The sequence below is a fragment of the Staurois parvus genome, unplaced genomic scaffold (assembly GCF_062004578.1).
Source record: "Staurois parvus isolate SC_StPar_1 unplaced genomic scaffold, SC_StPar_1.0 ptg000151l, whole genome shotgun sequence".
In the NCBI taxonomy this organism is placed as follows: Eukaryota; Metazoa; Chordata; class Amphibia; order Anura; family Ranidae; genus Staurois; species Staurois parvus.
Window position 1 is genome coordinate 11,166,294 of NW_028317947.1, and position 72,089 is coordinate 11,238,382.

General features: G+C 40.4%; 3 protein-coding genes across 3 annotated transcripts in view; all 3 read right to left on the reverse strand.

The window, feature by feature from the left end:
- Positions 1–6,394: 6,394 nt before the first annotated feature.
- On the reverse strand, positions 6,395–25,528 carry LOC149464463 (uncharacterized). Its single transcript, XM_089674432.1, has 8 exons — positions 24,563–25,528; positions 24,179–24,261; positions 21,168–21,324; positions 20,910–21,071; positions 13,919–14,044; positions 12,308–12,528; positions 10,955–10,989; positions 6,395–9,128 (listed from the first exon to the last, which is right to left on the reverse strand). Exons 1-8 carry the CDS (start codon positions 25,490–25,492, stop codon positions 8,308–8,310), a joined length of 2,535 nt encoding a protein of 844 aa, XP_089530558.1. The 5' UTR covers positions 25,493–25,528; the 3' UTR covers positions 6,395–8,307.
- Positions 25,529–41,660: 16,132 nt separating this feature from the next.
- LOC149464464 (keratin, type I cuticular Ha6-like) lies at positions 41,661–52,116 on the reverse strand. The gene is made up of 7 exons (XM_089674701.1): positions 51,718–52,116; positions 49,879–49,961; positions 48,467–48,623; positions 48,165–48,326; positions 45,716–45,841; positions 45,038–45,245; positions 41,661–42,027 (listed from the first exon to the last, which is right to left on the reverse strand). Exons 1-7 carry the CDS (start codon positions 52,114–52,116, stop codon positions 41,957–41,959), a joined length of 1,206 nt encoding a protein of 401 aa, XP_089530827.1. The 3' UTR covers positions 41,661–41,956.
- Positions 52,117–67,413: 15,297 nt separating this feature from the next.
- The window catches only part of LOC149464465 (keratin, type I cytoskeletal 19-like), an 11,704-nt gene continuing 7,028 nt past the window's right edge, over positions 67,414–72,089 (reverse strand). The window contains exons 7-8 of the mRNA XM_089674433.1: positions 71,539–71,573; positions 67,414–69,229 (exon numbers count right to left, since the gene is read on the reverse strand). Of these exons, the coding sequence (XP_089530559.1) occupies positions 69,171–69,229; positions 71,539–71,573 (94 nt within the window). The 3' untranslated portion in view covers positions 67,414–69,170. The remainder of the gene's footprint in view (positions 69,230–71,538; positions 71,574–72,089) is intronic.

A 72,089-nucleotide genomic window follows, 5' to 3' on the forward strand; every position in this document is an offset into this window, starting at 1 on the left:
CAACCAGGGGCGGCCAATATCTGTTCCACCCAGCGCTCGTTTACAACCAGGGGCGGACTGACCATTTGGAAACTCGGGCACTGCCCGAGGGCCCGGGGTCAGTAGGGGGCCCTATGAGATGCCCCTTTTTCATAGGCTTTTTTGAGTTTGGGCAAGGACACAGGGGCCCCATGATCCCCTATTGCCCAGGGGCCCCATGAGTTGTCAGTCCACCCCTGTTTAGAACCTTTTATTTTATTGTACTGATTAACCACTTGCCCTCCTGAGGATTTACCCTCCTTCCTGACCAGGCCATTTTGTGCGTTAATTTAACTGACAATTATTTTTTTGACAATTTTGAGAAAAAAACAATGTTTTTGACTTTTTGCTATTAAACATGTTCAGTAAAAAAATTTAAAGAATAAAACTTTGTCTTACATTTAGGCCAAAATGTATTCTGCTCCATGTCTTTGCTAAAAAAAAATCCCAATATGTGTAAATTAATTGGTTTAGTGAATGTTATAGCGTTTACAAATGGCGGTATAGATACTGGAATTTTTTTAATTGTTTTACTAGTAACGGTGGAGATCAGCGACTTGTAGTGGGACTGCGGGACTGTGGAACTGCGGTGGGCATGTGCTGTGCAGGGGCGGACTGACCATTTAGAAACTCGGGCACTGCCCGAGGGCCCTGGGTCAGTAGGGGGCCCCATAAGATGCCCCTGGTACCTTTTTCATAGGCTTTTTTGAGTTTGGACACAGGGGCCCCATGATCCCCTCTTGCTCGGGGGCCCCATGAGTTGTCAGTCCGCCCCTGGTGCTGTGTGTTTGTGCTTCACTGTAAGCACACTGCTATGCACAGCCATGCAAAGCAGTGTGCTGACAGGGAGGAGAACTGTTTCGTTTACAAACAGTTCTTCCCCCCCCCATCGGAAATGCTCGGCAATCATGGGGTGCCAGCCGGGACCAGTTGATTGACAGCCACATCCACAAATGGCTATATATACGTGATTTTGAGCACCCCTGCCACCCTGTAGCAGTATATCTTCTATAGACCGGCGGCAATGCGGTTAAATGAAAATCATACGATCTGGTATAGTATGATAAAAAATGTTCATGCTTGTCCCTTCAAATAATTTTGGACAAAAGATGTGTACTAACAATCAGATTATCATGCGATCGCTTTGAAAGTGGTATTTTTCGTACGATTTTCTGATCGTGTTTACTAGGCTTGCAGTATTTTACTAGTTGATTATCATCTTGTCGTCACCATGTCTTAGCAGTAAAAATCTACAAAGTGTTAGCAGAACTTAAATAATCACATTGAAACATAGAGAATGGGGTTCAGCCCATCGTAAATGTGTTAAGAGCATTCCCATTTTGTCACACTCTAGACCTCAGGATAATTGAATCCTTTAGTGACACCTGGTGTGGTGGCGTGGCATCCTCCTAGTATCGGATGCTGGATACATTTTGCTTTTTGGTTCCTCTGTAACCATTGGAGCTGCTTTTGAGTTCTTTGGGCTGTTCTGGATTTCACAGTTTCATTGATTTCCCCAGCATTTTGAAGTTTTTTTAGAACACAGAGGGCTGGGAAGGTTAAAAAAAACAACCTGAATATTTGTTGTGCTTCGGCCAATCCTTGGGGAGGTGAGCCAAGTAGGTAGCTGAAAGGGGAACATAAAGAGTCAGGGTTCTGGAGAAGCCCTGGTCGAGTCCTGCTGGAGAAGTTTCCATCCTTGGGGGCTGCTACCCCTCTGAGGCAGTCCTGCTGGATTTGGCTGTTATTCATCGAGGTCCCAGCTATTACAGAGCTGGGGGCCTATTCCTAATTTCTTCTGGAACTAAGGATTTGGTCAGGAGAACTTGCTGAGAAGTGCCTGGTATAGGCTGGGAGGTGTGCAGCTGCCCTGGAACATAGTAAGTACTAACCCCTGCTCAAGATTTAAGGACTGTGTGCTGTCCTACTCCTGGGGTGCCAGCTGAGACTGCATCTACAGGGTCTAAACTTTGGTATTCTTTTTATTTCTGGCTGAGAGGTTCAAAGACGTTTTGCCTAGTGAAATGTTTCGTCCTGTTATGAGCAGGGGCGGACTGACCATTTGGAAACTCGGGCACTGCCCGAGGGCCCGGGGCCAGTAGGGGGCCCCATGAGATGCCCCTGGTACCTTTTTCATAGGCTTTTTTGAGTTTGGGCAAGGACACAGGGGCCCCATGATCTCCTATTGCCGGGGGGCCCCATGAGTTGTCAGTCCGCCCCTGGTTATGAGCCAGCATTTTGGACTATCCCATACCATCCCAACCCCTCTTCCATTACCAACTCCACAAGCAATAAATACAAAAAGACGTTCTCTAGACTGTTTAATGTAGCCAGAGTGAATTGACTGTTTCTTACATGATTGGTAGCTTCTGCACTGACTGGGAAAGAACCAGTTAAATCAACGGCCCCTTCAGGGGTAGCGCTATACTGGCTTGCAATAAAATGTCTTTAACATGGTTAATTGATTTTGTAAAGCCATTTAGGCCTGATCTACACTGATAGATGCCTTACCTGACCTGCAAGCAAACCCATTAAATTCACAATTTTAAACCCTACACACAGCTCATAAAATCATATACGATGAAGCTATCCAAATCCAAATTCCCTTTGGTCATTCCTCTGGGGTCAGGAGAGCATCTTATAGAGTGCAGGGGCCAGGAGTGTGTAAGACACAGAGAGCAGTGGTCAGGAGTATGTAACATTTACAGTACAGGGATACGTAAGCCACAGAATGCAGGGTTTAGGAGCACGCAACACAGAGTGTTAGACAGAGTACAATGAAAAATTACCTCCCTCCCTAAGCCAAAATCCCCTTCCCCCAGGACAAAGAGGATTTCCAGTCTTCCCCTGCACCCATGAGTACATTTCTTATGGTTATTAGCATCTTCAGAACCCAGTAAGGTATACTATAGTAGTAGGCAGGGCTTTATTTCACAGAGAATAGGTGCAGGTACTCCCTCCTTCTGAGCCCCCCTTGTCTCTGTCCCCTACCCACCTCTGAACACCATGCCTTTGTTCCATCCCTTACCCACCTCCCAGTGCCATTCCTTTCAGAGAATATAGAACCAAGTATCATTTTATGGTGCTAAGTAATTTGTATTGAATTTTTTAATAATAGGAAAAGCAGTATAATAGGTCCCTGGCAGCAAGCAACAAGAGACCCTCTCAGCAACAATAGATCCCCCAGCACCATTGGATCCGCCAGCAATATGACACCCCCCAGTTACAATAAACCTCCTGAAACAAAATAAGCCTCTAGTAACAATAGATCCACCCCAGCAACAACAGATCTACTAGCAGCCAGCATCAATAGACCCTCTAGCAGCCAGAATTAATAGACCCATCCCTCAACAGTAGATCTCTGCCAGCAAAACTGACCCTCCAGCAACAACATATTCCCCACCAGCAACTATAGACCTCCCCGCACAACAATAGATTCCCCCCAGCAACAACAGATCTCTCAGCAGCCAGCAAACACCCCACTACCCCTTGCCATTACAAATATTCAGAGCTGTGTTCCCCAGCGTTCCCACTGAAAAAAGCCCTGATAGTAGGTCTTAACTATAGAAAGGGTTAAGAAGAAACTAGATAAATCTATGGGTATGGTAGGAAACACTCTAAACATTTCCATAGTTCTTCAGCCTGAAAGCAGGAAACTGACATTTACCTTTAACAGCTAGATTCATATGAAAGCTCTTTGTATATGCAGTTTGACTTCTGCTTGTGTGAACCTGCCCTTTGTAGTCTTGGCTTCCAGAAGGTGATATTGCTGCTTTTGTAGGTTGACAAAATGAAAGACAGTGAATTGTTTTGAAATTCTCAAGATATAGAAGAACCTCTTCTCTGATAGGAATTAAATGGTCTCGTGTTACTAGAGAGGTAATTTATGAGCATTAAAGCTATTACAGTATTATACATTTGACTAACAATATCACTGCCTTGAAATGCATAACTTTTATGGCTGTCATAGAATCGTGGAATCCTTAGATTGGACAGCAGAAACTGTTTTTGTACATCTGGTCTGGTCTGCTGCCTGCAATTACAATCAATTTGCTCTGTGCAGTCAGTCTTTATTATACAATGACTGATGGATTCATCAGTGATGACCCTTGCTCCACCACCAAATTCTTTAGTGTCTAACAGATCATGTTAGCCCCATCAGTAAACAATATTTATCCAACAATGTAAATGCAAGTGACAACATACCAACTAACATCTTACTGGAATACTTAATAAACTAACAGGAAAGGAATCTTTAGTCCCAATATGAAATAAATCAACTGCACTCAAACCCTTCCACACCTCACCAGCTCTCGGAGCTATTACAAAAAAACATAAAGCCCCCTGGGTATTGAGAGGGATCCATGGCATCAAAGGTTCTTTCTTTATTAAACCTGATTTAGTGCGGACTAAGTGTCCGGTGATTATCTGTTCCTGTCCTAATTAATCATGCTAGCTCTGTAGTGCGCACTTGCAGAAAACCCACACTGACACACGAGTTCAGTCTGTGAATACTTCTAATTTATTGGAATGAAAAAGTGAGTTTATATATGCAAGATGATGCAAAAATCACGTGAGAGCAGCATTACTATTATATTAGTCTTTTGGTCATTTTACATGAAAACAATCTTCCTTCAGAATATAGATGTGATCCTCTCCTAGGTCTTATCTCTGGAAAGAAATATTTCCTTTGTTCTCAAGTTCACTCGATAGGAGGGGTTGCTGAGCAGCTATTTTTGAGTTAAGGACTACAAGGCCAGCAGGCAAAAGATATACACAAAACACATATATATATTCATACAAAACATTTAGAACTATAAAAATATAAAAGTATAACAGTAGATATGTATAGACAAATGTATATATTCAACAGGAAACCAAATAGGCATTTTACCATATCCATCACAAACCCATCTATCTTGTAAACAACAATGACCTTGTATAGGCCATAGCTGTTATGACAACTAACCTTCCCAACAGTATGAAACAACAGGATGGGCAGGTAGGGCAACATCTCAGCTCAGCAGAACTTTCTAGAATAACTATCCAAGGTCAACCCTTTGCCTGGAATGAACCTACACCATCTATCTCAGTTGCTAAAAAAGAAGTCATAAGTTCTCCTCCAGAGACAGATTGTTTGCCTACTGATGTGTGATTCTGTACATCCGTTCAGAACAGAGACACTGATCGCCACACCAAGATTGTATCAGCTTCTCTGCATCCCGACTGTCAATATCCAGTCTTCACTCAGACATCTCTGTATGCTGTGCTGACAGGCTGTCAGGCGGCAACTCTTCACATCCCTGCAACCAGCCAAGAGCCTGGGAATGAACTCTTGGGTGGATGCCCAACTTCGTCATCACTGTAGAGACGCTGCATACAGACACCTCTACAGCACATTATCAGGAGATCTTTGCATTGAGCAGTACCACAGCCATCTGTTTAACTTCTTTGAATTTCCAGTATTCACTGCTGTTTTGATTATGGGCCCCACCATTGCTAGCAGAAGACAACAGATACCACCATATCAGGAACTTTAAATATCACGGGACTCAAGTTGCAATCTCTCTTAGAATTCCTTTATTATTCAAATTAGGATACTTATATCTATTTATGTCAGGGTACAGATGTACATAATTTTCTGCATCCACCATTGTGCCTAGAGTGAGCTGATAAGTCTACAAGCCTTTATTCCCCCTCTTATTGCTGGTGTTTCAGTTTAATAGTTTAAGCTTACTACTCATGATTGTATAACTTGCTAAACTGATTATTCCTATTTTACCAGTGTTCTTTTTTTATGTGTTAACTGAGGTTGTATATCCTAAACCCATTCTTGTGGTCTATGCTTTTGAACAAGAATAATATAGAGGTGTTACTAAAGAATTTTGTCTTTTGTATTACTATCCTATATTGTTGTCTGAACCCAGAGTGTCAGAGGTGTCAAGAGGCTTGCAAGGTCAGGGCGACCACTGGGAACAAGCATTATCAAGTGGCCCCTGTGGGGGTAGCACTTCATATTTATATGAGTAAATTCTTTCTTTTATTGTTTTTGTAACAGATTTGAAAATATTAGATGAACTTACTTTTTCATTTCTTTTTTCGTTTCTTCATTTTTCACTTAAAAACATGTTCTTTCAGGACCACCCTCTGCACAGACTGACAACAATGCTGTGCCAATGCTGTGCGATTTCACATTGAATGAACATTGTCACTGTATTACATGAAGTGGTTTAGTTTATTTTTTAGTGTTATTGCGGTTTATATTTTTATATTTTTGATAACAGAAAAGCGTGATTAGCCTTTATTTTGTTGAATTTAAATGTCCCATTAATCCACAATAGAAGAGGACAAACAAAAGGTAAACCAATAGATTGCATGAGACAGAAAAAGTAGAATTTATTAAAGAAATAATAATAATATATAATAAAAAATATAAGAACATATTGACATAACCGTCCAGTATCCAACATTATGTCACAAATGCGCCATAGAGCTCCATGCCTGGCAGTATCCCACTAGCCACGTAGAAATCACAATGGTCATATGAAAAGGGGTAAACACAAATATTATATAATGCTCAACATTTTTGCATGACAGTATTAGCATTCAGCTGTGCCGGGTCGTATGGACTCTTATTATTCACAGCATTGTAAAGACAAGGTAAGGGTTGAGCATATAGACATAACAATGAGACTTAGCCCATCAATGTATGTACATGCATCCCTTAAAATGTTTCCTCTTTACAGTAGAGCTTCGGAGGTCATTCTTGGTGTCTCAAGTGTCAGTGCTGCTGTTCTGGTAAACAGCACTAACTCTCCAGCGCCTCAAAAGGGGTCAATGCCAGGAAGAGGCCAGGGAGTCCAATATGTTGATAGCCTTTGGATAAATTCTTGGTGATGCAGCCCTCCTCAGACTGGGAAATCATCAAAACTGCGCAAACACCTAGCGTATTATCCAAGGTTCTTGTTCTGGTATCCCAGAAACGTTGCCTCGCAACACACTTAGAATAATCTAAGCTCCCCAATATGGACTGTTGAACCTTCTTTGGGACACATATTTTCAACCTGTACCCTAGAGAACCTCTTCTGAATGCTAATTGCACAGGAGGCTTTTAAAAAACATTATCCCTACCTGTCTTTTAGAAAGTGCACATACAAGCTCCTATTGAATGCTATCATACAAACTTTTTTAATACCATGCAAAGCCTTATATAGGGTATTGTACAATGGCACTTTGAATGCACCGTGCCCCGCTGCTTTGAGTTTTATTTAATCTCATTAGCACAGCATGCAAAGTTTATTGGACCTAGAGGTCTACACAACCTTTCAGCACTATATGAAGATGTTGTACGTAAACCCTTAAACTATCACTACGCATTTGCATCACAAGCAAGTTAGTGTCTGCGAAACAATATTTCGACTATATATTCACCATACACCATACAATATGTTGGTTACATAATTCCCACATAGTGTCCAGCATAGCTGATATACTCCTATTTATTAGGACATTTTATCAAGGATCAGCTTTGCTTGAACAGTTTAAAATATTTATTAGTGGGGGTCTGTAGACAGGGACATAACAACAGTCATAGCAGTTTATGAGGACACTGCAGTGACACCAGAAAAAAAGGACTCAGTTGCACCATTCCCCTCATCGGAAAAAGTAGGAGCCATGACATTCCCATGTTCACTGTGCAAATAGGAGTCACAGGGCCTCTGTTGCCACTGGTGCACTGGTAATGTTCCTGTCCCAGCTCACTATCACAGTCCCAGATCACTATCAGAGTTCCAACACTGCCTGACAGCCGGTCTATAGAGCCTCTAGCTATGAAACTCTTTTCCGACTGCAAAATGTAAGACGTAAACTTCCCTGTGGTTAACGTCACCATTACAGGCAATTGGTCTCTGCTTTCATTAGAGCAGCTACTAAACCCTGAACAAACATATATAACCCACATATCTCTTGAAATCAGATACCTATAGAGATACTCCAAGTTTTTATCTCAAGGTATTGTCAAGATTCACTTACATTTTCCTAACTGTGTGTTTACATTGACACTAAACATATGTGTTGCCCCTAGACCACTTGACTGTTTATCACAATACAATTTCCATCTTCTGGTACATATATGGATAGGAAAGGGGAAAGGGTGCTTTTTTTGTGTGTATGTGTATATATATATATATATATATATATATATATATATATATTATCTAGAAAGCATCTAAAGAAATAACATTGATGCAATCCTAGATACTATTGTTTAACTCTTTAAAACTGGTCACCCTAATTGTGTTGTTCGGAAGAGTGATGCTCCTTACTATGAAGGGCAGAAGAGTGGTGCCCATCCCCACTGTGTCCAGACAATTGATGTCCTCCACTTTGGTGACCAGAGCAGTGCTGCTCCTCACTCTGGTTACCAGAGGAGTAATGTCCTCCACTTTGGGAACAAGAAGAGTGATGTCCCCCACTCTGGTGACCAGAGGAGTGATGTCCTCCACTTTGGGAACCAGAGGAGTGATGTCCTCCACTTTGGGAACCAGAGGAGTGATGTCCTCCACTTTGGGAACCAGAGGAGTGATGTCCTCCACTTTGGGAACAAGAAGAGTGATGTCCCCCACTCTGGTGACCAGAGGAGTGATGTCCTCCACTTTGGGAACCAGAGGAGTAATGTCCACCACTTTGGGAACCAGAAGAGTGATGTCCCCCACTCTGGTGACCAGAGGAGTGATGTCCTCCACTCTGGTAACCAGAGGAGTGATGTCCTCCACTTTGGGAACCAGAGGAGTAATGTCCAACACTTTGGGAACCAGAAGAGTGATGTCCCCCACTCTGGTGACCAGAGGAGTGATTTCCTCCACTCTGGTGACCAGAGGAGTGATGTCCTCCACTCTGGTGAGCAGAACAGTGATGCTCTCCAATGTGCTGTGAGGATTGATTTCCTCCAGGGTGGTGAGAGAAGTTATGCCCTCCCTTAAAGTGACCAGAAAATTGGTGGTCACCATGGTGGTGTCCAAAAGAGTTATGTCCTCCATGATGGTGACTTGAAGTGTGATGGCCCACATGATGGTGTCCTGAGTGATGATGCATCATGCTGTGATGAGATCCTGGAAAAGTCAAAGGCACACAGAAATGCTAAAGTTATTATATGATACAAAAATGAGTTGTGTACAAGGCTTAGTGGCCATTTGTCTCATTTATCAAAGAGTATGAAATATGAGCTTTCTGTGTTGATGATTAGATGTAAACTTGCTTTACAACATAAGTATTAAATAACATGTGTTCAACTGTTTCTCTGAAGAGAAGGTACATCTTCCAATGGAAACACTAAGTCAATGGGGACACTAGTTCTGGTGACCCTGATGACATCCCAGGATTCCCTCACAACTCTCACTTCCTGTTTTGGCTATGGGACAGGAAGTGAAGGGAAATATCCCTTATGAGACAGATACTGTATGTAAAAAAAAGACAGGGATTATAACCCTATCTTATTGTATCCCAAATGAAAAATAAACTTTTGCCTTCAGCTCTACTTTTAAGTAGGCAAAATAACAATTTTTATGGTAATAAATTGTGATTAAAAATTCTTGTAACTTGAATAAATCTAAGGCTAGGTTCACACCTGTGCAGTTTGTGTTTGATCTGCTTCTGCAGTGCTTTTTGTGGTGCATATTGCTTTTTTGCACATGCGTTTTTGATGCATTTTGCATTTTTTTTTTACCAACTTGTCGCTGAGCAGATTAAAAACACAAACCGCATCAAAAACATTTAAAAAACACACGCAAAATGCAGCACTTGCATTTTTTATGAGGTTCCATTGAAGTCTATTGGACTAAAAATGCAAACTGCTGCAGGAAAAGAAGTCCCTGACCCTTTTCCAAAAAATGCACCAGAAAACAACACGTAGATGTGAACGTGATCCATAGGAATTTGTGATCAATGGCATGCACTGCATTCTTGAAAAATGCAACATGCACAGGTGTGAACCTGGCCTAAATGAAGCTTAGCAAGCTATGAAATAAGTGTCCTGCAGTGAAATGATGCTTTATTTTAAACCATTTTTATTCTAGCATTTAATGCAATACAGGTCTTAAGTCTTACCCTAGACACAATGGAGAAAAGTTACTAAAACTGGTCGACTCAGAATCTGGTGCAGCTGTGCATGGTAGCCAATCAGCTTCTAACTTCAACTTTTTCAGTTAGGCGTTGACGATAAAACCTGGAAACTGATTGATTTCCATGCAGAGCTGCTCCAGATTTTGCACTGTCCAGTTTTAATAAATAAACCCCAATGAGACTAACAATAACTAAAAATGTTTTGTGGTCTATAAAGCACTCAATGCCACATTAATATTTGTGACTAAAGTACTGCACTTACTTAATGTAGTACACTAATGGGACCATGTGCAAAACCATTGCAGATAATGAAAATGTTGATATTTTAGCTAAATCGGACTAACTGATGAAATTCCCATAAAGGCTAGAAAACCTCCGACACACAGGGCAATACCAGAGGAGACAGATTGCTAGTCATATTTCTCAATCATAATTTTAGTTAGTCTCATTCAAATGGTAAGCACTTCCGCCTGGCAGTTCTGGGGTCGTTGGTTCGAATCCAAACCACAGGACCACCTGCCTGAAGTTTGCATGTTCTCCCTGTGCCTGCGTGGGTTTCCTCCAGGTACTCCGGTTTTCTTCCACACTCCAAAGACATGCTGTTAGGTTAATTGGATCCTGTCTAAAAACTGACCTTAGTGTATGAATGTAGGTTAGGGACCTTAGATTGTACACCCCTTGAAGGCTAGGGACTGATGTGAATGTACAACATATATGTAAAAGCGCTGTGTAAATTGAAGGCGCTATATAAGTACCTGAAATAAAATTAAAAAAAATAATAAATGTATAAAATGCATCATATTACTTCTGAACTTACCATGTTGCCCATGGGACATGTGATGTCCAGAAACACTGTAAGGGAAAGAAAATAGCTAAATCCAGTCTGTGAATTAAAAAAACATTTATCTATCTATCTATCTATCTATCTATCTATCTATCTATCTATCTATCTATCTCTATCTATCTATCTATCTATCTATCTATCTATCTCTATCTATCTATCTATCTATCTATCTATCTATCTATCTATCTATCTATCTATCTATGTCTATCTATCTATCTATCTATCTATCTATCTATCTATCTATCTATCTATCTCCATCTATCTATCTATCTATCTATCTATCTATCTATCTATCTATCTATCTATCTATATCTATCTATCTATCTATCTATCTATCTATCTATCTATCTCTATCTATCTATCTATCTATCTATCTATCTATCTATCTATCTATCTATCTCTATCTATCTATCTATCTATCTATCTATCTCTATCTATCTATCTATCTATCTATCTATCAATCATATGTATCTTTCTATATCTATAGTATAGTTACAGTATTATTTCAAAAAGTAAAGTAATAACCCTTTCTGAGCACAAGAAAGTGCATTATTTCTTGCTACAACCAAGTAATACATATCTTCTCAGTGAGATTTATGTTAAACTATAAATGGTAGCCACCAAGTGTAGATAGGGGAGAAGTTAGTTCCCCCAAATTTAATCCTAGCTTTTTTTTTCCATGGTGGACATGGCACTGAACACATTTATTAAGTGAAATTGGTGTCATTGTACTTTTATTTTATGGCATAGTCAAACAGAAAGTGGTCCAGCAAATTATGAGTTCATGGGTGGGCAACTTACCTTCCCTTATTGTGTCAGTTTAAGCACAGTGTACATAAATTGTCCTTTACAGTTCTACAATTCCTTCTTATGAGTACTGAATGTGCAGAAGAGCATGATAATGTTAAGTACAAGACTGGTATTTTGATACGGCATCTCCTGTTGATTTTGGAACTTATACTGTGGTAATAACATCATAAGGGACCCACAAACCCAAGGCCCTCTGGGTAGGGAGACCCCAGGCATTTTGGCATATGGGGCTGATGTCTTTCAAAAGTGAAGAATTTTAACAAAATACTCAAGAAGTAAGAAAAAAAATAAGAAAAATGACAGGAAGTCTAATTGGCTCATATTCTGGATATCAGCCTGGTCTCACTCACTTTCTTTGCAAATTTGTTCACTCAATAATGAACAATAGGTTCACCTTTGCTCTGTTTTTTTCCACTGATTTCCTAAAGAAGGTTGTATTCCAGCTTTGTTTGGGAGCTGTAATATCTATATTTAACAGAAATGCTTTTAGTTACACTACTTGTTTGCCATACTTACTCAATGTCATGCCCATCCAGCAAGCGTTTGTAGGTGGCTATCTCCATCTCCAAATGGGTCTTCTCGTCCATGAGAGTCTTATACTCGTGGTTTTGACGTTCTAGGTCAGACCGAATCTGTGCCAAATCAGACTCCAAACCATTGATCAGGCACTGCAGTTCAGCAAGCTTGGAGCCAAAGGTAGCTTCTATCTCTGCCAAAGTGCCCTCCAGAGCTGATTTCTGGAAAAAAAATTCATATAAAGCCTGATTAAAGTCAACATGTAATACTTTATATACAGACTTTATGATCAACCTAAATTAGTTCATATTTTGCACAGACTGTCCATAAACTTCAGCATAGATGGAAATCATGGGTGAAAACTTTCTGATTTATATATATATATATATATATACTGTATATCATAAACCACTGCTGATTTTCAAAAGTATTTTTTTTACATTATCTCTTACATAATTCACAAATCACAAAATTATGTTTACTGGTCTATACTTTCCCAGTTATACATTTTTACCTTTCTTGAATAATGGTACATCGTTAGCCATAAACCTTAAAAATTAGACTTGTGGAAATTTCCATTTTATAAAGAATGTCCAAGAACATCTAAAGAATTTAACACCCAGCTCCAGAATTTTAGCAGAACCACATTAATGCTGGACACTTTCACCCCCTTCCTGCCCAGGCCAACTGTCACACTTTGAATGACAATTGAGCTGGCATGCAACACTGTATCAAAAAATTAAATTTTAATCATTTTTTGAGACAGACAGACCTTACTTTTGGTTATATTTAAGCACCACAGTTTTTGTTATTGTTTACTAAACAAAACAAAATGGAAATTTAGAAAAAAAAATTTTTTTTTTGTTTCTGTTAAGAAATTTTGTAAATAAGTAATTTTTCTTCTTCACTGATGTGCGCTGATGAGGCAGCACTGATGGGCACTAATACGCTACACTAATGGGCACTGATGATGCTGCATTGATGGGCACTGATGAGGCTGCATTGATGGGAACTGATGAGGCTGCACTGATAGGCAATAATAAGGATGCACTGATGGGCATCTATAGACACCCTTCTAAAGCAAGAGGACTGCTCTGTAGCTGTCTTTCAGCTATAGTGCCATAATAAAGTGGATAATAATGGAATAATGGTAAATCTTGCTACAAGGGTTTACAATACTTAAAATGTTGTTAGGTAACTAAACCTGCTAAAGCTTAAGAAAAACTTAAATACTTTGGCCCTAGTAGTTGCATAAATGCCACATAATGAAGTTTAGGTAAGAGTAAAAAAATATAGACTGTATGTGCCATAACTGACATGTAAAGAAAAAAGTGAATTTTGTTGAATTTGTACTCAAAAGGATGTTTTATGTGATCAAAACAGTTTTAGTCTAACAGAATTTGCATATTACATTGTACATCAGACAGTCTGGGCTTCTATCTCAACCTAACTCAGGATAGGGCATGCTCTTTCCCTCCTTTAAAAAAATATGCCTTGTCACTCAGGTTTCCTTTTTGAGGGCCTTCATCCACTTTGGTTTTTATCCAGCAAGAAACAGGTTTCTGTGCAAAAATATAGATGTTAAAGCATTCCTACTGTTTGAGAACCTACCAAGCTCAGTTCACTTTGTAACTCAATTTCCAGGGCCTGCATGCAGCGCTTCATCTCAATTAGTTCAGTTTCAATAGACTGCATCTCTTCTGAACAAGACTCAGCTTCATGAGTTAACTCCATGCTCTAAGGGAATAGAAACACACGCAAGAATCCATGAATGATATATGATTTGAAATGAATGAATGAAACACATTTATCTACCAGGAGAAGGGTTGAGAGTAGATGGGAAATGGTTTAAGGATATGACGTGGGGAGCAGGGAGGTGATGGCCATAGCTTAGGGCAGTGTTTCTCAACCTTTGTTCAGCCAAGACACCCTTTAAAGTTCTGAACAATCTTTTGGCACCCTTTAAAATTATGGACAGTCTCAAGGCACTGCATTCTAAAATGTAAAAAAAAACAATTCTAATAGTTTTACCTAATGCAGCAACATCCACACATGTAGGACACCCAATTTTAGAGGGGATTTATTCTTCCAAAGCAAATTCACTTGCACACTGGTACTGAGTAGTATTTCAATATGTCTCTTCTTTCTGTTTCTCTCTATCATTCAGCTAATTTGACCCCATTACTGACAGAGAGGGGCAGGGGAGGGTCAAACACGGAGGGGATTTATTCTTCCAAAGCAAATTCACTTGCACACTGGTACTGAGTAGTATTTCAATATGTCTCTTCTTTCTGTTTCTCTCTATCATTCAGCTAATTTGACCCCATTACTGACAGAGAGGGGCAGGGGAGGGTCAAACACGGATGCCGTGCAGGCCATCCACATCCTCCATATCAACTGTGGCATCATTGGTTGTTAGGACTCTGGTGGCTAGAAGGTCGTAATGGTGCACAATGAAAACCTGTGGCTTTGTGTAACTAAAAGGCAGGCTTGATCCACTTGCTGGCTTGTATACAATTGGGCAACTTTTAGGCATTTTGCCAAGGCACCCCTGAAGAAATTTCAAGGCACCCTGGTTGAAAAAAGCTGGCTTAGGTAAACTTTGAGGAGGAACAGACAGTATGGAGAGCAATTTGGCCCACTATCTTGGTAAATGTTTGAATATGGCTATGATTAGATGTGCATATGTTTGGGGAATTGAGGTATGGGAAGAAGATGTGGGACATATAGGGCATATCGTACTTTTTTCACAGCACCGGGGGGTCCTTGATTGTGCCAAAAAAGAAGGATCTTTGGTAATGTTTGGATAAGTGGTTAAACCTTAATGGCTGATGGCCAGTACAAGTTTATAACTGAGCATGACATTAGGTGGCACTGTCAAGGACCTGGCTTTAATGGTTGTATATGAATTAATGTAAGTTTTTAAAGAATTGTTGTCTAAATTATGTTGTTGTTAATACCTTGAACAATTACATAGTAAACCAGGTTGAAAAAAGACACTAGTCCATATACTTCAACCAATAAAAAAAAAACACACACACACAAATAGAGAACCTCCATATCAGGGGCGGACTGACCATTTGGAAACTCGGGCACTGCCCGAGGGCCCAGGGTCAGTAGGGGGCCCCATGAGATGCCTCTGGTACTTTTTTCATAGACTTTTTTGAGTTTGGGCAAGGACACAGGGGCCCCATGATCCATATTGCCCGGGTGCCTCATGAGTTGTCAGTCCGCCCCTGCTCCATATACACAGTCTTATACTCACAGTTGATCCAGAGCAAGGCAAAAAAAAACTCTCAATAAAGCATGATCTATTTTGCACCAGTGGGGAGAAATAAATTCCTTCCTGATCCTCCATTAGGCAATCGGATATTCCCTGGACCAACTACCCCTGTCATTATTACCTCTAAATATTAATATCCAGTTATATTTTGTGCATTTAGGAATGCATCCAGCTCATTTTTTAAACAATCTACTGAGCTGGCCAGAACCAGTTCTTGAGGGAATCTATTCCAAATGTTCACAGGACTTCATGTGTGAAGATTAAGTCCCTTGTCCTCCAGACGTAATGAGTTCCCTCTTGTCCTCTGTAATGACCTGAGAGTAAATAACCCTACACCAAGTTCACTATATGGACCACCTATGTATTTATACATGTTGATCATATCCCCCCTTAATCTCTTCTCAAGAGAAAATACATTCAGTACGGCTAATTGTTCCTGAGCTGCAGCTGAGCTCCTCCATGTCTGTTATCAGTGTGGTTGACCTTTTCTGCAGTTCCCCAATATCCATTTTGTGAATTGGTGCTCAAAACTGAACAGCATATTCCAGATGAGGTCTTGCTAATGATTTGTACAGGGGTAAAATAATCTCTGTCTCTCTCTCTCTCTCTCTCTCTCTCTCTCTCTCTCTCTCTCTCTCTCTCTCTCGGCAGTTTATAATTGTTTGATACACAAAAGTATTTTGCTATCTTTAGAACCTGAAGCTTGGCATTGCATGGCATTATTCTTTATATAATCTACCAGCACACCTAGTTCCTTCTACACCATTGACTGCTCCAGCTGTTCTCCTCCTAGCATGTATGATGAGTGCATGTTTTTAGCCCCCAATTGCATTGCTTTACATGTATCAACATTATACCTCATAGATGCCCAATAAAATAGTTCATTGAGGTCGGATTGTAAATTGGAGACATCCTTTAACAATGTCATTTCACTGCAAGCTTGGTATCATCAAATGGTACTTTTAATCCCAAACCCTTTATCATATATAAACATGTTAAAAAGTTAGGGTCCCAACACACAACCTTGCGGTACACCACTAATAACAATTAAGAATATGAATCATTAACCACTCTGAATACAGTCTTTTAACCAGTTTTTTGTTTACAAACGTAACTTTCTAAGCCTGTAGACATTAATTTACAGATTAGCTGCATGTGTGTGTGGGGAACTGTGTCAAACACTGGCAAAATCCAAGTATGCTACGTCCACAGGCACTCCTTTGTCTGTTTTAGCTTACCTCCTCAAAAAAAAAATAGAAATCCAATTTGTTTGACTTATTTTATATTTTGTGAACCCATGCTTACTATTACTTAAAATATATTTTTCTTAGCACTCCAGCTGCCATCCCTGTCTTTGCTACCACTCATTACCCCACCCTTGGCTTGTTCCTCAGCTACGCTTCTGCTTATCCTTACCTGCTATATCTGATACTTGACCCTGGCTTGCTCTTCTCCTGGTGGAGCGTGACCTGGTACTAACATGCAGCAAAAGCCATTTCCACCATCAGGAGAACTGGTGAATTTAGACTCTGCACCTCAGGTGATCTGCTTGTGTATTTATCCAGCTGGTCGATGTGTGCATCACTACTGCTTAACTACTGGCCCCTGAGCCTGACTCCAGATCATGACATATATCTTCCTGACTAGAAGTTAAACTAACTGGGCTATAGTTACTTTGTAATGATTTTATACCTTTTTAAATATAGGCACCACATTGAACCTTACACCAACCAAGTGGTTCCATGCCAATCATTAAATAGTCCCTAAATATTAGAAACAATAGCTTAAAAATAACAACACTCCTTGAGAACCCTTGGGTATAAGCCGTCTGGTCCAGGTGCTTTATTCACCTTTATTTTATCTAAATGTTTTGTGACCATGTCAATAAAAATTAATAACATCTTGTTATGTCATGAAAGCTGTGGCGCCAACAAAAAATCATTTGTGTTATATTGTAATATTTATGATGTTTAAGGTGTTTGGTTTTGATGTTTAATATCATTCCGCCCTCTCAGCACTACTCATGGTAAGGTCATGTTCACTGAGCTTTGTCAGTAAGTTGAAGCTGTGTTCACTTCAATCATCAAATCATATGCAAAAAAGGATAAAAAGAGCATATCCCTTTTTTACAACATTTTACATAATAAGTTGACCTTCACCAAGACTAACACTATGCTGAAATGGGAAAATGACCTACAATCCTCCTTCACAGAACACCAGTGGCAATCTGCACTTCGTGAGATTTATAAAGCGACCCACTGCATTAACCACTGGGAGATGACAATTAAGATAACTAACCGATGGCATTACACTCCCTTCAAATTAGCCAAATTTTCCCCTTCTGCATCCTCCCTAGGCTGGCGCCAATGTGGCCAAATAGGACATCTTCTTCACACATTCTGAGAATGCCCCAGCCTAACTAACTTTTAGAAGCAGGTATTTCAACTTCTATCATCCACAACAGGCATTCTACTCAACCCAAATGCAAGCATGCCTCTACTAAACCAAGGCATAGATAAACTCCCTTCCGCCTTTAGTCCTATAGACATTCATATACTCTTAGCAGCTCAACCGACAGTACTCAAATAATGGAAATCAATAGATTCCCAAATCCAATCATACCTCTACTAAACCTAGGCATAGATACACTTCCTTCCTCCTTTAGACCCGTAGACATTCATATACTCTTAGCAGCTCAACCGACAGTACTCAAATAATGGAAATCAATAGATTCCAAAATCCAAGCATACCTCTACTTAACCTAGGCATAGATACACTCCCTTCCTCCTTTAGTCCCGTAGACATTCATATACTCTTAGCAGCTCAACCGACAGTACTCAAATAATGGAAATCAATAGATTCCAAAATCCAATCATACCTCTACTAAACCTAGGCATAGATACACTCCCTTCCTCCTTTAGACCCGTAGACATTCAAATCAATAGATTCCCCAACATCTCAGAAGTGATCACCATGGTCCAGCAAAATCACACATATGCACACTTATTAGCCATTAATCTCTAACATGCGCAACATTTGAAAACCATTGGAAGATCTGGACGCACAGGAAAATGTTCACATAGACAACCATATTATCATTACTTCCCATGCGTGCCTTTCTACTATGTTCTACCATGTATTACCTGTCATACCCCTTACTTGTGTACCTACCCCTGCATTATGTACCTTTTATACCAATAGAAACCTATTGAAAGAAAAAATCATATGAAAAAAAAAAATATTTTTTTAATTTTCCTTACATGTGATTGGGTTTTGAAAGTGAACGTAGATTTACTGCTTGTTTATGAAGCTCAACAAAGCATTACCTTTGCCAAGAGGCATCATAATACAGTGTTTCTCACAGTTGTTTCTCATGTCTGTTGTCTGGAGCAGGTACAAACTGTAATGTGATTATGCCAGGGCCAGGGAAAACACTGGTTAAAGAATATGAGCTCAGTTTACAAAGATAATATACAATTATAAATATCCAACATCAAAGAGCCCAATGAGATTTGAAAATTCCAGTCACATGACTGAGATAAAAGATTATTTTTATGGTAAGCTTTGTGATTTGAGTCCAGGGGCGGACTTATAACTCATGGGGCCCCCGGGCAATAGGGGATCATGGGGCCCCTGTGTCCTTGCCCAAACTAAAAAAAGCCTATGAAAAAGGTACCAGGGGCATCTCATGGGGCCCCCTACTGTCCTCGGGCCCTCGTTGCAGTGCCCAAGTTTCCAAATGGTCAGTCCGCCCCTGTTTGAGTCCTTATGTGTTCAGTGGAACATAACAAAACAGATGGTGGCCAACAATTGGCATAACACCTATTTTAGTCTATGTTCACACTAGTACAGCTGTGATTTGATCTGATTTCAGTGTGATTATGTAGTGCACAGGGGCGGACTGACAACTCATGGGGCCCCCGGGCAATAGGGGATCATGGGGGGCCTTTGTGTCCTTGCCCAAACTCAAAAAAGCCTATGACAAAAGGTACCAGGGGCATCTCATGGGGCCCCCTACTGACCCCGGGCCCTCGGGCAGTGCCCGAGTTTCCAAATGGTCAGTCCGCCCTTGGTAGTGCAGCTTGGATGCTTTTTTTAGCTGTTTTTGATATTACTGCATTTTATTGGTAGGGGAAGGAGACTGGATGCTGGTTCTTAAGGATCCTTAAAAACCTGCAAAAACATATCAAATATACATGTACATTCATTTTGGTGCATTTCCATTAGAGTCTATGGGGCCAAAATCACACTGAAATCACACCAAAGTAACACCCTTATCCAAAACCACGCCATGCTGTGCTGCATTGATATGAATAGGCACAGGTGATTTTCATTGTCATGTTGTGCGACCAATAACACAGTCCTCACCTTAGGCCATGCCCTCTGATGCAATTCCCCCCGATTGGGCTTAATCGTAGCGGAGCAAGTATAACTTGAGTGAATTAGCAGAGCTTAGAGCTGTGCAGTTTCTTTAAGGGGGCTTGGGAGGTATTGTTTACCATATTTAACCCAAGCTGTACTGTGCTGGCAGATGTCATTATCAGTTCCACGCTGTCTGTCCTAACAAAGGGTTAAAGGTTTCAGGGCTTGGGTTCTGCATTATATACTAATGAGATGAAACTCAGTCTGTCCCTTCTGCATGAGTGTAGACAAATTGAGGTTCACCACATTTTCCAGTTGTTCAGAATAGCTTGCAGTCTGATCAAGGCCTGCTCCTATGAAACCCCTGAGAAAAGTAGGAAATATTTTTTAATTATTTTTAGGTATGTTGTGTGAATGGGAACACATAACAAGCACATAGCGGGCGTTTCTTAAAACTGACTGCAAAAATGGAAATACACTTTGAAGCAAAACTGTGGCCAGGCTATGGACATTCAGATATTTATATACAGTATCCTTATTGTCAATGTTGTGTATAAAGTTGAAGTAAAAGCAAAAATGAAGACCCACCAATCAATAGGGAAAGCCAAAAACATGCTGAAGGCCACACATCCTACACTGATGGTGGGATAGCCCTGGCTGTCCTGCCTGTTAAAACCTATGCTCATTGGAGGACACATGGATCTGGGAAATTATATGTTCTGTTGGTATTTCTCCCAAATTCTGCCCACAAAAGAATATCCATGTATGCCCACATAATTAGTTAAATGCAGGGAGGCAAGTAGTCCAGCAGACTGCAGTGCCACTGCAGTGCAGAAACACTTTGCCTACTTATAATACACTTCTGCAGTCTGGATGTTTTAAAATGAATCTGTAAAATGATGGCTTAGCCTTTATGCTCAATGCATTCAAATTCCTACAGAAAAAATTTCAGTTTACCCTTTCAAGGAACAAACTTTCGGTTTCTCCAAGGTTTCTCTCCATGAGATTTTCATATTCCTCTCGAATCTCAGACAATGCATTATTTAGATCAATGGATGGAGCGGCATTCAGTTCAACGTTGACTCTGGCACCAAGTTGGGAGAGGAGGGATTCTATTTCCTATGGTGGGTCAAGCATGAGATGAAAAGATTCATCAGAAATTGAAGTAACAACATCTGTAAAATATTCAAGTTATATATTTTTAAGGTATAATACCTCCTCGCTGTTATTTCTCAGACTGTCCACTTCTTCTTGGAAGCTTTCGACCTGAATCCCCAGTTCTGTAGCTTCCCCACTAAGTCCCTCCAGCACTCTTCCCAGATTTTTGACATCCATCTCCACGTTACTGGCCAGAATTTCTTCTATTTCGGATCTTTGAAAAATATATGATGACAAACCAAATAGAATTAAAAACAAGTTCATTGAAAATGTCAATGGGTGGATAAAGGTGAGATAAGGCACTTATTGGCTTCATATACCCCAAGGACACCACTGTTCATATCTCCCTGCCTTCCAGAAGTCTAAATGGGCATTAAAGAAGGGAAACATATTGAAGTTAAATGCAGACAATTCATCACTGGAGTTCTTAAGAAGTAAATGAATATGATGCAAATGCAAATTCAACTGACTGCCATCTATACAAAACTAATACTAGTTTTGGATGGACTTTATAGATTTATGCAACATAGAATAGAAGAAAATATGGGTTTAGTGGTTGGTTGTCATATTGTGTATGACACAAAAAAAAATGTCTTGTTTGCAATAACCAGCCGGATGTATCTTATGTCGAGAAAGTTCTCATTACCATGGTTCATTGTCTCAGGAGGAATAGCTAGACATGTGCATGATGAAAAGTTTCATTTAATTTCGGATGCATTTATTCATTGAAGAATTTTGTTTCATCATATTCATTTTGTTGAACTGATTGGTTTTCAGAATTTGTTTTGTATATTCATTGGTCAGGGTAGATTCAAAAAATTTAGCAGTTTTCCAGAAGATTGCTATATATTGGAGATATTATCAATTGGACGGATTTGAACTGGAAGGATTTTATATTTTTGGACACTAGTCCAACTCACGAACAGAAATGGCATGAGCTGACTGGACAATATCGACTGGTGTCAGGTGCATCTGAATTAACGAATTAAACTAAATTTGGATCCATTCACTATCCAAATTTGAATTATTGAAAAAATTAGAACATTTTATTAATTTCCCCATGGACCTGTATAAATATAACATCATGTGATATCGTCTGAATGAAACTACATAATTGAATGTATTTGTTAATTTCGTTATAACATTTTTTGGATTTGTTGATTCATTACTATGTCTATTCAGAGATTCACATACATCGCAACCTCCGAAAATAAATTTTTGTTCAAACAATGAATCGTAACAAAACGCACATGTCTAAGACTAGCTATCGCGGTAGTACCGAGCTTAATCCAGCCACAGAATCCAGCCACAGAATTGTGGGGTAAGGTAGTACAAGTTGAACACATGATTCTCTGCAATGCAGGTAACATGATGCAATTTTCCAAGTCTATTTTTTTGGTGACCTGTGAAAATTCTACACAAAAATCAGACAGCACGGGGGGCTCTGAAAGAACATTGGTTGCTTAAAATTCATTATACATAATCTCCTCCTTGTTACTATTTTGTTTGTTGATTTATTTGGACCTTTAAATAGTCCAAATTTAAAATTAACTTGAAAAATTGCTAGGAAGTGTCAGGGGCGGACTGACAACTCATGGGGCCTCCGGGCAATAGGGGATCATGGGGCCCCTGTATCCTTGCCCAAACTCAAAAAAGCCTATAAAAAAGGGGCATCTCATGGGGCCCCCTACTGACCCCGATCCCTCGGGCAGTGCCCGAGTTTCCAAATGGTCAGTCCGCCCCTGGGAAGTGTCATCTACCAGATCCAGTACTTCCATTTTCCATCTAGGCACTGCTATACTGCATTAATCCACCCAAAACCCTTTGTTGGAAACCCTAGTGATCTGAGAACTCCTGTTTGTGCTGTAGCAATTGAAAAAACAGGGACTTACACAGTGCATACTTCAGAGAATACACACTCAGTGACCTGGGAGGTTCAGTGTGAAATCTGATGGCAGCAGATTATGGGAAACTCAAATTTAGGTTAACTGCATACACTTTCTAAATTTAAGGGTCATCTTTTATACGTTTCGCAAAAAGGTTCCTATGCACCAATATGCTAAATTTCTGGGCTTCCTTTCCTAAACAAATGCCCAGCTCTTCAGCTGCTTACACCATTGTCCTCCCCAATCTGTATTAAGATGGCAGGAAGCACCCAGCACTGGATGTACAGCCTCGGAAATCCACGTAAAAGCACTCCCTGCCTCCCTCCCCACTCCCTCATGGACAGTCCTGGTCTTCCTTCTTTGGAGATAGGGACAATGATATTCAAAGTGCTATAATCCATGGAAGCCAGAGTTCATTTTACATTAGTTTAAAGCAGAGTCATGAAAAATATTCCAAGCCCAACTGAACTCTCTGTATTTCTTACTACAATGCAGTCATTAAATATGCTGCTCTTAGTGCCTACGTTTACATAAAATAAAAAGATAAAAAAAATCAGCACAAGTGACATTACTTACTTTCAGTGTGATGTGCCCCTTGTGCTGCCGTGTCCTCCTTTCACCAAAATATTCCTCCTCCAATGCACCCCCACCCCTGCAATTCTTTGGTGCAGCAGGGGTTAATGGAAATAAGAGACTGTGATGGGCACTCAAGAGTGCCTGACTATGCCTGCCCTTTCCACCCAGCTGCTCCATTCATAGAAGCCGTTATTACAGCTTCTATGAATGAAACATGATCTGTGAATGGAGGGGGCTGACCTATCAATCATCTGCCCATCCTTCATTCATAGATCCTGTTTCATTCATAGAAGATGTTGTAATTACTTCTATGAATGGAGCAGCTGGCAATATAGTTCTAATAACTCCCCCCTCCCATACACACAATGGAAGAATGCGGTGGCAGGGGAAGGGTAGGGGCTTCAGAGGAGGAAGGTCTCATTAAAAAAAGGATATAGCAGCACAATGGGGCTGGTGGGCATATAGTTGGGTATTGTAGCACATAGCAACTTAAAAAATAGCATATCTGTTACTGTATGGGTAGCCTCACTGCATTACGGTAATTAGTAGAGAGGTTTCTATTGAGCTTTAGACCTGTGCACAAATGATACCATTTTCAACACTTACTTGCTGTTTAAATCATCAGCAGCCAGCCTGGCGTTGTCGGTCTCAAGATGAATCTTAGAATTTTCTATAGCAAGTCCAGCAATCTATACAACAGATTTTAAACAATAATATTTAGTTGTTAAAAAATAAAAGAAACATCTGATCAGTTTACGTTTATTAGACAAACAAGTTAATATAATGTAATAATCTCTTACTAGGATGTGTTATTATTTTTAAAACCTAAAATAGACCCTATTTCTAATTATATGTTGGCTATCTAGCTTCCGAATATAATTATTTTCTTCACTGTATGCACATATGTTTGGTGATAAACTATGATTTCTGTCACTATTAATATAATGATTTTCTTTGTGTGATACTTGTAAATAGTGAAGTGTGAGTTACCTGGTTCTGGAGATCATCTATGAGTCTGAAGTAATGAGTGCCATCAGGAGGTGTTTTGGGTTGGTGGTTTGCATACCATTCAGAAATCTTTATCTCCAGCTGGGCATTTTCCATTTCAAGAGAACGAACCTTGTTGAGGTAGGATGACAACCGTTCATTCAAAAGCTTCATGGTCTCTTTCTCATTAACACCGAATAGGCTATCACTCTTCCAGCCACCATGGCCTCCACAGGTCCTATGATGACCCTCATGACCATGGCTAACGTGTTTTGAGAAAGACACTTCTTTTTTGTGGTGGCTTCCATGATGGGACACATGATGACCTCCATGATGGGATATGCGGTGACATCCATGTTGAGACATATGTTGACCTCCAAGATTTGACATGTGGGAGCCTCCATGATGGGACATTTTGGAACCTCCATGGTGGGATGTGTGTTGGTTTCCATGATGTGACATGGGAGAGCCCCCATGATGGGTCATGTAGTGACCTCCATTATGTGATTTAAGGGAGCCTCCATGGTTGGACATATGTTGAACTCCATGACTGGACATGTGGTGACCTCCATGATGAGACATAAGGTGACCTCCATGATGTGATAAGTGGGAGCCTCCATGGTAGGACTTATGGTGACCTCCATGATGGGTCATGTGTGAGCCTCCATGATGGGCCATATGGTGACCTCCATGACTTGACTTGTGCGAGCCTCCATGGTGGGAAAAGTGGTGACCTCCATGATGAGATGTGTGGTGACCTCCATGATGTGTCATATGAGACCCTCCATGGTGGGACACGCTTGATCCTCCATGATGTGACATGTGTGACCCTTCACGATGAGATGTCACATGACCTGAATGATGCCCACCAGCATGTTGTCCTCCCTTATGAGATCCAATGGAAAAATGGCAATACTTAGCGTAGCTGCTCATGATGTCTGCGGAACTGGATCCCCAAATGAACCACAATCATAACTACGAACAACTAAATCAAATGCTATCTTACTACTGACTCTGCTTATATAAGAAGAGAACTGGGTGGTATATGTAAATGAGTAATATTTATGGGCATTTTACAAGCATCTAACACAATTTCCATCTTGCATTATATTGCTTTATATTGTCCATATAATATGCTTTTTATGAGTGTTAACAGTCTTCCCACATGACTTGTTTGTAAAACCCAACTACAAAGGAATGAACTAAAAAAAATATTGTTGAAACATACAACAAAGGCAAATATTGAATACATTTAAGGAATGTCAAACAGACTCATTGTTTAGGCATTTTAACATGTTTTGTGTGTTGTGTTAATGCTAACAGCCCTAAATGGCATATTTGTCATTATGCCTGAATAACATAAGAATGTACATTTGTGTTGAAGACTAGTAAGATCAAAATTATACAACATGACTACGGGGGAAGAACTGGAATTAATGTTGCAACTAAAATTATAGTTCAAAAAGCTACACTGAAAAGGTTGGAAACCCAATTGCAATTTTGCATCAGCCAATTAAAAAATGTTTAGTGATTCTTTCTTTTATAATACTAGCTCCTATACATCCAGATTTATCAAACCCAGCTCCTACCATCCTCCACCTTGAAAGGTCATCTTCTTCCTCAATCTGCTTGTTCAGCAATTCGAATTGGTACTCCTCGATGATGCAGGGAGCGTTGCTGACTTAATGATATGTGCATTATTGTACTGTGAATGCAGGATACCATGATGATGCAGCCACAGAGGGAAGGTCCATGACACCCTGGGCTCAAAGGAAGTAGGCTGAAAGATGCTAAGCATCATTCAACCTGGAAAAGGACCACTGAACTGTAAGTCTTGGGGGCAAAGTGACTGGATGAAGGTGTGGAATTGTGGTGTGGAATGTCCCTGTTGTGATCAAATATTTGTGAACAAGGCTGGAGCTAAGCCAAGAGTGAGAAGAGTGCTCAAACCAATGGCCACAATTGTCTGTATTGTCATATATGAGGGTACGAAAAATTTGGGATTTGTCAAGTAGGGCAGCTAGCTGTGCTTTCCATAGGTAGGGTGCAGGTTTAGTAGGTGTGGTTTGCCCTTTGGCCTGTCTGGCTGACAGACCTGATAGGTATCCCAATGACCAACTAAAAGGAGTACACATAATAACCTGATAAGCTGTTGGTAATTGCAAGGCACTGACTTATTTGCTTGTTTACTGACATGTTTGATGATATGAAGCAGTATTCTATTTTGTAAGCATTATATTTGTAGGATTATCCTAAACTAGTGGGCAGCACAGTGGCTAAATGGTTAGCACTTCCACCTGGTAGCACTAGGGTCACTGGTTCAAATCCCAACCACGGCACCACCTCCCTGGAGTTTGCATGTTCTCCCTGTGAGTGCATGGGTTTCTTCCAGGTACTCTGGTTTCCTCCCACACTCCAAAGACATGCTGGTAGGTTAATTGGCTCTGGTCTAAATTGTCCCTTGTATGTGTATGAATGTACATTAGGGACATTAGACACCTCTTGAGGGTTAGGGACTGATGTGAATGTACAATATATATGTAAAGCACTGTGTAAATTGATGGTGCTATATACGTACCTGAAATAAATAAAATAAACTAGTCTATATATACAATAGTATTTGCATATGATAGTATTTTTTATTTTGTAAATGGATTAAACTTTTGTGGATCAGAAAGTCCCATGTAAGCCCTAGTCCTGAGGAAGAGGTAGGGCCTTGAAACAAGCTAACTTAATAATGGCCGCTTATCCATATGAGCTATAACTGAATATTGCATGTATTTTATGTTTTATGGGTATCCGATCTCTGTTATGAGATTTTTATGCTACATGCGTATAATAAAAATACAATTTTTTGGCTAATATTTTTGGCATACAGTCTTCCATGTTTTCTTGCAGAATAAAAGAGAAACAAGGGCTCAATATCCAAGCTTGCATACATTTATTTCCATAAAATGAATAGCACACTTACAAACAGGGGCAGACTGACCATTTGGGAACTCGGGCACTGCACAAGGGCCCGGGGTCAGGGGGGGGGGCCCATGAGATGCCCCTGGTACCTTTCATAGGCTTTTTTGGGTGTGGTTTGAGTGTGGGCGAGGACACAGGGGCCCCATGATCCCCTATTTCCCGGGGGCCCCATGAGTTGTCAGTCCACTCCTGCTTACAAGTAGACAATGTAGATCAAACAGGAGCAGATACAAGAAGGTACAATATGAAGACCAATGTTTCCTTTGATTAGCAGGAGCTGGTAAAAATTGGTGCCAGTGGGTAAGCTGGAACAGAGCAGAGTCTACCGTGTCCATGTATCTTTGTAGAGCGACTGCGCATCAAAACTGGGTTGCCCTAGTTCAGATCACCCTAGATCAAGTACAAGCATAGGGCTGGATCAAACCCAGCTCTGTCCATGGACATTGTCGATGGACGTTATTTTATTTTTTACCTGGGATCATGTTTTTATTTGTGTGCAAATTTCTTAGTTTTATTATTTGTTTGTCCACATTTTCCTGGTAGCACATTTAGGGGTGGATTTTCCTAATGGCAAATAGACTGTGCACTTTACAAGTAAAGTTGCTCTAGAGCTTAGTAAATAATTTTCTATGTAGGCACAGTTTTTATATTTTTATGGGTGGTGCTCCCAGGAAAAGATATGTTGGTTTTCAGGATATTATAGACTCTACTATGTTTGTACCTATTTGGGAGTATACCATTACAGAGTTATGTGAGTGACAAATTTATGTATATAATGGGAGTACTGTCACAACATATATTTTATGTGATTGTAATTAATACATTTTAATACCATATTTATATATGATTGTTGTTGAATGACACCTTTTTAAATTCTCACGTGGTGATGCAGTGTAGTGTTACTCAAACTCATTTTTGTTCAATTGGCTTGCAGTTCATCTGAACAGACCAAAAGCCAGCAGCAAAAATTAAAACCAAACCCAAAACTGGAAACCCTTGAAATGAATGGTGATGGATTTCATGTGGGCTGCCCCAGAAGACTTCCACATCACTGTATGGCGACTTCTATGGGGTCTGAAGCATTTTGATGGAGTGTATCAATACCACCTGTCCAGCCACCATTTGTGCAGTGACCGTAATAGTGCTTCCAGCACTTTCGTAACATTATTAATTCTAGGGGATGGGTGAGCAGAAAAAAAAAAAAAAGCTGTGATTAGCCACCTCAGCTAACCCACTGATTGGCCAGAATGCTCTGACCATTCAGTGGCTTTGCTGTGAATTAGCCAATCAGAAGTTTTGTTTGCTTCTGAAGACCATCTCTAAAGTTATAAGTGTAAAAAAGGAGCTAAATGGCTCTATTAATGAAGCTGGAGAAGGGTACTGCTGTCGATCTATCAAATCACAAACGTCCTCATCATTAAAGGGTCCTTGGACCCCTTGTAGTGCATTTGTAGTGTCAAAGTCAGTGCACTCAAAGATCATAGATGTTCAGTCATAGCCTTTCAGAACTGAATCTGCAATATTCAAGGTGAGTTTAGCATTCAATAGAACACAAGCAGCAATTTGCTGCTGTTTGAAATGTGGCTTCTAAAGAGGAGGCGTTTTGCCATGCAATGCGTCAAGCTACATCAGTTTTTCTGCACTGCCCTTTACCTGTTTAACTGATATATTTCCTAGGCTGGACTACATTTTAGAAGCTGAGTATCTTATATACTGGCATTATGATTTCCTTGCACTTTGTCACCTCCTTTATTTACATGTCTATCAGCATGTTTCTTAAGCCTGCCATATACGGATCGAAATTTGGCCAGTTCAGTAGGATCTCTACTCAGTGTTAGTGTTTCCCTATTTTTTTATTCTGGAAGCCTGGGAGCCCAGAGATCGGCATTACACCCGGACACAGCAAATCACATTACCACTGTGTCCAAGTGATCTGATGGTGCTTTACCATGTGATTACTGTGTCAAATCACAGCAATCTCATAGTAAACACTAGAAAATGAAAGTAACAGTAAAGTGGTGAGCGAGTGACCAGATATGCTTATTGAACCACATCCCTTAGAATTAAGGATATTCAATATAGAAGATGGGACTTTCAGGGTGCATGAACATGAATACCAAACATATTAAAAATATATATAATTTTATTTCATATTTTTTAAAACAAAGAAAGAAAACCAGAAACATAAAAACAAATTCAGTACTGAATGCGGAACCAAAATTCGAACTTGATTATATAATTGTAGTTACTCCCTACATGTTTCGCCCTCACAGGCTTCTTCAGGGGAGATTTTTGAAGAGATTTCAACCGCCCAGGCAGTCTAAAAGTATATTAAAAAAATATACATTTACCAAACAACTTTAAAGTATCCAATACAAACAGTGTATCAATCAAATATATATATGGCACTCAATGGCTCACCCTGAATGTGAAGGCTTGCAGAGCTAAAAGGAAATAACCTATCAAAGACCTTAATTGGCCTACATGTCCAAAATAATGCAGAGAAATACAGAGAGTAGAAGCAGAGACAGTAGTATGTGTTGAGATTAGCTTAGGTGTGCGTGGCTCATTAACATTTATTTTGTTTCCAAGGGTGGGAAAGGTGTCTGGTGGAGTGAGTCATTAAAGCCACCGGGCAGGGGGTCTTCATGAGGAATTAGAGGTGTGACTGGTCATTAACATATCTTTTGTTTCCAAGGGTGGGAGAAGGCTGAGGTGTGAATTGATCATTACAATGTGTGACAAGCTTGGAAGGAACATCCTGTGTTCAGTGTTTTGTCCATTTAAGTACCTTGAAAATGCTTTGCATGATGAAAAACGGCTCTGGACAGCATAAGGAACTGGAAGAGTTAAAAAAATGTGCAAATGCAAAAGCTTATAAAGCTTATTTGCAGCGATTAGCCGCGTTTACAAGCACTTTGCATTTGAAACACTGATAAAATCAACTGCTGAACGCAAGTTTTCTGCGTTCAAAAAAAGACTGTAAACTCAAATGCCTGTAAACGAAGATGTGTACATGGACACATAAGAAAACATTAGGGTGAGTTCAGGGGCTGCTGAAAAAATTGTTGAACAGCTCCTAAAAATGAGTTTATCAGCTGCAATGTACATGAGCCCTAAGTGTAGAGCAGCCTGTCAGGCTGCTGGTACACTCACAGACTGCAGTGCCAGCAGGCCACAGTGTCCTTGATCAGTGCCCCTGTGTCCGTGATCACTGCCCCAGTGTAGAGACAATAAATAATGCAGCCATCCCCTGTCACCTGTCCCAGTGCACACAAAAACACCACCAAGCCCCATACCAACACCTTGATCACTGCTGTACTCCATACCAGCACCTTAATCACCGGCATATGCAGTTCCAACACCCTAATCACTGCCATACACCATACTAGCACCTTGATCACTGCAATATCCCATATCAGCATCCTGTTTACCGCCAATGCCCATTCGAGCATCCTGATCACTGCCATACCCCATACAAACGTTCTGATCACCACCATACCTCATGGTAACGTCCTGATCACTACCATACGTCATACCAGTGTCCAGCATTTTAGGGTCTCAACTGATCAACTTTTAAATACTGTATATAGCCTATAGTTTGTAGCATCTATAGCTTTCACACAAACTAAATAATATACACTGTTTTGTGTTATTTTACCCCATAAATGTAGCAGAATACATTTTGGCCTAAAGTTATTAAGAAAAATTATTTATTTGCAAAATTTATAACAAAAATCAGTTGATTCCCTCATCAACATGGTCAGAATTGATGGGGAGTCCCTCCTGCAGAGCTATTGTGTTCTGCCAGCAAGGAGCCTTCCCTGCTGGCAGAACACAATACACAATGTCCCTGCTGAACCAGCAAAGATTTGATCTATCTATGGCCAACTTAAGCTAAGTGAACAATTAATAAGCAAACATTTTCCACTCCTTTCATTAATCAACCCTAATGAGATGTGTAGACCTCCACCATACTCTGCAAGGTAGGCTCCAGACATGTTTTTTTCTGGTGCTGTGCTTGAAGTTTAATTGGTAAAGCGTATATATTTTAATAAAAGAAACGTGCCGTATTGAGAAATGTTTAGTTAGAAAATGAGAAAATCTTATGGTATAGGTTCAATAACACTCCCCAGCGACTTTATTGAGTACACCTTGCTAGTACCGAGTCAGACCTAATTTTGCCATCAGAACTGCCTTAATTGTTCATGGCATAGATTCAACGAGGTGTTGGAGACATTCCTCAGATATTTTGGTATATATTGACATGATAGTATCTTGCAGTTGCTGCAGATTTGTTTGCTGCACATCCATGATGTGAATCTCCAGTTCCACCACATCCAAATGGTGCTCTATTGGATTGAGATCTGGTGACTGTGGACATCATTGGAGTACAGTGATTTGGGCTATGTGACATCAGACAATGGATACACTCTAGTCATAAATGGATGGACATGGTCGGCAACAATACTCAGGTAGGCTGTGGCGTTTAAACAATACTCAATTGGTACTACAGCGCTGAGCAAACTGTTGGCGCTATATAAATCCTGTATAATAATATTAATGCTAATGGGCCCAAAGTGTGCCAAGAAAATATCCCCCATGCCATTATACCACCACCACCACCACCAGCCTGAACCATTGATACAAGGCAGGATGGATTCATGCTTTCATGTTGTTTACAACAAATTCTGACCCTACCATCTGAATGTCGCAGCTACAATCAAGACTCATCAGACCAGAAAACCTTTTTCCAATCTTCTATTGTCCAATTTTGGTGAGTCTGTGCGAATTGTAGCCTCTGTTTCCTGTTCTTAGCTGTCAGGAGTGGCACCCAGTGTGGTCTTCTGCTGCTCTAGCCCATCTGCTTTAAGGTTCGACGTGTTGTGCGTTCAGAGATGGTATTCTGCAAACCTTGGTTATAACCAGTGGTTATTGAGTTAATGTTGCCTTTCTATCATCTTGAACCAGTCTGCTCATTCTCCTCTGACCTCTGACATTAAAAGTCATTTTCCTCCACACAACTGCCGATCACTGGATATTTTCTCTTTTTTGGACCATTCTCTGTAAACACTGAAGATGGTTAGAAAGAAAATCCCAGTAGATCAGCAGTTTTTTAAATGCTCAGACTAGTCCATCTGGCACCAACAACCAAGCCACGTTCAAAGTCACTTAGATCCCCTTTTTTCCTCATTCTGATGCTCGGTTTGAACGTCAGCAAGTCATCCACCATGTCTAGATGCCTAAATGCATTTAGTTGTTGCTATGTGATGCCATGTGGCTGAATAACAATTTTTGTTACCAAGCAATTGAACAGGGGTACCTAATAAAGAGGCAGGTGAGTGTATTTACACTATATTGCCAAAAGTATTGGGACGCCTGCCTTTACATGCATATGAACTTTAATGGCATCCCAGCCTTAGCCCGTAGGGTTCAATATTGAGTTGCCCCACCCTTTGCAGCTATAACAGCTTCAATATCCTGAGGAAGTCACGTGGTATCAATCGTGACGTAACGCGTAAATACGCCAGAAGGAGGGGCCGAAGGAGTTCGCGCAGTGACATCATATCCGGCGTGGGCGCCATCTTGGTGCACCTTAAACAGTGTCCACACATGCAGTACACCCACAGTGTGGTGAAAACGCCGATTGGAATTTGATACTATGTGAGTAAGCATTTTTTATATTGAAAGGATTGAAATAAATGGTTTTACACTATGTTGGATCTCTTTGCTTCACTGGGAATGTCTATGGAGTGATACTCATCCGAGTATTAGGAGATAGCATCTGGATATTCATCTACCAGAGGAGGAAAGAGTTGAAATACCCCAGCTAAAAAGGATTCCACCCTTCTGGAGGATCATAAAGAGGCATATCTAGCTCAATGGTCCTGAGGGGCCTGGGCAGGAAGGTGAGGGGGCACCCCTGTTATTGTGGATTCACACAAAGGTTGAAGCACCTACATGAAGAGTTTTTTTGAGTGTGGTGTGTTGATTCACCTATAAGGACACTTACCAATTAGGGACTCACTCATTTGGGATTGCATATATCATCAGGAGAGGCCCCCTGTTATGCATGAGGTCTTGTAAGAGGTATCATATGGGTATTGTTATTTCCACCTAATGCATGTTTATACTATTATGTTTTATGCATAGATATTTGTTAGCGCTGCACTATTATTAGTTTTTGTCTTCTGCTGTATTTTGGTGCCTAGGTTGTGGCACTTGAGTGCTAGCTGCTTAGTGTGTTTTATTGATTAATAGCGCAGGAGTTATTGATTCTCATATAACAGCAACTCTTCTGGGAAGGTCGTCCACAAGGTTTAGGAGTGTGCATATGGGAAGGTTTGACCATTCTTCCAGAAGCGCATTAGTGAGGTCAGGCACTGATGTCGGGGGAGGAGGCCTGGCTCGCTGTCTCCACTTTAATTCATCCCAAAGGTGTTCTATTGTGTTGAGGTCAGGACTCTCTGCAGGCCAGTCAAGTTCTCACTCATCCATGTCTTTATGGGCCTTGCTTTGTGCACTGATGCGCAATCATGTTGGAACAGGAAGGATCCATCCCCAATCTGTTCCCACAAAGCTGGGAGCATGAAATTGTCCAAAATGTCTTCGTATGCTGACGCCTTAAAAATTTCCTTCACTGGAACTAGGGGGCCAAGCCCAACCCCTGAAAAACAACACCACACCATAATCCCCCCTCCACCAAACTTTACACTTGGCACAATGCAGTCAGGCAAATACTGTTCTCCTGGCAACTGCCAAACCCAGACATGTCTGTCGGATTGCCAGACAGAGAAGGGTGATTGGTCACTCCACAGAACACATCTCCACTGCTCTAGAGTCCAGTGGTGGCATGCTTTACACCACTGCATCCAACGCTTTGCATTGCACTTGGTGATGTAAGGCTTGGATGCAGCTGCTCGGCCATGGAAACCCATTCGATGAAGCTCTCTACGCACTGCTGTTGTGCTAATTTGAAGGCCACACAAAGTTAGGAAGTCTTTGTGCACTGTGCGCTTCAGCATGCGCTGACCCCGCTCTGTAATTTTACGTGGCCTACCATTTCGTAGCTGAGTTGCTGTTGTTCCCAGTTACTTCCACTTTGTTATAATCCCACTAACAGTTGACCGTGGAATATTTAGTAGCCAGGAAATATCACGGATGGACTTATTGCACAGGTGACAACCTATCACGGGACCATGCTTGGAGTTGCTGAGCTCCTGAAAGCGACTCATTCTTTTACAAATGTTTGTAGAAGCAGTCTGCATGCCTAGGTGCATAATTGTATACACTTGTGGTCATGGAGGTGACCGGAACACCTGAATCCGATGATTTGGAGGGGTGTCCCAATACGTTTGGCAATATAATGTGTGTGTGTGTGTGTATATATATATATATATATATATATATATCAGAATAGTTGATGCTGAAAATTGCTGGTGAGTTATTGAGTAAATTTAAAGTTAATTCCTTGCACTTCTGCTCTTCCCTGACAACTTCAATACACAACATTCAATACACAACATTGGCCTAGTATTGTACTAGCTAGGTTGACAGGTCTGAACTCCTGCCTGTCCTTGATTTAGGCATACTTCATTTTAAAGTGTATGTCAAGCCTAAAACATTTTTTCCAGTTTTGGATAATGTGAGGAAGGATCAATTAATCCTATTGATAACATTTTAATAGCCAGTAAGAGTTAATAGGTTGCTTGTGGCCACAATCAAACGTTTGCTACAGTCAAAACTGAAACATGACCTTGGGGGTAAAGCCCCTTTCACACAAGCAGAACGATCGGGTCTGCCTGTCCATTTTTCAAGCGAACCCAATCAGACACTCCATTGCTCTCTATGAAGCGACGGGTGTGAACGGACATTTCTCCATTTACACCTGCCTGCATCCGATACGATCCTGTCTGCTAGAAACAGATGGATGGGGATCTGTTCCTCATCTGTCTGGCAGATCGGATTTGACAGTCAGGAGGTCCGTTTCAATCTGACAGGCAATGGAGAACGGTGGGCTGTGTCCATATCCGCTCTGCATAAGCAGAGCAGACACGGACTTATCATCCGCTTGCTCAGCGTGGATCAGTAGGCAGATCCCCCACTGAGCAAGCGGATTTGCTGATGGGTCCACCCCATGTGAATGAGGCCTTAATGTCATAACAATTTCTCAGAATGTGTATTAAAGGAAAACTCACTACAATTTGTTGTTAGGTACACCAACATTAAAAGAAATTTTGAATGTTGGGTCTAATGGAAGCTGTAGCACCGGGACAGAGAAAAGATAGGAGGCAAGGGATGCCGCAGAGGTGAGTATAACAGATCCTCTACTACAGAAAAGAGACTGACAGGGTCTCTTTGATGCCATGATAAAAAAAAACAAAAAAAACAAATCAATTCAGTGGAGAGAAAATTAGTTCTTTATTGGTAGCTTATGCATTGTGACATCGGAGCGCGGAGAAGATAATTGCATTCAGAAAGTGTGCTACTGAGAAATATTATGCGTACAATTACCATTTGCAGAAGGAGTACTACTGACTGACTTCAAATCATCACACAGATCAGAAAACACTCTTTGAACTGTTCTTTTCTCTAAATTTGCTGGGATATGATCCTAGTGGTTGCATGCAATTAGCTGCAGTGGTTACAAAGTACAGGTTAAAGAATCTTTCCCCAAGTTTTAAAAAACAGTTTGCCTTCTAGTAACTGTTCATGAGAATTACAGGTTCTCACCTACAAAGAATGAGCTTAGTCATTTGGTCATGCTTAAAGAAGAACTCCAGCCAAATTGTTATTTCACTGATTTGGTAAAGTGACCCATCGCCACATTATACAGGCACATCTCTTAAATACAGCCAACAAGCTCTCACTATAGCCCCATTAGTGCCTGAGTGGCCAGTCACCTAAGCCCAAGATGGTGGAAGATCCTTAGCTTTAGCCATGTGTAATCTCTATCCCAGTGTTGGATCCAAGCTAGATCATTAATGTTACCGGGGCTTTAGCAAATGAAAGGGATGGAATCTGAACATGTACATGTCTACTAAGTAAAACTTACAACCTTACCTTTAAATGACCAAAATACAGGTTTGATTTTAGGTATTTTAAACCGGGGGTCCTCATACTCTCTAAACAAAGGGCCAGTTCAGTGTCCTACTAACTTGAGAAAGGGGGGGAGCACAGTGGACAGTGGGAGTAAACGATGAATCCATGAGAGTAAACAATCCCCTTGGTTTTGTGGAGTAGGAGTTACAAAATGACCTAGCACCAGTGGTCAGCTTAAGGAGATAAAATGCATCATCATTGTTGAATGTGGAAGGAACAATACCCCATCATTGGAATTGGTATTAGAAATAGTGCTTCACTGGCCAGTCAGTAGTAGAAATTGTGCTGTATCATTGATGTTAGTAGAAAAACTAGTACCCCATCCTAGGTGTCAGTGGAAAGGATAGTGTCTCATGAATGATGTCAGTTGGGGAAATTGTACCCCATTGATGGAATTATTGGAAAGAATAGTGCCTCACCAATGACTAGTGATGGGCTGAACACCCCCTGTTCGGTTCGCGGTTGAACATTCGAATGAAAGTTTGACTTCAAACTTCGAATCGGGACAATTCACTAAGCGGTATCATACCACATCCGAGTATGCGGTCAGATACCACACAGCTACTAAAATAACTCATGAGTTATATTATTAAGTCATGCAGTATTTTAGTAGTGAAAACATTCTTTAATGTTTTAACTGTCAGTGGGGTGCCCCGCTGACAAATGAATGTAAAAAGAATTGCCAGCAATTAAATAAATTAACAAAAAACAGTGTGGGGTCCCCCATCCATACCAAGCCCTTCAGGTCTGGAATGGATTTTTAGTGGAACCCCCATGCCAGTGGGGACCCCCATTTTTTAAATGGCATGGGGGCCCCCACCAAAATCCATACCAGACCCTTATCCGAGCATGCAGCCTGGCAGGTCAGGAAAGGGGGGATGAGCGAGTACCCCCCCCCCACTCTGAACCATACCAGGCCACATGCCCTCAACATGGGGGGGTTCTTTTGAGCAGGGGGCCCCCCAAAGCACCTTTTCCCCATGTTGATGGGGACCAGGGCCTCTTCCTCACAACTGTGGCCACAGGCAGGGGGCTTATCTAAATCTGGAAGCCCCCTTTAACAAGCCCCCAGATTCTCCCCCCATGTGAATGAGTATGAGGTACATGGTACTGCTACTCATTCCCAAAAAAAACCTGTAGTGTAAAAAATTACAGAAGACAGACTTTGACAAGTCCTTTATTAAAAACAAAACTTTTAAAAATATCCCCCAAAGTAGATCCAACATCAATCATAATGCCCGCCACCATCACCAACCTGAAAAAAGAAAAAAAAATGCTCCACTCTCAATGCTGGAACCCGGCCATATGGCAGCTGTGCCAGCCTGACAGCTCTTAAATATTGGAGGGTCAGGGCCACCCGGTGATGTCATTGGATGCCATGATTGGCTAAAGCATTGCACCTGACCTGTGGTGGCTAATCACAATGCAATGTCAAAGCGCAGTGCCTTGTGGGCATAGTGGGTGAATAGCCCACCAAACGCCCTTACAGTTTGTGTGTTCGACTTGAACATCAAGCACAACTCTATCAATGCCATTAGTGGGGGACTTGTGCCCCATCATTGTGTCAGTGGAAGGGATAGAGTCCCATCAATGATGACAGCTGGAGAAATTGTACCCCATCAATGGGATCACTGGAAAGAATAGTGCTTCATCAATGATGTTAGTGGGGGGACTTGTGCCCCATCATTGATGTCAGTGGGACGAATAGTGTCAATTAAAGACAAGCAAAGGGCTGCAGTTTGGGGATTACTGTTTTAAGCTATTTCTATATTTGTAATTGACTGCTCCCAATACACTAGCTGAAATCAAACTAGGTTGACAGTTGTGCCTGAAATGTCAACAAAAGGAGTACAAACTACTATGTTGGTTCTGCTCCTTGGCCCTATCCTCCATAACAGAGAGGTTACAGTTTTTTTGACTAGAGTTCTGCTTTCAAGTAAATGACATGCTACATTCACCCATCTACAGTCTCTGGATACAAAACGACTCCTTCAACTATGTATGAAGGTACTTAGATAAAACCTTTGGTTCCATGTGAAATGTAGACTGAGATAGTTGAACCAAGTATTTATTATCCATACATACACATCAATATGGCCCTATTTTTACGCTTTAGCCATAAAACAGCAAACCGATGCCAACGACACAAGCCCAAAGTCTGGCAACACAGAACTAAAAACAGAATTCTGTATTAACTACATGTGAAACCAAGTGGGCATGCAGCTCCCTAACACAGCCACTTTTCAAACCGATATGACCATTTATCCTTGAGTTTCACAAAAAGTTGACTGTTATGCCTGAATTGTGCCTGGAGATTTGAGCCAATAAGCAGAAGGAAATGGGCAATAGTATGATCATTAAACCTACAGCACACATTTATATCTAAACCAGAAGTCATGAACATGAATTGCAAATATCTCTTTAAGAAAGAGGGATAGAAAGGGAGATAGAGAAGAGCTCCAGGTTGGACATCTTAGTGGAGTTATGTGGTAATTAATCCCCAATTTGTTTTTCACAATCCCAATCACATCAATGATTCATCTGATATTGTCCCCTTATTATCTTTATAAATAAAGTTATTCTGGTCCTTAGATATAACCCTGACCAGAGTTATATTTAAAGCAGAAGTTTAGACATGGCAATAGTACATAGTTACATTGGTCCAGTTTGGACAAATGTAACTATGTATGTGCCATACCCACCTGGATCCCCATTACCTCCCAGGTCCTATACTATGCAGCAGCCCTTTAAATAGTCAATCAGCTTTAAGTGGTCATTCAGTAATTTCTATAGTTTGATATTAAGGTAAGGCAGAAAGGTAAACAGGAGGGATCAATAGTTTTTTTTCCCCAAACTATTTCTCATAGTTTGGCAGAATGGATACCAACATTTATATTGCAAGGATGATATTCTCAATCTGTCCAGCATATTATGAACTAGCAAAGGGGACCATTAGACCATTTACTAAATTAACTGAGATCCCATAATCTACGCCATACCTCCAGTACCTGAGAGAGTAGGATCAATTGGATATTCTAATTTTTTTATTAGCAAAAGGATTATGCGGAATCATAATCAGAAATGTTGTCATTGTTCTAATTAGGAAGTCCTTAATTTACTTTTCATGCCTGCTCTTATAAGAGGAAGTATTGCATTTTTTGAATAGGGCAGTGGCATGACAAGGATGAGAAAAAGCCCTATTTCACCACAATTATAACAACAAGGTAATCATACTGGCTTTGTTAAAATATTTCCTCATAGAATGTGGTTTGGCCTGGGTTACGGGCCTAAAATTAGAATGAACCTATACTTTTCCCATGTAAGTCAAGGCAAAGGTTCACTATAATTAAGCCCCACAACAGCTTATACTTGCCTTCCACAGTGTTGGGGTGTCTGTCTCCTTTTTTATGTAACAGCATTGATTGCCCAAGCATTCAAACATCAAGCACCATCAATTTTTTTACAAGTGCCTTTGGCTAACTACTTTGGAGACAGAAAAACTGTGCATGACTGACATAAGAAAAATATATCCATCTGTCAGGATGAGGATCTGAACCCAAAACCTCTGCTGTGTCCCAAAATAGGTATTCTTGCCAAGCCACCTGGGATGCTGGATAGCACCCTGTCTGATCCTTTGGACAATCTTGCCTTGTACCTTGTTTCTGGTGAACCTTGAACGCTTTGCTCCACTCATGAACTTCCTATTTAAGTTATGCCTTTGGACTTCCAGTTTGCCAGATTATCATGATCTTTTCCAGCCAATATCTTGCTCTTTTCTTTCCTGATGTCATCCTTATCTTCACTAATACCCATGACTGACCTTGGCTTGTCCTTCGACTACCCTTCCACTCTATCCCAACCTGCAATCATTTGTTACTAACCTTGGCTTGTTCCTTGACTACATCTCCACTTGATCCCAATCTACAACCTTTTGTTATCAACCTTTGGCTTGCTACTGACTACGCTTCTGCTTGATCCCTATCTGCTATATCTGCAACCAGACCCTGGCTTGTTCACCTCCTCAGGTCTGTGACTTGGCAAAGCCCATCTCCACCATCTGGAGCTCTGGAAAAAAACCTGTTAGTGCTTAGACCCCACGCCAGCATGAGCCTACGTCATCCACCGGAGTGAGCTGCTCATGCACTCATCCGGCTGCTCGGTGGGAACCTCTCTACTGCTATAGCTACTGTTCACCGAGTCTGACCCCTGACCGTAACACATCATATAAAAGCCACAACTGCCTGTAAAAAGAATCTGTCTCTTTCACCATTCTGTTTTTTTTTTCAGGTTCTATGAAGAAGGAACCCCCATTTGCTGATATTTATCTTAATTGTGATCCCCCACCTTTGTTGCTTGAAGCCCTCATTAAATAACTGGTGCTACTGGATAGGGAAGAACATGTAACATCAAACACTGTCAAATAAAGGGGAGGAGTACACATATATTAACCCAACCATAATCAACATCGAGCTGTAACAGGGTTAGAACCCTGATAGAAGGTGAGTATCACTGGGTGGATACTTCTTCTTTCAAGTGAACCCATCACTTAGCTCTGAATAGGCAAACAGATTTCACTGAATCCAAAATAAATTATGATGAAACAACAAATGTATTTGTTTAATTTGGATGACAGAGTCTCTTTAGGGCCTATATTTAGACCCAGCTAGTTATGAGTTGACTTCTACATTAATAGAAATATATTTGTCTTACTTAAAATTAAATCAACACACTGAATATATATTCTGCTTACAGTTTTAATACAATTGATTTGCTTTTCTTTTGAGAAACTTGCCACATTTAATTAATGTGATGCAAACTTCACTCGAATGTACGATTGGTTCACCGATTTTATGATTGAGCCATGGAGCCCTTGTGGCTTTAAACAGCCCTGATCTATGTGCTTATTGCTCAAGAATTCCATTTCTCATGTTTCTTCCACTCTGGCTAACCCTCATAAAAAAATTGCTCTGATCCACCCAAACTTTGCCCAAATGCTTTTTTATTTTTTCGAAACCATTGCTATGAAACCCATCCAGGAGTCAGACATCAAGACTGTCCCGCTAAAATACAGAGAGGTAAAAGTGTAGCAGCCAACCATATTATATTACAGCTGCCATTTTTCAAGTGCTGGTTGAAAAATAAAAGCAAGCTATTGATTTGCAACAGTCAAAGCCTTGACTTTTTCTTTTCTAAAAGAGACATTCTGACCTGGACCAAAAACGTTTTTGGATACTTCACCAGACCTGCCCTGAGCTGAGCAAGTAGGAACATGGTTCCTTAACCACTAAATAGATCAAGAAATCCCACTGCAAATATTATCACATACTAGACGCCATCTTTGCAAAAAATAAAAAATAAAGATAAAACAGGGTGATGAAGAGGAAAATTGTCATGCCAGTTCATTTTAGTTTGTATCTGAAAATGAGTTGATGTGGTTGAATGGACGATGAATGCCCTGATAGGATCCATTGTCTTGCTCTTTTGGATTGTCTTTGTCTTTCTGTTCATCGTTGGAACACTGTTCTACAAAAAAGAAGGAACATATTTGAACATCATTTTTAGGTTTGCTGTTCCAAGGCAGATGTTTAACAAAGTAGTTTAAAGAAGAATAGATTAAAGCAGAGAAACATACTACTGACAGGCAGTTTTTGAGAAGCCACTCTTACATACCAATGTGTTTTGTTGAGGGAGGACGTCCAGTTAGACTGCAAATTCAAAATGTACAAATGATTATCATTATTACATACCACTAAATAAACTATACTGTAGTCACAATCCCTTTAACTTGATAAGAGAAGATAAAGTCTTCTGAACACTGATATTCAATAATTGACTCACTAGGGTTGATTTAGCTGAAGGAGTAGAGCAAGTTTTCATTACATCCACTTACCTTAATAAATGAGGTGAAGCTATTTTAGCTTCAATTATCCAATCATGTGCAATCAAAATCATTTTTTTTTAAAATTTTCCTTGCACATGTTTGGGTAAGCTTTGCAAAGTAAAAATTCACATTGCTAATTGATGTGCCACTCTGTTAGTAAATCAGCTGCACTAAGTCATTGTTGAGTACCATATGTCAAACACACACAATGTTGCATACCAAGGATGAACTGGCCTCAGGGGCGGACTGACCATTTGGGCACTCGGGCACTACCCGAGGGCCTGGGTCAGTAGGGGGACCCATGAGATGCCCCTGGTACCTTTCATAGGCTTTTTTGGGTGTGGTTTGAGTGTGGGCGAGGACACAGGGGCCCCATGATCCCCTATTGCCCGGGGAGCCCATGAGTTGTCAGTCCACCCCTGACTGGCGTATGAATTAAAGTGAACCTGTACTTTGCCCATTGAGGAAAAATTAACATGGGTGGTTGATACCTGAGCTAGACATGTGCGATTCGTTTAGTTATGAAGCGAAATTCAGACAAAAGTTTAGTTATTTGGAGATTCAGATGTATCCAAAATCTCTGAATCACAAGAGTAACAGATTTCACTGAATCCAAAATAAATTATGATGAAACAACAAATGAATTGTTTAATTTGGATGACATGATGTGACAGTTTGGGCATTTTGTTAATGTGTGAAGCATCCAAAATAATAAAACGACAAATGATCCATATTGATTCGGATCCATTAATTTTTATTCCAGTGAACGTAGTGTAAATGTTCTAATAACGATTCTTTTTGCATGAACATTTTTCAGTATTATTAAAAATGCACTACATATGAAATGGAAACATATTGCCATAAATACAGTAAGGTATAAATAAATAAGAAATAGGATGATTTCTAATTATTGTGTTTGGGTTGGGTGGAGGTGGATCTATCAGAGTCTTTGAATCATAACATAACGAATGAATCCAAAATGAATCTTGTTTCATTCGTTACTTTCGGATGCACATGATTCCATTTGATATTATCCAGTCAGCTCATTCCATGTTTCTTTGTGGGTTGGACTAGCAGGGATGACTCAGAATACGTAAGTATACTTATGAAATAACGAATTTACATTAAAACGAATATAGCCAATCTTCTGAAATAACAAAAGAAAATACAAATCGATTTGGAACAACGAATACCACAACTCTACCAAACAACTCTACGAACAACTCTACCAAAATAACCGAAACTTTCTGAAAATGAATCATTCATGACAAATATGACGAAATGATTTACTTAACAAATAAAACTGGAACAAAACATTTTTTCCATCATGCACATCTCTAACCTTAGCTATGTTGCTGACATTTTCCCAGACACCTCTGCTAACTCATTTATTGGTGCCGTGTGAAATGCCAGGTATGGGGGCACATATGACTCCAACTCCTTTTACAACAGTGGCAAAGTGCAGGGCCAAAAATTGTCATGAATGGACAGGGTCCTTAGTCCTGTGTAAGTTCCAATGTAGAGTGACCTGGAACCTACACACTTTTTTCTTGGGAGCAGCTAGGGGAAGGGGGAAGTTATAGCAGTAAAGGCAGGGCAAAGCACAGTTTCCTTTAAACATGTAAAATGGAAATTCAATATACACATTCAAATCATTTAAAAGTCTGTTATGAGTGCTATCACCACTTGAGTACCAACCTGTATATACCCTTCAACCTGTATATACCCTTTCATCACCATGCCATTTTTTCTCTGTTAGATTTACTGAGAGTTACTCGTCCATACAATACTGTACCCAGATATATTTAATATATATTTTTTTAGACAGATAGAGCTTTCTTTTGGTGATACTCAAAAACACTTTTTTATTTTATATAAAGGGAAAATACCAAACATTTTGAAAAAAATCACATTCTTACAAATAAAAATGCCAGGGCAGTACACACACTCTAAAAAGTGAACCCTATTTGACCATGTACCACGTGGTCTCCTGATCCATTTATTCCTGCTTTATTTCTAGACAAATAACTAGGTTGGACATTCCAGAGTAATTACATTTGCTTACCACAGATAAGACAAAATCAAGGTTGGTCCCACCTCCTCTTGCCTTCAAAACATACTTATAGTCATTTGTTACTGTTATAAGTGGTCTTACTGACCAATAGCCATGCTTAGGACCAGGGGCGGACTGACAACACATAGGGCCCCCGGGCAATGGGGGATCATGGGGCCCCTGTTGCCTTGCCCTCACTCAAAGCACACCCAAAAAAAGCCTATAAAAGGTACCAGGGGCATTTCATGGGACCTCCTACTGACCCCGGGCCCTCGGGCAGTGCCCGAGTGCTCGAATGGTCAGTCCGCCCCTGCTTAGGACATAAAACTTGGCTGGGCCTAGATCTATTTTACAGGAAACATCTACATTACCTCTAGATTCTGTTACTTTTATCTTTAACATACTGACCATTTTGACATATGGTATTACCTGAAGGTATGTTTACTGTAAACTACTTACTCTATGCCAAGTCCATCCAGTAGATATTGGTATCTTGTAATCTCCTGTTCCAGATGAGTCTTCTTGTCCATGAGAAGTCGATACTCCTCATTCTGGCTTTCAAGCTCAGTTCGGATCTGATCCAATTGGCATTCAACACTATTAATTAATCTCTGTTGCATAGCAAGCTCTGAAACATAATACACCTGTTTCTCCACTAAAGTGTCCTCCAGAGTTGATATCTAGAATACAGTTACCATGAGATCAATAATTAATATTCTAGGGGACTACAGTATATTAGTCACATTTCACAATCTTGTCACAACTAACATGGTTTGAACAGAAATTTTATTCAAGTTTTTTGAGTATTTTAAAAGGAAACAAGAGAAGATGGGCAGAATATACACTCAAATGGTACAGCTATAAAATTGTAAAACAATAAATGAGGTAATCACATGGGTACATAGGGTCACATACATACGGTAATAACATTGTGATAATAACAGAGTGCCTGGTGTGGACAGGTGATGTACAGTTTAGGGTGTTGGATGCTTGGAATAACAATACCAAGCATTCCCAGGACTTTTCTGATATTTTTTTTTATTTCGTACCAACATAGCCCCATAAATCATGAACATCCTATTTTACCTATTCAGATTCATACACAGCATTGTTTCACAGTACTGGCATATACACAGAAAATTGACCCTACCATGTCTTGTTCACTTTGCAGTTCTATCTCCAAAGTTTGCAGAGAGTGTTTTACATCAATAAGTTCAGTATGTGCTGATTGCAACTGTTCAGAGCCAGAGGTCACTTCTTGGTTCAGTTTCTTACTCTGCAAGAGTCAAAAGCCACATTTGAGTTATAGGCAAAACGTTTTAACTGTATAACACAAAGGATAATTAAAAAATAAACAGAAGTCAAAATTGACATTCTTTCTTAAACATTCCATCATCTGTACGGTAATTTTCTGTAATAATTTTTCTGTAATATATTTTCCAATATTTACCTTTAGAAACCTACAGGCCATGCGTGTCCACCTTGCTCCTCTAAGAAACATCTGGAGAAAGAACAAAGAGAGGGCGCACAGGCCTAGTGCATTACCATAAAAAATGTTTAATAAAAAATAAAGTAGGTGTTGTACTCACAAACGACAATATAGTCAAGGCACATCATAAAAGAACAGCTGGATCAACACCGCACTGAGTAACAGTCCGCAATAGGGAGTTTAGACATCCAAAAGGCTGATGCGTTTCGAGGACTTGCCTCTTCCTCAGAGCCACTGTGGCGGTGTTGACCCAGCTGTTCTTTTATGATGTGCCTTGACTATATTGTCGTTTGTGAGTACAACACCTACTTTATTTTTTATTAAACATTTTTTATGGTAATGCACTAGGCCTGTGCGCCCTCTCTTTGTTCTTTCCCCATTCAGTATATTTGGATTCCCCCGGTCCATTTGAGGGCAGCAAGGTGTGCATGTTCCAGGACATTCTTAATGTGGTTGTAGCCTGCATCGAGTCCATCCCCAAGCGCAGGAGCATTTGTGTTTGCTGGTTCTAAGAAACATCTGCCTGGCACACCTGGTCTTTATGTGTGGATATACAACTCCCACAGGTAACATAGATCCATAATGCTGCATATTTGTAGGTACACTGTGCATAGAAACATTGGTGTCAGGGCCCAGATCTGAACCTGCTAACTCTGTTTTGTCTGGTGATGTCTCTTCTTGCTGAATCACCCAGAACAGCTGGACAGCTTCCTGGACAATTCCTTGAATGATTTGCCTTGTACCTTGTTTGTATTGAACCTTGCACCCTTTCCTCCTCCCATGAACATCCTATTTAAGCCATGCCATTGCACTTCCTGTTTGCCAGATTATTGTATTCCCTTCCAGCCAATATCTCACTCTTTTCAGTCCTGCTGCCATCTGTATCTTTTGCTACCACTTGTTACCAGCCCTTGCCTTGTTCCTTAACTCCTGCTTGATCCCAACCTGCAACCATTCGTTGCCGACCTTTGGCTTGTTCCTTGACTATGCTTCTGCTAATCCTTACCTGCTATATCTGCTACTGGACCTAGGCTTTCTTACCTCCTGGTGGGGGGATCCTGAAGACTGCAACCTGTTACTAACACGCAGCAAAACCCATCTCCACTGTCAGGATCTTTGGTTGACACCAGGTAAAACTTGGCACCTTGGGGGAGCCAGTGTCGTCCACCAAGTTGACCTGCAAGTGCATGTATCCTGCTGGTCATTGGGAGCCTCTTTGCTGCTATAGCTGTTGGTGTCTGAGCCTGACTCCAGATCATTGGCTTGGAGTTAGATTTGGAAAGGCTGAGTCACCAGGTTGGGTTTCCTATACCATTAGCAGTGGTGTTCCCATTCTTTGAACAGGTTCGACAACAGAAGTCCCAGTCATACAAATATCTTCTGTCTATTAATATTGTCATGATTAGCAGCATTGAATATCTAATGCAGAACAGAGATTTTTAAACTGAATGGGGATTATGTCACATACAAAACAGTATTTGGAGAGGACACCCACGACTGTGAGAGCTCCTATGAGTGGATCCTTGGTGTGTGATTTGTCATATACCACATTAAAACTTCATGTGGTTAGGCCTTGGTAATACAGCATGATAAAACAGATACATAAGTAGATAAACAGACAGATAAACAATAGAATTTAGGCAGGAATTCTCCATGTAAGAATAATGTTATTGAAAGACGTTCCTTAAAGGTGGTGATGAGCAGAAGTAGACAATTAACATTTCAACACTTGGACCATATCTATCTGCAAACATTTAAATTTAATTCCCTATTAAACAGAATTATTATTATATTTTTACATTCATGGCTTCCTTTAGTCTGTTGGTGAAATGGTAAAAGTCCGAAAGGTTTGTGCTTATCTTATTTTAGTGGAGCTTCGGGTAAATTCTTCATAACATTTGGTGGATATTAAAAGCAGTTACTTAGAGGTCAATGGTATCCTTTACACCAAAATGATTGCAGACACAATGAAGAATTCAATTAAGTAAACCTTAATGCAAAGTAGACCTATATAATTTGTACTCAACCAGAGGGTTTCTTGGTCAAAAATATACCTTATGAAATAACTTTTTTTAATTATTGCATTTTAAGACAAAGAATAGTGAGTTACCCTTTGTAGAAAAAGTTTTTCAAGTTCTGTCAGGTTCCTTTCCATAAGTTTCTCATATTTTTCTCGAATACCAGACAATGTTTTGTTCAGATCAGCAGCTGGAAAAGCTTCTACCTCCACACTGACTCTGGTCCCGACCTGAGCAGTTAAATAGTTTATCTTCTACTCATGGAAGAGAGAGAGAGAAGAGATGATTAGGGAAGGTTTTAAGTAATTAACCCAAAATGTGCATGTAAGTTGTACTTCCAATCAGCTTTTTTAGGGCCATGTCCAGAAGCCCACAAGTGTCATGCATATATCACCTGCTCATTGTCCCTTTTCATCTTCAACATCTCTTGCTGAAGTCTGTCAGCTTCAGATTCCATTTTAACTGTCTGGTCATTAAGCCCTTCCAAAATATCATACAGCCCAACCACATCAGCATCAATACTGCTTCTCAAAATTAGCTCCATCTCATACCTTTAACAAAACATAAAGGGTCGTCATAAGGCAACAGTCCAAAAAAAGATGGTTTAAATTGACATGAAACCTACACTTATGCTTTTAGTTGAATTCAGTTGATTGATTAACCAATGGATACTTAAATCTCTTGTTAAAAAAAAACAAATTAAGTACCATGCCCAAGGGTTTAAAAGAAGCTAAACTATGTTAGTATCTTTGTTACTGATGTGTAAATGTGTCTAGATTTTCCGTGCTGTTGATCCATTCTTAGAGAAGACAATATAAGGTTGATTTACTAAGACTGGAGAGTACAAAATTAGACTCTCTTCTGCATAGATACCGATCATCTTCCTGGTTTTATTGCCAAAGCCTAATCGAACAAGCTGAAATTAGAAGCTGACTGTCTACGATGCAGAGCTGCTCCAGATTTTGCATTCTCCAGGTTTAGTAAATCAACGCGCTATCACAGAGGTCACATGATCGGGAAAGGTCCCGATCGAAAGAGGAGATCGGGACCTTTCCGTGAGTACCGGACATGTGTGCTGGGAGCGCGAAGGGCGCACACTCTCGGCACATATGTCCTTTTAAAATAGAACGCAAATGTGTGGCCGCTCGGCCTTTAGACCCAGACGCCAGGAGGCCGCACATTTGCGTTCGGCCGGTGTGAAGAGGTTAATATATAAGTTCATAGCACAATTTGCAGGACACCTTATTTTAACTCTACACTACACCTCTGCAGGCCATGGTGTAGAACCTGCATGATCCTTGAAGTGTTCTCTGCATAACGCTCATTTAACGAATTACGCTTTGCTTGCTTCAGAGCAAGGGAAGTGGTGGGAAAATTTGTAAATTATGCAGTTGTGCTGGACAATTTTTCCTTAAGTTTTTTTATTTGGATGCAGTAAAGCCATACCACCCCTGAGTTTGAATGTTCTCCTAAAACAAAGGTGAACTAGTAAGAATTAATTTTCTATGTGATTAGAGATAACTGATTTTCTCCTGAAATCAGTCATACATGATAAACATTGGATTGCTGTAAATTGATTTGATTTAAGGGGGGATGCTGGTTTGTTGTTAAAGCTTGATTGAACGAGCAGAAACTAATTGGCTACCATGCACAGCTACACCAGATTTTGCACTCAGTTTTGAAACACCAGTTTCAGTAAATGCGCCCCAAAGTATACTTCTGTTCTGTATACCGTGATTCCAAATTTATTTTAATACTCTCTTTCTTATTACTTTGTATTAAATACCCTTTTTAGCACCAACTTACTTGTAATAGTAGTCATCAACAGCCATTCTAGCATTGTCAATATTCCTGATTGTACTCACATTGTTTTTAAAGACTGTTGAGATCTGTAAGACATAAGTTTATATGATTCATGCAGTTACTGAATTAATAAAAATAAAAATAATAATAATAACAATAATGTAATTAATAATAATTATACTAAAATAATTAATAATGTAAAGCAACCTTTCTCAACCTTTCTAATACAGGGACACCCATGAAATCATTTTCATCTCAGGGAACAATACAAAAGCGATAACAGACACATGGTGTGGCAGTCCATGTATGTTTCATGAGTTCCAAAAGGGCAGGGGTAAGGGTAGTCCTTTAGACACTAAGGGCAAGGAGAGAAGCACAACTCTGCAGAAGGGAAACAAAGAAAAACAGCACCTCTATGTGTGTAATGTGAAGGTATTTAAAAGATAAGTAGTAACTCACATCTTAGAATTTAAAAACAGGCTCATGGGTAAGAGGGTGAGACGTCTATAGCCAGATATGTGTGACTGATCCAGAGAGGAGATCGATTGAGTCCGCCAGCAGGTGGTGCTGTGCATGTGCAACATGGATGGTAAGCCTGGTGGAATCCCCAAGGTGTCTGCCAGCAGATGGTTCTGTGCATATGCAGCACAGATGGTGAAGCCTGGCAGAGTCTCCAAGATGTCCGGGATCAGCACGTGTGGTGTCTGACGTCATCAAAGTGCGAAGCGTTTCTGAGCATGTGCGGGACGGGAGGAGTCCAGGCGCGCTCTTTCATCAGGCAACTTTCTCAATAGATCTCCTCTCTGGATCAGTCACACAACATTTGGCTACAGACGTCTCATCCTCTTACCCATGAGCCTGTTTTTAAATTCTAAGATGTGAGTTAGTACGTATCTTTCTATTAAATACCTTCACAATGAGAGAAGACCACTCTCACATTGTTGACTAGTGGGAAAAGTGCCCCACTTACACACAGCTAAAAAGATAATTGATATCAATAGTTACTAGGTGTTAGAAACTCTTTATTGCTCAAGGAACCACTAGCAACCCCGAGAGACCCCAAGGGTTCCATAGAACCCTGGTTGAGAGATTCTGATGTAAAGCATCTGCATCACATGGTTCTAAAGCATTTTATTTAAACTATAGATTTTAACGAGGTATCTAACCATTTAGCAATTCAGTAACCTTTCCTGTCTGTCCCCTTCCATCTTGGTGGTTCAGTTTGGAGGGCAATCAGGTATAAACAGACAGCAGAGTCCGCCGGTCCATAGAGCAGAGTGAGCTTGGTCCATGTCCATTCCACACAAACATGGACATGGACCTGTCATCCATCCGCTCTTCTCTGATCAGCAGACAGATCCCTTGCTGATCTAATCAAAAGTGGCCTTAGACTTGGTAACTTAACAGAAATTACAGTTCACTGTTAACATCCCAGTTTTAAAGATGGCAAATTCTCACATTTTCCCCATGATGTTTAATACGAATGAGGCTCATCAAGGTAAAAATGTAACCCTTGTTGTTTTAAATAAAGAAATTGCAAAACTATTGATATGATCAAATACTGTTTCATGTACAAAATATTACGCATTTTGGGCCCTTATTTGGGATTTGGGTTGTTAGTCCTTGAGGCTTATCTCACTTCTTTTAGGATTCCTCATGATAAGTACCACTCATGGCATGCTTATCTGAAACTTGTTTCCAATACATATCACTGTATCTACAGTACTTGTATTTTCACTGCTTATATGCACTATTGAAATTGCTAAAAAAGAATAAAATTTTTAAATTTTTAGCATAATTGTTCAAAATAGGATTTAAAAGTATTATGTATTTATATCATACCTTACTCTGGAGCTCCTGAATTTCTTTGGAGTACTGACTGCGATCTGCAGGCTTGCTGGGAGCATTGTTTTCATACCATTTTGCAATCTTCTTCTCTAAACTTTCATTATACTGCTCCAGAAAATTAACTTTTTCCAAATAGGAAGACAGCCTTTCATTTAGTTGTCTCATGATCTTTTTTTGATTGAAGTCAACTGGTCTGTCATTTTTACTCTTATCATAGTCCCAAGAGTTTCTTAAATAAATATTATGACACTGTACATTATATCCTTGGCTTGCAGATGAATGTTTCGTAACTGGAGGAACTTTACATCTGTATGATGTTTGCTCGTGACCACTATGCAGACAAGCTTTGGAGTTTCCATGAATGAATGTTTTGGGGTCCACTTTACGGTACATATAAGATCTTCTATGACGAGACTCATGGAGCCCTCCATAATATAAATATTGTGATTGCCCAGTAGTTTTAGAGCATCCGCCATAATTGTATCTGGTGAAACCTCCATGCTGTGAGTGCCTTGACATCTGAAGCACAAGATAACCCACCCGAGATATATTCTTGTGGGACCTAGCTGAAGAATAGCTGTATTTCTCTCCTTGGTTCATGGTGATTGTTGGAGTGAATCCAGACAAGTCACTGAATCCAGACAAGCCTAAGAATAAAACGTTTATGCTTGTCGAATCAATTTTATAACATGTTCAACAAGCGTCTGAGATAGTTGACTAATCTTTATAGGAATTTTATTAGCATCCAATTCCTTTTCAGTTTATTTATTTTTTTATCTTTTAAGATGTGAAATTCAACTAGTTTAAATGAAAAAGAGTAGAGAAAATGTGAAGTAGTAAAGAATTTACTGTAATATATGACAAGCTTAATTGTGTTTTAAGGTGGGCTTAATGTAGGAGCTATAAAATTGAATGAAAAGTGACAAAGAGGTCCTATTTAAGAATAGGTTTATTAGGAAAACACAACAGGGTACAATAACATAAAAATCTGAAAAAGAAGATAGGGGTTTTTTTTGAGGTTCTGGGTAATTACTTTGAATGGTAAATAAGTAGCTTTCAGAGAACTTAAAATGAAAGTCAAGACAATCTTTTTTACTGGTAGGTTTTTTTTACTGCTATCTCTATATATTATAATGTATTCTCATGTCTTGTCTTGCTAATAAATATTTTACCAGGTAGGAAGTGAGGGGAACTTTCCATTAGCCAGAAATATGACCTTTGTGTTAATGGAGTGGGGTGGAGCTAGAACCTGTTTTAGATTTTTTTTATGTCTGTGTCTTGGTTGAAGACTTTCTCTGACTTCCTCTGCGGTGGAACTGTTGTCATAGGTTCAGAAAATGAGGAAAGAGCAGTCTAATGGATAGCTCTTCAAATCAAATAAAAAGAAAAAAACCTCAGCGCCCAGGACCTCCTTCCCCACACACTTAACCACGTGAGATGCTGCTGTGCATAAGTATAAAACCAAAAAATATTTTCAACTAAAAACAGCGCAAAACACACCAGAAAGCAATTTATAAAATCCCCACCCTATAAGCAATATTAATGCACATTAATACAATTTATATAAATTGTATTAATGTGCATTAATATTGCTTATAGGGTGGGGATTTTATAAATTGCTTTCTGGTGTGTTTTGCGCTGTTTTTAGTTGAAAATATTTAATGGATAGCTCTGACCAGTGGGTTGGACAAAATCAACATAGCATGATTAATCACAGGATTTCTCTTTGGTACTGTAAGAAAGCAAGAATGAAAAAATATTATGCTAATAAAATACGGATTCTTCAACTCAAACTAAGGAGGACAAAGGGACAGGGTCTACCAGGTGACATCATTGACTAAATACAGGCATTAACATATTTCATCTATGGCCTCATTTTTTTTTTTGCATGGATTTCCCTATTAAAATCCATACTAGAAGGGGGAGATTCAGGAGGATGGGCTTTTTTTTGTGTGAGGTCCACCATGACGTTCCAGGCCCTAATCAAGGATAAAAGTCTGGTATGTATTTTTAGGAGGAACCCCATGCCTTTTATTACTCTTAGGGGGAACCCCACACTTTTTTTTGTGAGGATCCCCCATCAACATCTGTATGAGACCATTTTCTAGGAAAAGGTCTGATATACTGTAGATGAAGGGAATCCTCGACCATTTGTTAAAAAACAGAGATAATAAGCTGAGCTATAATTTATTGACAATGTAAACCAATTTATTTGTTCTTTGTAAATGTCAGTTTTGCTGTAGTAGCTTGTTTATATTGTAGAGATGGACCTCTTCACAGGCTGGGTTAGGGCATCCCCCAGACATGTTATTTAAAAGAATTTTGCATTTTTTTTGGGGGGGGGAGGGATCTGGGGTGTTGATTTGTAGATTTGAAGTGAAGCTTTTTAATTATGATATATTTAATTGTAATATTTTTGGATGTATCTTTTTAGATGCTAAAATGGAATAATGGAATAACAATAATAATAAAGATAATTAAAGTTAAAAGAATTTTGCATTTTTAAAGCTTACTTTCAAGAATTATTAAGATGACTGCACTTCAATAAACGGAATTTAAAAAAATATTGTATTGGGACATGTTCCCCAGAGCAGTGCCCAGCCCCTTTCTAGTTCACCAATTCTAGTCTTTTTTTGTTTTGAAGCTGTCTGGATAAGGTGGTCTTTGGGAACAGACTTAAAGTGGAGCTCCATCCAAAAGGCGAAGTTCCGCTTTAAAGATTGGTCCCTCGCTCCCCATTAAAGCTTGGCAGTTTTAGAGAGCAGGAGTGGGAGTGTGTACCAAAATTGCCAGATACCCGATCCCACTTCGGCTGTGATCGCCTAAGCGATCGGAGGCGGAAGTTGTCCTCCACCCTCCCGCTCTGTAAACTTCTGGGACAAGTGACAGGTCCCAGAAGACTACGGGACCATTCACAAAGCGCAGTGCTACTCACGCATGTACAGTGGTCATCTGGCTGTGAAGGCGCAAGCTGCCCACACTCTCAGTGCTGGGAACACTAGACGGACAGTAAAACGGGGGTGAGGACACCGATCATGGAACAGATGAGTGGCTGTTTTTTAAAGGTCAGCAGCTACAGTTTTTGTAGCTGCTAACTTTTATTTAGCGTGTGACTGGAACTCCGCTTTAAGGGATTAGTTCACCTTTAGGAACATGTTACATATTCCACCCATTTGTTCCCAATGCTGCAGCCACTGCCTGCTGCCCCCTTCCCCCCTGTGACAGAAGTATGGGGGAAAACAGTGCGGAATAAATGAGCTACAAGTCCCGACAGCTGTAGTTGTTGTTGGCTTGTAGTTCTCATTGAACTAACTGTGGAGCACTGATATACTGCAGATATACTGACAGGTCTGCAGGGGACCTGCATGGCACCAACGATCTACTAATCGCTGCTGCAATGCTTTACAGGCTCCTCCAACCCAAAATAAAAAAATGCACATGTTTTTACCTGCGAAAAAGTATGCATTTGTTATTCTTGGTCAAAAGGTGATCCTTTAAATGTCCCCCATATTACTCAGGGATCTGAGACTGAGTAGGTATTAAGAGTATAGCATTTGATAGTATTCACTAGCCTTTATACAGAGATATTTCACATTAATCTTAGTGGTGAATAAAGAGTCATTTAGAATCCATCAAGAAGATTGAGGTTTGGTAATAAGGGCGGAACAGAAGATTATAGCTGGGCCATGATCCTGTGATGGCCAAGGAATCTAGAAAAAGGGGATTTGCCAAGAGGTTGAAATCCCCCCCCCCAAAAAAAAAAAAATTGTTCTATTCTGGTGCCTTTGTAAAGCCTCGTACACACTTCTGGTTTTTTTTTTTTCATCCCAGCAAATAGAACAAAAAAAACCTGCCAGCTCAGGAGGAGCCTCTTTACTAACTATGCGATGCTAATATAGCAATCTACCCTGTTGTGCTATTGTGTTCTGACAGGGGGGATGCCCCCTGCCAGAGCACTCCAGTCAGGGCTCTCAGCCATAGGCTGAGAGCCCTGATTGAAAGCCGATTGGCAGACCTTTTTCAGTAATGCCCCTTCGACAGAAGCCGGCCGAATGGTCAGCTTCTTTCGGATCGGCTGTCTTACACACAGGCCAAATGTCAGTCAGTTTCTTTTGAACCGGCCTATTTCGCCCGACATTCAGCCCGTGTGTACTAAGCTTAAGATAGAGCATATCCGGGAGAGAAACTGGAGTTGTGTCTAGATAGGTTCATAGTAGGAGAGGAATGCTAGGTCAGCATCATTAAGTTGAATCAGAAAGTATCCTAAAGAAGGGTCTAAAATTTGTTTATTACAGTAAAAGTTAGGGCCTTTTTGAAAAGACTATAAGAATGCCTCTTTGTTTTTTGGGGTTGTTAGCTTGAAACATTTAGGGAAAGTGGAGGCCTAGAATTTAGAGGAAGGTGGTGGAGGAAAAATGGGTTTCCTGAAGACAGGCAATGTTTGTACATATCAGTCTAAGGTATTTAACCAGTTCCCATCCTCCCATTGCCTATAGACGATGGAGCAGCGCAGATGTGGGCTAACATACGTATATGTCAGACTGCATCAGAGGCTCCTTTGTGGCTCACAGAACGGGCACCCAAGAGCCCGTAGATCCATGTACCACCCGGACACAGCAGATCACTTTACCACTGTGTCCTAGTGATCACTGTGTCCAATCATAGCAACCACTGTGAGAGCAGAGAGAACCGATGCTGCAGCCTGTGAGTGTACAAGCAGCTTGTTAACTACTTGTACATTTACAGACTGCAGTGCCAGCCACACCAGTATCTCTGATCACTGCTCCAGTGTAATGTAAAAAATGCAGCCAGCCCCTATCACCTGTCACAGTGCTCACAGAAACACTGCCACACCCCATGCCATTGCCATGATCACGGCCATATGCCATACCAGTGCCCTGATCATCACCATATCCCATACCAACATCCTGATCACTGCCATACCCCATACCAGCATCCTGATCACTGCCATACCCCATACCAGCATCCTGATCACTGCCATACCCCATACCAGCATCCTGATCACTGCCATACCCCATACCAGCATCCTGATCACTGCCATACCCTATACCAGCATCCTGATCACTGCCATACCCCATACCAGCATCCTGATCACTGCCATACCCCATACCAGCATCCTGATCACTGCCATACCCCATACCAGCATCCTGATCACTGCCATACCCCATACCAGCATCCTGATCACTGCCATGCCCCATACCAGCATCCTGATCACCGCCATACCCCATACCAGCATCCTGATCACTGCCATACCCCATACCAGCATCCTGATCACCGCCATACCCCATACCAGCATCCTGATCACTGCCATGCCCCATACCAGCATCCTGATCACTGCCATGCCCCATACCAGCATCCTGATCACCCGATATACTATACTAGTGTCCTAATCACCCCATATACCATACCAGTATTATGATCACCCCATATACAATACTAGCGTCCTGATCATCCATATACCATACAGTATTCTGATCACCGCCATGCCCCATACCAGCTTCCTGATCACCGCCATACCTCATACCAGCATCCTGATCACCCCATATACCATACTAGTGTCCTGATCACCCCATATACAATACTAGTGTCCTGACCATCCCATATACCATACAGCATTCTGATCACCGCCATGCCCCATACCAGCTTCCCGATCACCGCCATACCTCATAACAACGTCCTGATCACCCCATATACCATACTAGTGTTCTGATCACCTCATATACCATACCAGCATTCTGATCACCACCATGCCCCATACCAGCTTCCTGATCACCGCCATACCCCATACCAGTGCCCTGATCACCACCATACCTCAAACCATTGTCTTGATCACCACCATACCAGTGGCCTGATCACCACCATACCTTATACCAGTGTCCTGATCACCACCATACCAGCATCCTGATCACTGCCATACATCATACCAGCGTCCAGCATTTTAGGGTCTCAACTGATCAATTTTCAGACAAATATCCCATAGTTTGTAATTTATACCTTTTACACAGACTAAACAATATACACTGGCTTGTGTTATTTTTACCAAAAAATGTAGCAAAATACATTGTGCCGAAATTTATGATGAAAGATTATTTATTTGCAAAATTTTATAACAAAAACTAAGCAAAACAATTTTTGATATTTTTTCTTTTATATAGCAAAAAGAAAAACCCAATGGTGATGAAATACCTCACAAAAAAGCTCTATTTGTGTGAAATAAATGTTTAAAAAATGTATACGGGTACAGTGTTGCATAAGAGCAATTGTCATTCAAAGTACAATAGTGCTAAAAGCTGAAAATTGGCCTGGATTGGAAGGGGGTAAAAGTGTCCGAACTTGAAGTGGTTAAATGTCTTAACCCTCCTTGTAGGCAAGTTGAAGAGTTTATGCTTTAATATAACAGGGAGGAACCCAGTGATTGAGATTTAAAATTGATGTTTCTCTATGTAAACCAAATGCTTCTGCTGATGCTTATAAAAAATTGAGACATCAATTGATGTGTCAGAAAATGAAAACACAATGAACGCACATCAATCAACTTTTTCATTATGAGTATTTATACCTTGAGTAGTGTAGACTAAACATTTCAAAAGGAAGTGTAGCTCTGTCAGACAGTAAATTACATACGTTTAGTTGTCAAATATTCGTAAAAATGTTATTGTTGTTTAAACAATTTCTATGATCAGAATGGGGTAGAGTATAATAAATTGTGCACAGTTTTTAAGGGCAAGAATCTAATTCAACATTCAATATCAAAATGTGCCAACATTTTACAGCTGAGCTGACCAAAATATTTAATTGTGCCTTCAAAACATGGAATGTAACAATAAAAAAGTAAAGGAAAGTGTGCCTTAAAGTGATTCTAAAGGTTGAAATAAAAAAAAAATAACAACCATGTTATAATTTTCTGTTTTCTGTAATGGTTTTGCCCAGAGCAGCCGTGATCCTCTTCTTTTTGGGTCCCACACTGGCGGTCCTGGCTTCTCCCCCCTGCCAATTGCCCTCAATAGGGGCCTCTTGTTATGGAGGCATTTGAGCACACTTGCTCCCGAGTCGCACTTCTGTGAATGGACGTTGTCCATTCACACACAGATAGCAGCTCCATTCCACCCATGACCCACACCAAAGGCTCCCGCTGCTGTGTGAGCCAACGTGGAGAAAGAGACCAGGCTCTCATGCACATCTCTGAACTGGGATGGGGCTCAGGTAAGGGGGGAGCTGCAACCAGAAGGTTTTTTACCTTAATGCATTGAATGCATTAGGGTAAATAACCTTCTGCCTTTAGAACCAGCCATACACAGCAGTCTGAGGTTGTGTGCTGAAGGTGCACTCAGTGTATGCTCCCAAGTCACTAACAAAGCTGTCTCTGACAGCTCTCAGTCACAGCTTCTGACCCGAAGCTAGTAGGACAGAGTTCTGATCATGTGACTGCTGTGAGAACCAATCACATTGGGTGTGTGATTGGGAAGTCGCTGTGCCTCTTGCCATTAAAGACCATGTAAAGGGCCACCGGCAACCATCGAGAAGGAGTTAATCATCGAGAAGGTGTTAATGAAGTACTGAGACCCTCTTGCGTTATTGGTCTACCCAATTAATAGAATACATACTTTTATAACTGGTGTAAACAGCACATTGTAGATTGTGTTTAACTGGACCTGTATTTAAAAATAATATTTGTATTTCAATGATTTTTATTCATTTATAAACATTTAAAAAAAACAGGAACAACAAGACACGCCCATGCAGGGGTCATCAATTGCACAAAACAAATAAAGAAAACAGTGCTCCAACACCAACCAGGGGCAAACTGACAACTCATGGGGCCCCCAGGCAATAGGGGATCATGGGGCCCCTGTGTCCTTGCCCAAACTGAAAAAAAGCCTATGAAAAAGGTACCAGGGGCATCTCATAGGGCCCCCTACTGACCCCGGGCCCTCGGGCAGTGCCCGAATTTCCAAATCGTCAGTCCACCCCTGACACCAACAGAGCAAAAGGTGCACCTACGCAGGGGCTATCAATGGCACATAAATGACAAAAACATTGGTATAACCCCGACAGTACTTCAAACCAAAGCTATCCACTGCCACACCAAAAACAAGCAGAAATAGAAAAGGAAAGAGGAGTACAAAAGGAAAAAGATGACAAAACCATGAGCAGGGGTCTGGGAATGCCAATATCGAGCAATATCACAACCCCAGGGAAGAGCATATTGTAACCATGGTTCCCATATTTTCAAAGATTTCCGTTGGGAGTCATTACAGATACTCGACATCTGTTCATTAAGCATCATAGTGGTCATATGGTCCCTGAAGAAGGACAAACAGGCACTTCTATGCCTGAGCAATTGTTCTAGTGGCCAACAAAAAACAAATAGGAAGCCAACTTCTGCTGGTGAGCTAAGAGGCCTGGTATGGGACAATGAAGCATAGTGTATCTAGCATCCCGGCATATGGGGAGATGGAAAATGGTGAAAAGGAGGCCAAACACACAAGACCAAAAACCAATCAGTCTTGGGCATGACCACCAGATATGCAATACATCACCACAATGACCACAACCCTGAAAGCATCGATCACTGCAGGCAGGGTTTGCCTGGGCCAAACGAGCCGGAACCCAATACCAACAAAACAATACTTTGTATGCCACCTCCTGCGTGGTCGTATTTAATGAACATTTAGCTATAAACGACCAGGCCCTATTCCAGTCCTCCAAATTCATGACTGTCCCCAGGTCGCGCTACCATTGAGCGACATATGAGAGAAAAGTATGCGTCAAGCGTCTGTTCAAAGCTGCATAAAGAAGGGAAATAAGGCCCGGGGTGCCTGGATGCTGTTGGCAAAGCTGTTCAAAGGCAGATTTCCGATACGGGAAAGCGGAAGTGCCCTGCAGTGAGGTCAGCCAATGCTGCAATTGAAGGTAATGAAAAAATTCCGTAGGAGGAACATCCCGTGACACCTGAAGAAAATTCCAGGTGGGGAAGGACCGAGAAGTCAAAAAGTGGCGCACCTACGAAAAACCATTGGCCACCCACCAAGAAAACGCCCTTGGTTGATCTAAACCTGGTGAGAAAAGAGGGTTGTTAATAATTGGGAGCAAAGGTAGGAAAAGTGACATCAGGCCACTGGAGTAGTGTACCGAATCCCACACTTGTAGGCCATGGAGCAAAATCAGACTGAGTGTCATAGGGCGTAGGGCAGGGGGAAGCCATAGAAGCGTCGATGTCGCAATAGGGGCACAATTAGGTAGTTCCAGCAGGACCCAGAGAGGAACGTCAGAGGAATCGTGCAACATAGACAGCGGGGCAATCTGGTTCGCCTGATAATACTTAGTTACATTAGGCACTCCAAGACCACCCTGGAGTCTATGAACAAAAAGCGTATTTCTGGAGACTCTGCGGTGCTTATCGGCCCAGATAAAATGCATAATCTTCACCTGAATCAACCGAAGGAAATGAGGAGGAACCCGCACTGGGAGGGTGAGAAAATAGTATAACAATTTCGGCAAGATGGTCATTTTCACTGAATTAACTCGTCCTATCCAAGACAGGTGCGGAAATTGTCAGGAGTGCATAAGAGAGGACACAGAGCGAAGCAATGGATAATAATTTTAAGCAAACAATGAGCCAGAGGTGGGGGTCAAGCGAATGCTTAGGTATTCAAGAGAAGAGGAAGCCCATTTGTAAGCGAAGTGGGATTGTAGGCGCGAAACCAAATCTGAGGCCAAAGTAATATTGAGAGTGACAGTCTTATCCAAATTAATATGAAGACCCGAAATCAAGGAGAAGCACACAAGGACCTGTTGCAAATTTGGAAGTGTCGTCAGGGGATTAGTGAGAGTCAAGAGGGCATCGTCCACAAAAAGATTCAACCTAAACTCCTGTCCCATGTATGGAACACCCGATACATTACAATCGGCCCGGCGCTAAAGCCAGCACCTCAAGCACCAGGACAAAGAGCGCCGGGGACAAGGGGCAGCCCTGTCTCGTCCCTCACCAAATAGTCATGGGATCTGAAAAATACCCAGCATATTTAACGGAAGCCGAAGAGGAAGAATACAAGGCTTGAATCCAACAAAGAATAGAATCCCCAAAACCGCAACGAGGCAGCACAAACCGCAGATATTCCCAGGATAGAGAATCAAAGGCTTTATATATGTCTAAGGACAGTAAGAATCTCGGGATTTTCCACTGTTGTAGAAAGTGTATAAAATGGACCACCTTATGAACGTTATCACTCACCTGCCTCCCAGGGACGAAACCTACTTGGTCCCTGTGGACCAGACTACGCAAATATTTATTGATACGAAGACTAAGGATCTTGCCCAATATCTTCAGGTCTTCATTAAGAAGAGAAATGGGCCAAAAGGCTTGCCGTTCCTGCACATCATCAGCCGTTTTAGGAATCATGGAGATATGAGCTCTAAGCGCGTCCGGAGAGGGCAAAGAGCCCTGTCGCAACTTGTTGAAATAAACAGCCATGAAGGGCATTTCTTCTTGGTGACTTCAACATCCCTGTTAATCTCAACACTCCTGCTACCTTTAAACTTCTGAGCCTAACCACTTCTTTTGACCTAAACCAATGGAGATATGCTTCTACTCACTCCAATGGTAACTGCCTCGACCTTGTATTCTCCTACCTATGCACTCCTTGCAACCTCACCAACTTTCCTTTTCCTCGCTCTGATCTCTTCCTTATTAGCTTCACTCTCTCCTTGGCTTCCTCCTCCTTGTCTTCCAATTACCAAACAGTTACCTTTAGAAATCTTTGCTATCTTAACCCCGCTCTTCTTTTTTCATGAACGGATTGTCTCTATGAGAAAATATCAGCCCTGTCCTGCCCCAACCTAGCCACTTCTGTCTACAACAGTTCACTGTCATCCACCCTGGACACATTGGCCCCCCTCACTACACACAGAATTAGGCCCCGATTGCAACAGCCCACAAAAGCAGTGCATAATCTTCTAGTGCCCAATACGTTCCTCATGCAGATCCTCTGTGCTCCACCACCACTAAAATAATGTGGTTGCATAAGTGTGCACACTCTCAAATAACTAGGGATGTAGCTGTGTTCAGAATTAAGCAATCATAGTAAAAATCATGTTAAATATGAGTCAGTACACACCTGCCATCATTTAAAGTGCCTCTGATTAACCCCAAATAAAGTTCAGCTGTTCTAGTAGGTCTTTCCTGACATTTTCTTAGTCGCATCCTACAGCAAAAGCCATGGTCCGCAGAGAGCTTTCAAAGTTTCAGAGGGATCTCATAGTTAAAAGGTATCAGTCAGGAGAATATCCAAGGCATTAGATACACCATGGAACACAGTGAAGACAGTAATTATCAAGTGGAAAAAATATGACACAATAGTGACATTACCAAGAACTGGACGTCCTTCAAAAATTGATGAATAGACGAGAAGAGAACTGGTCTGGGAGGCTGCCAAGAGGCCTACAGCAACATTAAAGGAGCTGCAGGAATATCTGGCAAGTACTGGCTGTGTAGTCCATGTGACAAGAATCTCCCGTATTCTTCATATGTCTGGGCGGAAGCCTTTTCTTACAAAGAAAAACATCCAAGCCCGGCTGAATTTTGCAAAACACATCTAAAATCTCCCAAAAGCATGTGGGAAAATGTGTTATGGTCTGATGAACAAAGGTTGAACTTTTTGGCCATAATTCCAAAAGATATTTTTGCCACAAAAACAACACTGCACATCACCCACAGTGAAGCATGGTGGTGGCAGCATCAAGATTTGGGGCTGTTTTTCTTCAGCTGGAACTGGGGCCTTAGTCAAGGTAGAGGGAATTATGAACAGTTCCAAATACCAGTCAATACCTTCAGGCTTCTGCTAGAAAGTTAGAAAATGAAGAGAAACTTAATCTTTCAGCATGACGACTTAAAGCATACATCCAAATCAACATGGAATGGCTTCACCAGAAGAAGATTAAAGTTTTGGAATGGCCCAGCCAGAGCCCGGACCTGAATCCAATCGAAAATCTGTGGGGTGATCTGAAGAGGGCTATGCACAGGAGATGCCCTTGCAGCAATCTGACAGATTTGGAGTGCTTTTGCAAGGAAGAGTGGAAAAAAAATTGTCAAGTCAAGATGTGCCATGCTGATAGACTCATACCCAAAAAGACCGAGTGCTGGAATCAAATCAAAAGGTGCTTCAACAAAGTATTAGATTAAGGGTGTGCACACTTATGCAACTATATTATTTTAGTTTTTTATTTTTACTTCCCTCCACCTAATAGATTTCAGTTTGTTGTTCAACTGAGTTATACAGTTTATAGGTCACATAAACCTCCCTAGCGGTCTGATTATGTCCATATTTCTATGCTCAAAGCGGTACATTTTTTTGCATGGAAATATGTATTTTTTTTATTGTAGGCCTGTCATTTTTAGGAATAACTCACTGAAATCTGTCCGAACAAGAGTCTAGTAAACATCCCGGGTATGATAAAACTTGAAACACGAAATCATAAATTATAATTTAATAAATAATCATAAAAAATAATAATATAATAATAATAAATTTAATTCAATAATATAATCAAACCAAAAACACTGAAATTTGAAATATAGCGGCAAGTTCGCACATCACTCAGCAAAGTCGCAAAATCGTTTTCAGTGTCTGATGACGAATTTCCCCCACGAATCATTATCACTCAATTCTGCAAGTAGTTCTGATTTACTATCGCTGTTCTCTAGCTGGTCTAAAACCGCTTTTGACCTAAAGGGACGCTTTTTGGACGCCGCGGACATTTCTCAGTTTCCAGGCAGAAAGAACAGTAAAAATGCAGGCAGGGCGCCGGACAAAGCACTCAGGACAAAATGTATGTGAAATGGTTTGATACAGGAATGTTTTACTATGTGATTTTAGTGATTTTAGTGAATGTCACTTTTTGTCATTTTCAAATTTCCCGCCGTTCCATCCCCCGTACGTCCCGACGCTCGCAGGGGACGGAACCCAGATTACAGTTGCCGGCATCTTTGCAGAGCCATACAAAGCAGTGTGCTGGAGCTGACAGGGGAGAGATCTGTATTGTTTACATACAGACCTCTCCCCCGTCACTGATACTCGGTGATCGCCGGGTGCCGTCGGGGAAGCACAGGCCAGGACCTGGTGATCAACAGCTGAAGCTGCCAATGGCTTCAGATATATATATACATGATTTTGCACAGACATGCCACCCTGTAGCAGTATTTCTGCCATAGGCCGGTGTGAAAGTAGCTAAACAATAAATAGCAACACACGTGGTGACTCTGTCACCCTGAGGAAGTCACGTGACCAGTGGCGCAATGTGTTCGGCCTAGTGACGTCACTTCGGGTATTGCGTGCATCAGTAGTGTGGTGAAATGAATCATTTTTTATCATTGGAAACTTGATGCCCTTTATGTTTTATATCTTTGTGAGAGTATTTGAGATTTTAATAAAGTGGAATTCTATTATTTTATGGGGTTCACTATGGATTGTTCTCTTTCTCCCTGAGCATATACTATCCCAGTGGGAACTCTGGAGTCAGGTCTCTTAAAGGGGCAGTACAAAGGCAATAGCTACTAAAGGATTGGAGTGGATGAGCAGAGACTGATCAACCTTAAAAGTGCTTTTGACCTATTAAAAGGCCAAAAGGGAAGGTGAGTGCATAGCACACTTATTGGTGATGGGAAGCACGTTTGATAACCATACACTTTGAGCAATGTGGTTATATGAAGGATTACTGGCTGAACACTGAATTATCTGCTGTGGAGCACGTTGTAAATTGTTTTATTGTGAGTGTTGTTATTTCTTGTTTAATTTACCTTATGGCGTTGCACTACGAAATATTTTTTATCTTTTTTAATGCACATTTGGAGTCACGCTTAAGTGAAGATACATTGGGAGGACACAGATTAATCACAGCATGAAGGACTACATTTAACTATGCGCATTTGACCTGTGATACTATGTAGGTCGAATTAGAAGGTGAGCAGGGAGTGTGTTCACAAAAAAAGTATTTTGTTGAAAGCGGATGTCAGCTCTATAATAGGACTTTTTGAATCACTATTTTTCACAGTTTATATTTTGTGGACTGATGTTTATTATTTGATCTGTATTATTTTATGTTTTTTGAGAAGTTAGCGCACCACATTCAATTTATTATTTATCTGTTCCAGTGAGAGTACACTTGGAGAGTGGCTGCAGCAATTTCCCTATACCTACATACACTATATTGCCAAAAGTATTGGGATGCCTGCTTTTACATGCATATGAACTTTAATGGCATCCCAGTCTTAGTCCGTAGGATTCAATATTGAGTTGGCCCCGCCCTTTGCAGCTATAACAGCTTCAACTCTTCTGGGAAGGCCGTCCACAAGGTTTAGGATGGTGTCTATAGGAAGGTTGAACCATTCTTCCAGAAGCACATTGGTGAGGTCAGGCACTGATGTCGGGGGAGGAGGCCTGGATCGCAGTCTCCGCTCTAATTCATCCCAAAGGTGTTCTATCGGGTTGAGGTCAGGACTCTGTGTAGGCCAGTCAAGTTCCTCCACCCCAAACTGGCTGCTCCATGTCTTTATGGACCTTGCTTTGTGCACTGGTGCACAGTCATGTTTGAACAGGAAGAGGCCATCAACAAACTGTTCCACAAAGTTGGGAGCGTGAAATTGTCCAAAATGTCTTCATATGGTGACACCATAAGAGTTCCCTTCACTGGAACTAAGGGACCAAGCCCAACCCCTGAAAAACAACCGCACACCATAATCCCCCCTCCACCAAACTTTATACTTGGCACAATGCTGCCAGGCAAGTACCATTCTCCTGGCAACCGCCAAACCCAGACACATCCATCAGATTGCCAGATAGAGAAGTGTGATTAGCCACTCCAGAGAACATGTCTCCACTGATCTAGAGTCCAGTGGCAGCGTGCTTTACCCCACTGCATCCAACGCTTTGCATTGCACTTGGTGATGTAAGGCTTGGATGCAGCTGCTCGGCCATGGAAACCCATTCCATGAAGCTCTCTATGCACTGTTGTTGTGCTAATCTGAAGACCACATGAAGTTTGGAGGTTTTTACCTATTGACTCTGCGGACAGTTGGAGACTTCTGCACACTGTGCGCTTCAGCATGCGCTGACCCCACTCTGTCATTTTACGTGGCCTACTACTTGGTGGCAGAGTTGCTGATGTTCCCAGTTGCTTCCACTTTGTTATAATACCACTAACAGTTGACCTTGAAATATTTAGTAGTAAGGAAATTTCACAGACGGACTTATTGCACAGAAGGCAACCTATCACGGGACCACGCTTGGAGTCACTGAGCTCCTGAGAGCGACCCATTCTTTCGCAAATGTTTGTAGAAGCAGTCTGCATGCCTAGGTGATGATTTTATACACCTGTGGCCATGGAGGTGATTGGAACACCTGAATCCAATGATTTGGAGGGCTGGCCCAATACTTTTGGCAATATAGTGTATTTAGCACTACCACTGCTTGTTATTGTATAGCACCGCACGGTTGTCAGTTATTATAGTATGTATGTATTCTTGAATTGTTTGTGTTTTTAAGAAATACCAATTGTTAAAGCTCTGCATGGCCATATTTTTTTCTCCATGTTATGACATGACAGCCGCTATGCTGACTGTTTGTAATATAATATGCAAAATGTTTTAAAAAAATACACACTTTAAGAACGATATATCTGCATAGTCAGAAGGAAGTTTATTTAAAGAAATATACTAAAGAAAATAAATGAAGGATGAAAAGAATAAATGCATTATAGTTTGACAACACAGTCCAAGAACCAACATAATTTGTGACGCACAAACTTGACCGAGTCAACCAGCATCAGTAATCACATACACTGTGATGGTTTGGGGATATTAGGTTACATTATAGCTTCTTATTGTCAGGGGTATTTCAACCTTGAAGCCGGATGAAAAATTCATCTTAGGCGGCACCTTATCAGGGAAGGCAAACATCAAGATAACACCACACCTCCTGGCCCACAATGCCCTGCTGCCTCCATATTGAAACACAAAAACAAACGGGGCACTGGATTCAGATTTTATAGAAATTACTGAAATTGCACTGGAGAAATTGGCTCCAGTTCGGCCGTACTCCACAAGACAGGGACCACCCTCAGGAAAAAGGGATAGGACCTAGAGTTGAGAAGCTACAGACATACAATCTAATAAGTGCACCAAACAAACATCCAAGAGTCCAAATTAATTTAATGATACTTGGACTCTTGGATGTTTGTTTCCCGTTTTCATTGGAGTGGATCTGCTGCCTCCAAATGTCCACTTCCATCAGTCCTAGACCACTTTAAACACTGTCCATATAAGGATTAAAAAATCAAAATAAAAAAAAACATTGTATATTCCTTCCTATAATTCATAATGGGGGCATTGTTTGGAGGAGTCAGCAACATTAGGAGCTAGGGGTGGCATTCCTTACAAAGAGTCCTACTTACTGTAACTGAAAATTCCTGCTGCTTAAATAATTCAATTATTGGCAAGACTAGGTGACATGTACAAAAAATAAAGACTGTTATGTTAAATATCACATGGAGGTACTCTTTGCATCTGGAGGAAAAGAGATTTACCCTCTGCATACAGAAAAGGCTGTGAAAGAGCTGTACAATGTAGAAAAGATTCCCTTAAGAACTGCTTTTAGCCAGCTCAGTGGATTGTCTTAAAAAAGAGATGGATGTATTCCTAAATGTACTGATTATAATTATACATTTACATTTATAGGTAAATACACCAGAGATTGTTGATCCAGGGAACACCCACTTGCCTTCCATTGGATCAACTATGGGTATTGTGTATATGGATGTTTTCTATCTATTTATTCAAAATGTTTTTTCTATTGGTTGAATTAGATGGACTTGTTTTTCAACCTGACTAACTATGTAACTATAGCTATGTAACATGCATTGTGGCCTAAGGAATTGAGCCAATAAGAATCAGAGCTCAGCCAATGCAATAAGACCCATCCATTGCAATAGAGGCTCTCAAATGAAGTAGGATTTAAATGCTGCCTGGCAGTAGAGAGCAGGTCTGCACTGCATACTAAGTCTACATGGGCCTTTTTAATAGGAGCGGGTATGGGGAAACTATTCCCAGTTTGGGTCCGAAGGTACAGCTGTACTTTAACTAGAAGTGTTTACAACTGAATAATGTTAGTCCATGCAAAGATTTACATTGTGATATTAAAACTATGTCTAGTATCAGCAGAATATATTCCTAGGAAGAAATAAGTAATTGCTAAATGTTTATCTCCCCTTACACCATGTTATAATCACATTCTACATTCCTCCACTAAATAATTAGAGTATATAAAGGAAACAAGACAGATGTTACATATAAGAAAGCAACATTTTTCGTTTTCGGTGATTTTTGTCTTCTAAAGTCTTCGTGGTGTTTTTCCAATACAGTTCCGATGTAGAGATTAACATTTGGATTCATGGTGATGCTCAGTGGTGTGATGGACCACTTTGTGGTGAGAACCTGGAAATGAAAAAAAAAAGATTAAATGCTACACTTTTTTTTGTCCTGGTAGCTAGTGTCACAGAAGGTAAGGGGTAATTCAAAATGTTATGATTGCCACTCCCACAGGGGTAGTGGAGAAAGCTACTCTGGTGACAACTGTTAGAGTTGGAATTTTAGCAGATTTTAACACAACCTTTATCTTATTGATAGTATAGGAAATAAAGGTTAATCTCTGGATGGGTAGCCTGCCATACTAACCTCCCTGCTAACTATCCAACACAAAAAAAAATTGGCTGGGCTTGTACCTAATAGGGTTACTCCCCTCCTACCATAACGATGCTTGATAGAATGTGATATGACATCTTGTAATTGGCCATCTTTATAAAAGTAGCTTTCCATCTAAATTTTGACCACAAACTTTTATACCTCTAATTCTCCCAAATATCCTAATGGGAGCAATGGCTGAAGACATTCAACCCTTACCAGCCTTAGATCCCCCTTCTTTCCTTTTCCTCACTTTTCCTTTTCCTACTTCTACTGTTTCCCCATTTTTTTTTGTATATGTCCCAATGGAAAAATGTATGGTTCAAACATTGTGGACAGAGGTTTCCTGATGTCAGAAACTGTTTTAGTGTATTGCTCTGTTTTCTAGTGAGTAAAGTACTGTACCATTACATCCATTGGGCAAGGGCATACCTTATTGCTCCAATAACAAAATCTCTAATAAAAACTACTGAACAGAAAAGTAGCGTCTCCAATTCTGGCAACTTCATGTGTCTGGCTGACCCTTAAAGTATTTGAAGACACTTTTGGAACTACATAAATAAGGGGAAAAAAAGATTAAGGTGGCAGGCTTACCAAAAAGGGCAAGTGACTCTAGCACATAATGGGAGTTGGTATTTTAATAACCATAGAAGAGCCCTTTACTCTGCCCCAAAGTTTCATAGCAGAGCAACAGATCTCTTAGTGTGAAAAGAAGAATTTCTTTCACTTTATAAAACCCAATTATTATTGAGTATATAAATAACATAGCAGATATCTTTTTCTTTAAATATTTTTTTCTTTAATATTCTTTAAGTTGCATATTTTCACTGTTACAGAGAGAACAAACTATATGACTTTAGACCAGAGAAAGGTGGTAAAACTACAGTTAAGAGGTCAACTGTCAACTGAGCATCATGTTTCATAGGCAATGAGAAATTTTTAATCTCGATAAACTATATTTTAGATATAGTAAAGGGATCAGTCTGTATTTATGGGTATAGTATGGGGTGTCCTATCAGATTAATGACGTGATCAGTGGTGTGTTATTTGCGGTAAGGGCTTGTTTTGCAGGGGATGTAAGAAGGAAGAAGCAAATTATGGAAATATGAAGAAATTAGGGGAAAGGTAAGTATGGGAATGAGGCATGCAAAGGGGTTATAGGGGGTTAGGTTCTTGGGATTTGGAAGAAAGAGAGGAAAAAATATAGATGGGGAAGTGGTAAGGATCAAGTTTCCTGCTCACTACAATTCATGATGGCATCATGCACAGCTAAGGTAATGTTTTCTATTAATCAATCCAACCAACACACCTTAATCAATGCTAACATTTTTTCAATTATAGAGCTATCATTCAGAAAACAAAAATTAAAAGACCAGCAAAATTTAATTTATTTAAGTGTAAATTTAACAAATTGCCTGATGAATTAAGGCCCTGAATTTGGGGCAGAAACACATCAATTTTCTTATATGATGGATGCTTTTGAGTCTTGATAAATATGGAATAAAGCTTGAACTATTTTACTATTTTATCAACTAAGTCAGAGCCAGATTTCCTAACTTTTTGGTCTATGAAGGTAATGGCAGGCAGTGGCTCACTAGAGCCCTGTTAGGCTTGAAATGTTAAAACTTAAAGAGACCCTGTCAAGACTCGGTATTTGGCAAACTAAGGTAGCAGAGAATCTGTATCAGGAGTACATAGAAATCCTTCTTGCTGCAATGATGTGGCTGCTAGGAGCAGAGACAACTTTGTAGGAATCCTACAACAAAATAACAACTTCTAAGAGTGTTACCACCCCTACTTATTCAGTGTGTTTCAGCAAATTAAAGAATACTCTAATAAGATTGGCACTAAAAACCGCTGCATAATTATCAATGACAGTAGAAGTAATATGGATAATATACTATGTATAAGCTTTTAATGCAGATCCTAGAAGAGTTTTCTTTATACTGCTGAAATGTAGATTCCCTGCCAGTTTTTGTTTGCCATGTACCAGATGGTGGCAGGGTCTTTGTAATCAAAAATCTACACCAATTTTGCATCATATACTGTATATAACAGCTTACCATGATTTCCGCTTGATGAATGATAGTCCGAAACACTAGAAAATAAAAGACAAAATTATTTCACTCTTTTAAAAACTTGATCAGTACAATGTTAATATTTCATTAAATAGTATCATTGTTATAGCATCACCAAATTTCCATTGTATTTTATTTTACAGCATCAGACTTTTGAAAATAAATTAAATTAAAAATAAGTTTGATTTCTAACATCCTTCATCAAGGTCTTATTTAACCAAAGAGTTAAATTTTGTAGATACTTTATGTGTGAAATTGTGAAGTTGAAATGGCCTTTCTTTATATTTCGGGACATTTTATAAACCTTAGATGACTATCCTTTTTTTCTAAGAAAACCTTTCTGCATCACTCACGTACTGACCATCATACTGCTTTATTCTCACATACTGATCATCATCAAAAAATATGAATGTCCAGAGAGATTAAAGCTCTCTTAAGTTCCAAGGATGTATACAGGAATATTTGTATGAATCAATTATAACATAGACTTTTTCACTTTTCCATTTATACATGATACTGCTCTGTTCTCATTGTGC

Excerpts from the sequence above, each read along its gene's own strand:
- LOC149464463 (XM_089674432.1), bottom strand. The coding sequence starts at position 25,492 with ATGAGCAGCTACGCTAAGTATTGCCATTTTTCCATTGGATCTCATAAG. Across the intron at positions 21,325-24,178 it reads GCTGATGATTTAAACAGCAA|ATCCGAAATAGAAGAAATTC; the intron begins GTAAGTGTTGAA and ends TATTTTTCAAAG. Across the intron at positions 10,990-12,307 it reads CTGGATGGGCATGACATTGA|TGTTTCTGGACATCACATGT; the intron begins GTAAGTATGGCA and ends TTTCCCTTACAG.
- LOC149464464 (XM_089674701.1), bottom strand. The coding sequence starts at position 52,116 with ATGTACCGTAAAGTGGACCCCAAAACATTCATTCATGGAAACTCCAAA. Across the intron at positions 49,962-51,717 it reads TTCAGGAGCTCCAGAGTAAG|ATCTCAACAGTCTTTAAAAA; the intron begins GTATGATATAAA and ends TATGTCTTACAG. Across the intron at positions 48,624-49,878 it reads GTTGATGACTACTATTACAA|GTATGAGATGGAGCTAATTT; the intron begins GTAAGTTGGTGC and ends GTTTTGTTAAAG.